We start from the raw sequence: 72,089 nt of genomic DNA, 5'->3' as shown, positions 1-72,089 counted from the left end.
GGCAGAATCCCAACCAACACTGATGCAGATATCCATCCCTCCCTCCGAAATATGTCTGCATTTGTGTTTTTCCAGCATATGGATGCCATAGATGAAGAATAGAAAACACCACGTCTACCGATCGGGCAAGTGTAACTACATTATATATTTATCATGCATGCATTGTTAGGAGGTGCTGTAGGGCTGTAGCAAACGACAGTGACTCTGCCTTGTCCATTTAAATGGGTCAGGTCACACACTGCCACTGAATCCCTGTCAAGTCTTGCCCTGCAGGAGTGTGAGCCAGGTGGTGCAAGGCCTCTGATTTTGACTTCTATGCAAAGTGTATAATATTCAAATGGTGGCTCGTTTTTGTGTGGGGGTAGTTAATGAAGCACATCTGCCCAAAGACCAGGTCTAGACCACTTTTGCAGGCAGCTTTTAACCTCTGTTATAATCTCAGACAGAGACTTGATAAGTTTTCTTTATTGGTTGGAAAACGACCACATGCTTCTATGAAACTTTATTTAAAACCATCATAATCTGTTTTTGGTGATATGTCTTGGAGGTGCACAAAAAGTAGAGTGTCGAATGAATGACAATTTTCAACACATTTTACAGTAGGGAAGTAGACATATAAACCTTCCATAGTTTTAAAAATAGACTAAATCTGTTCTTGCTTGAAGTAATTACACTATTGTGCACTCACATTTACCTAAATTAATATTTAAAGAGGAAACCAATTGAAAGTGAAATTGAATTAAACTAAGGTATCATATTGCACTATGTACTGATGGTTTGTAATTGATCAGATATGCAAATGTCAACCTACAAATGTAATAAGCTATGCATAAAATAGATCAAATATAATATGCTTAAGACAATATATCATTAGAAGGTAAGATTATGCAGCATAAAAAGATCGATCTCAATTGCTTAATTAATAATGTAATAAAATATAATAGCTTTTAGAGGGTGTTCATGGAATGAAGTTGGGAATCTCATAGGAAAAACATTTTATATAATGCATCTTAAACATTTGAACACCCAAAAGATTCATGATTTAGGAAGAAGTTAGTGGCTTAATAAGTAATGGAAACAAGTTCTGAAATTGGTATCGGATGACTTACCTGCACACAAGGAGTATCTGGGTGTTCTTATATCATCCTGCCTACATAACTTAATTCTTCATAAATCTAAAGTGAATCTTTATAGAGTGCTGTATATAAGCCTCAAATGTATTTTTCATGGAATATAAGCCTCAAATGTACTTTTTGCAACTTGAGCACAACTCCACTACCTTTGGATGTTTTTTTTTAACTCCCTTCCTCACAATTTATTCTCTCTGCAACCCAAGAAAGGCAAGCTATATGAAAAAGACATCTTAGCAGCAACACAAACACACACACACACACACACACACACACACACACACACACACGGTGCCAAAAAAATGTATACACATTTTAAGAAAGAAAAACTGTATTACAACTGTAATACTCAATATATACTAATAACAAAAGATGAATACAAGTTACATTTGACTTCTGCAATTACAAGAGGTGCTCAATATGGTTACCATCAGCGTCCAGACATTTTTGATTATGGTGAACACTGCTTGAGCAATGTTGACCAAAGTATGCACTTGTGTACATTTTTTTGGCACCCCTTGTATATACATACATATACAAACATACGTGTGTGTGTGTGTGTGCCTGCATGTGTGTATATGTACGTACAAGGTCGGACAATTAAGTCCGCAAACTTTCCACCGTGCACTTACATATGCATATTTTAGGAATGTATGGTTGCACATGAAGGCTGTTTGGAAGTTTGCTGCCACTTTCTTGACTAGGATCAAGACTGAAACTTAATAGACCAATTGCTGAAGGAAAATGAACGTTATGTGCTTCATGTTATAGTATGTGAGCTTGCATTCAAAATCTGGCTGTTACATATACTAGGTCCTGCACATCAAGCCATTATATTCTGTAACCATTATGGTGGCCTATTTTTTTTTTTCAGTGATGAAAGTCCAAGGCACAATATTCCACACAGATCCTGAACGAGAGTCAACACTTAAACATATCAAGGCTTTAATTTCCTCATTTATTCTAAAAATTCCATATTATATAAAGTCTCTATACTATAGTATGTGACACTCAGTATATTTTTCAAAAATTATTCCAAATACTGGAAGCCAATGGTACTAAGGATAGTGGGTGAAAAGTATGAGCTAAGAAGACTTGCAGGACAATCTTAAATCAGAGAAGACCTGTGTGGAATAAGAGGTGAGATTAGATTTATATTTTTTATTTAGATGATGGCCAAACTGGTTCAGATTTAATTTAGGACTGGACTTCATAGACTGTGAAATTAATGAAGGTTGTCGTCCTCTTTTTCCATTCATTTTAGTAATGCCACAAAACCCAATTGGTAGATGCAGAGAACATCTTCAAATAAGGGTAGTTATTTGAAATAATATCTTCATATTTTTAAAAAGTCTTTAAATAATTACAATAAGATACATTGGTAGAACTTTGTTATACTTGTTCCTGCCTTAATATTTTGTTTTTATTTAAATTTGTGTATGGGGGTAGGAGGGTATCGTAAACTTTTCAATGCTCGAAGTGCTACCCAAAATTTCTTCAAAGTATAGCCCTCTTCTGTTTATCTCTCCTAGCCTAATGGGTTGTTTTAGGATAAAAAGTCCAAAATATTTGGAAAAAACATGAATCATTGGCAGTAAAAATCCGGCATGTCTTAACAAGGAATTACCTTTGGACAGGCAAGAATGTCTTTACCCTTTAACAAAACACTTGGCCACCCTGGCCATGCCTGATCAGAAAGAGCCTTCAAATAAAACCCTGTGCTAGAAAACCAATTATAATCAGAGTGTTGTGGGTTTTGTTAGAGGTTTTAAAGCAATATGAGTAAGGCCAGATCTTTGGGGATTTTATAGTGTGTTTCTCTAGTAAAAAGGTTCTTTTAAAGGTTGAAATTAATGCTGAATACATATATCTTTACAGATAAATGTTTTCAGATTTTTGTGGTTATTTATCCAGGAGAGGGATTGCTGGGTCATATGGTAATTCTTTTTTTTTTTAATTAAAGTTTATTGGGGTGACAGTTGTTAGCAAAGTCATATAGATTTTAGGTGTACAATTCTGTAATACATCATTTATATATCACATTGTGTGTTCACCACCAAGAGTCAGTTCTCTTTCCATCACCATATATTTGATCCCCTTTTCCCTCATCTACCACCCACCTCCTCTGTTACCCTCTAAACTATTATCTGTGTCTATGAGTTTTGTTTCTTCATTTGTTTTTCTTGTTCTTTTGTTGTTTTGGGTTTTATATACCATATATCATATGGTTCTTGACTATTTCTGTGTGACTTACTTAACATAGTAAACTCAAGGTTCATCCATGTTGTTGCAAATGGCAGTATTTCATCTTTTCTTATGGCAGAATAGTAGTCCACAACTTCTTTATCCAATCATCTGTCGAAGGACACTTTGGTTGTTTTCAGATCTTGGCCACCATAAATAAAGCTGCAATGAACATATACCCAAGAGAGGAATTGCTGGGTCATATGGTAATTCTATTCTTAATTTTTTAAAGAACCTCCACATTGCCTTCCATAAAGGCTACACCAGCCTGCATGCCCACCAACAGTTTATGAGGGTTCCTTTTTCTCCACAGCGTCTCCAACTCTTGTTATTATTGTCTTGTTGATGATAGCCATTCTAACTGGTATGAGGTGATAACTCATTGTGGGTTTTATTTGCATTTCTCTGATGATTAGTGACATTGAGCATCTTTTCATATGCCTATTGGCCTTCTGTATGTCCCCTTTGGAGAAATGTCTATTCAGGTCCTCTGCCCATTTTTTAATTGGATGGTTTATTTTTATGTTGTTGAGTTGTATGAATTCCTTGTATATTTTGGATATTAGCCCCTTATTGGAGGCATTGTATGCCAATATCTTCTTCCATTCCCTTTGTTGCCTCTTTATTTTGTTGATGGTTTCTTCTGCTGTGTAGAAGCTTTTTAGTGTGACATAGTCCCATTTATTTATTATAGCTTTTACTTCCCTTGCCTTTGAGGTCAAATTCATAAAATCCCCTTTGAACCAAGGTCTATAAGTTTAATATCTATGTTTTCTTCTATGCAGTTTATTGTTTCAGGTCTTTGTTTAGGTATTTGAGACAATTTGAGTTAATTTTGGTATACAGTGACAGATAGCAGACTAGTTTTAGTCTTTTGCACGTAGCTTTCCAATTCTCCCACCACCATTTATTGAATGTTCATTGCAGTTTTATTTACGGTGGCCAAGACATGGAAACGACCAAAGTGTCCTTTAATAGATGATTAGATAAAGAAGATGTGGTATATATACACAATGGAATACTATTCAGCCATAAGAAAGGATGAAATAATGCCATTTGTGACAACATGGATGGATCTTGAGATTATTATGCTGAGTGAAATAAGTTAGACAGGAAAAGCCTAGAACTATATGATTTCACTGACACGTGGGACATAAAACTGAAAGCAACAAAGGAACAAGACAAGCAAAGAAACAAAAACTTATAGACATAAACAATAGTTTAGTGATTACCAGAGGGTAAAGGGAGGAGGTGATGGTAGATGATGATAAGTAGGGTCTAATATATGGTGATAGAAGGAAAACTGACTCTGGGTGGTGAACACACAATGTGACATATAGATGATGTATTACAGAATTGTGCACTTGAAATCTATGTAACTTTACTAACTAATGTCACCTTAATAAACTTTAATAAAAAAAAAGAAAGAAAAAGGAATTAATGCTGAAAATAAAGTGCGGTCCTACTGAACTTACCAAACATTATAGGAGCATGCAAGGGACATACACTATCCAATGGAGACTTTATATCTTAAGGAATTCCTAGACCAAATCAGGGAACCACAGCCTTGAGGTGTAAATAGGAAATTGATAGAATATAGGTTTCAATCGCATGATATCAAATGCAAAGGTATGTAAAGCATAGCTCTTGTCTTTAAGGAGCTGGTTGAGAGGGAAAAATTGGAGACCATGCTTAGGAAAGGAAACAGGAATTCTTGGATACTTTGGGGTGAGGAGAGAATACACGTGGGGGAGGGCACCCTCAAGGCTTTGGAAAAGAAGAGAGTGTTTGAATGATTCTGTGCTAATCACCTCCTTTCTGTGAAGGACAGAGGACAGCAACTGGAGTTGTTCCAGATAGAAAAAAAAAAATTGGGGTTAGAGCTCTGAGGTATAGGCTCCCGACATTTTTTGTTTAACTCTTGGATAAAGAGGTAAAATGACAGTGGTGACAAGATCACCTACTGTGGGTGTAAACTGTTATACAGCAAACTCAGGATACGTTATCACATTCATGAGGAATGTCTAACGGGTGTCGCAGGAAGCAGCATAAGGTCAGTGGCTTCTGTGCTTTAGGGGAAATGTATGTGGCAATTAAGCTGGAATTAGCTCTGTTCTTTCCAAAAGCCACAACCCCTTGAGATATTATTAAAGAAAGCTACCTGACTAATCAACCAAATGAACATCACGGCCAAGATTTGCGTGCCTCAAGTGGGTTGGACCAAGCAATCAGTGAACTTCCATAATGGAATCTGCATGAGGCCTAATTTGGCCAGCATGGTTCTTGCGTTGCAATTTCTCCAAATTGGGAAACTGCTGAATTAGGTTGGTTTGTTTAGTTGCTTGCTTCCATAGTTGTTTGCATTCATTTTGTTTGTTTTGTTTTACTTTTCCTTTTTTTTTTTTTAATCTTTGTACAGGGGCAAGGGGGAGAAAAATGTCTGTTGAACATATTTTCTGGAGTGTTTCCTAACATTTCTCTGATTTTCTTCTAATAGCATTCTTCAATTTCTAGCCCTAAACATGAATATCCCTGCTCATGTCATAGGACTATTAAGTAATTTAAAAGAAGAATGGAAAGTGGGGACTAGAGGTAAATGCCAATGAGTGGAAATGCAGAAATCTGAACACTTATGTGATGGGCCTGTCACCAGTAAGGTTGTAAACTCATGACATAAGCCTGAATGCCTTATGGGCGTCTCCGGTCACCTCACAATCTGCCTGTACCTCAGGAAACTATACTATGACTGAAGACCTGTTTAAGTCAGCCAATTATTTTTGAACTTCTATCATGTTTCAGGAGTTATGCAGATGAATAATGCATGGTCAGTCCCCTCAAGTTGCTTATAGTGTAATTTAAATCAGGCCAAGAGACGACAGCAGGCAGTTTTAGGCAAGTGTGGTGATAGAGCAATGTACAGGGCACTTCTGTAGGTGTGAGGGAAGGGCTCAGAGAAATGTTCCTGGAGAGAGCACTACCTAAACTGAGGTGAATTACAGTGATGGCAACATCAGATTCACTGCAGTTGAGGTTAATGATATCAAGCCAGTATCTATCCCTTAATGTATGCTTGTGTTCTACATTTACATATATATTTATGTGCACCAAATACACAGGTATGTGTATGCATTTGTATATGTGTGTATTTGTAATATATATGTATTCACACACACACACACACACACACAACTTCACATTATTCTTTGTGTTTAATTGGAATGTGGGCTTTAGGGAATAATGGAAGACGCTAGTCTCGTTTGGCTCTTGTTTTGCAAAATTACCCCCATGCACTATTATGACAAGGAGAAGTCACGGGGGGATTGTAAGTTTTACCTCAACCCTTCAAAGTCTTTTAAGGGTTATGTTCTATTTATGTCTTAGTCAAATAGAGCCAAGGACTCCCTAGAGATGTGCTGTCCAAGGGTGTATCATCTACACAGCATTGAACTGTTTTTTGAAAGGGCTGTGTCACCCTGTGGTCACCACCAGAGGGCTCAATAGGAACTGTTCTTCAAACCACTCTCCAGAGAAGTTACTGAAACAGCAAATTTAAAATGTTTTGTGACAGAAGGGCCTGGGGAGAACACGAGAGGCATGGGAAGGCTTAAAAAGATGCCACCAGGAGCGTTACTAGGAAGTTACCAGCAAAGGAAGCAAATGTCAGCTTCTGGAAGTCCCTGTGTTGACAGTTGCTGCTGCCATGTGCTTCGCCATGAGCATCTGCTAAACTCTGAGGCACCGCTGTGGGAGCAATAGAGAAACGGTCACTCAGAGGGTGGACTGGCCGTTAGTTTTCAACATCCTGATATATTACCCTTAAACCAAGGGAAGGGTTGCATTGTGGGATCTTTCTTTATATTCCTAACAAAGAATAAATTATTTCACAACAAGAGAAACCAGAATAAGCAGGATTTTCAAGTGGAAAGATATGATTGTAGATAGAATAGAGATGAAGCCTGCCATTTGTTAGATTTCTGCCTACGGTTGTCCATCTGAAAAATAGGGGAAGTAAGTCCTACTTCTCTGTGCTGTTTTGAGTGTGTAATTAGATCATATATATTTTTAATACTGTGAGGTAGAAAGAATAATGCTCCCCCGAAGATGTCCCCATCCTGATCCCCAGACTCTGAAAATATATCACCATACATGGCAAAAGGAATTTGCATGTGTAATTAAGTTAAGGATCTTGAGGTCAGGAAACTCTTTCAGATTATGCTGGTGGGGCCCATGTCATCACAAGAGTCATATAAAAGGGAGGTAAGCAGGTCAAAGAAGAGAAAAAGGAGATGTGATGACAAAGGTTAGAGTGAAGTGTTTTGAAGATAAATAAGGTGTCATTATCCAAGGAATGCAGGTGTCATCCAAAAGGTGGCAAAACTAAAGAAAGAGGCTCTCCTTTGGAGCCTCCAGAAAGAATGCAGCTAGAATACCTTTATTTTGTCCCTGTAAAACTCATGTCAGAAATCTGACCCCTAGAATTGTAAGATAATAAGTTCGTGATAATATTTTTACAGTAGCATTAGGAAACTAAGACAAGCCATTACAGTATCTATCATGGACAAACTATTCCATTAGGGGATGTTGTATTATTAATAATTGCTTTATATTGCATAAAATATATTATTTTTAAAATACTTGTTTAGGAATTCATAACACATTAATTTGTTAATTTATTAGCTGCAATTTATGAGAGCACAGATTTGCTGGATAGTGCTTTGCATATATAGTTTCTATACCTCATACCATTATAATCAGCATTTTTCTCATTTTAATTGGCATTATGACATTCACTCTAAGTGTTAAATTTATTCAGTGAAATCTTCAATCATTAACACATATGTAAAACCAATTGTGTGGTTTATTAAATATCAGTTGTGCAACCATGTGTCGTAAATAATTTCAAATTACCACCTATTTAGTTCCTATTTTGACATATACTATTTCTATACCTCCCCTTTCTTTTAATGCAGACTAGTATTATTATTTCTTTTTCTCTTTTGCTATTTAGAATCAGTATGAGCATCAAAATCTGTTCTTTATTAATCAGGGTTCTGGTTAGGATACAAAATGGAAATAATGGTTGATTTCTCTTAAGCCTTTCTTGTGACTTTGGATATTCAGCAGTTCTTATTTTTAGCCTCAAGTAATTTTGACCTCAATTTAATGATAGCAATTTATTTTCCTTCCTTTAGTGTTCTGAATGTACTCATGGTCATTCCATGGAATCTTAAAGGGACAAGACCCTTGTTTTTTATAAATATTTTCAACTATGTTACAATGAAAGAAGTATGTTAGACAAAGTTAAACAGATTTATTTATATAGTACACATAGACAGTGTGTTCCAAAGCTCTTGACCATCTGGAGATTAACATATGGCACGCATACTAATTGTAACCCCTCCTATAATTCACGAAACAGCTCTTGGAGCCTGATTCTAGCCTGTTTCCATGATGATCACATTTTCTGAATCAGAAATTGAGATTTATTATCATCTGACAATTTTTTTCAAATTGCAAATTTATTTCAATAAAATGTTTTCAAAGCTAAAGCATTTACTTTCAGAATTAACCTTCACGTTTACATGCTTCTTTAATTGTACCACTTCACTCTCTTCCGTTTTTTTATCCACAGATTAAGCAGTATGAAGGCTAAGACAGTCAGTTCATTTTTACGTTGACAGTACAAAGCAACTTACCAGAATATGGGAAAACTCAATTTATAGATATAAAATAAATTTAGTATATCACTTTACTGTAAGAAATGCTATTATATAAAATAGGATGAGCCATCATGAAAAAAAAAACACACAAAATTTATTTGTATAGAGATGAATAGTGCATTATTAGTTATTTATTAGCTGCTATTTATTAAATGTGCTTTTAACTTTAAGGATGCTAATCATCTGGTGCTGGTCCCCCACTCACAATCATCCATTTGATAATTAAACATGTAAAGTTTTCATAGCCTGATAAGGTACTTTATCAACCATTTATTTCTGCCAAATTTGTTCTCCTTTCTATTCTTTTGCTTAGATTCCTCCTTATGTTGGTAAGTGCCTGCCTATTCACTTTTTATTTAAAGTTAGCCCAAACAAGTACAGTCTTTTAGCTTCCACTTTTCTAGAATATCTTCCCCAGCTCCTTGAACACATATTGATCTATTTTTCCTTGAACTTACGCTGCTTGTAACTATACCCTTTATAATTGTACATCCTAATTCCTTGATTGCCTGTTCCCTATTTTCTCTAACTACGTTCTCTCAGCAAGTTCTTAGTTCCCATTTTAGAAAGTTAAGTTTCTCAAGAATAAGAAGAGTGCTTTGTTCCGTTTAATGAATTTCTCATGTATAATAACTATGTAAGTTTCATGAGGTCTAAGATTTTTTTTAACTTTATTCATCTTTGAATTATTACCAGTATCACAAAGTAGATTTCGATAAATGCAAGTAATCAGTGAAGGTGTTGATCACTGTATTTGTCTGCGTTTCATCAGTGTAATTTCTGAGAAACTAGGTTTACTGCACCAAATATAGGAATCTTTACAGTTTTACAAACTTCTCCACATTAAGAATGAGAAAAATGCTTGAGAATGATGCCTTGGTCCCATCTCTAGCAACAGGCCTTTCTGTGTTTCATGATCTCCTGTTTGATTTGTCCCATGAAATTACATTGTGCTAGGAAAGCAGGTCTTTGGCAGTACCAGGAATGGAATAGGCATATGCATAAAATAGACTGAAAACCAGTAAGTAGCTCAGGAACTGTGTGAAACATCAATACCTCAGAGTTCTCTGGCCATAAGCAAATACAATTTTAATGTCTATAATTCTTTAATCGCTTTCAACCTAAAAGCAGAAGAACCCAAGTCATTTTCTTCAATATTATGGAATTACTGTGTATACTATAGAAAGTTAGATTATTCAAATTTGCTTTCTTTAAACAGAAGATAAAATAGCTATTTAGTTGCATTCACATAAAAACTGAGAATTTAGCTCCTTTAGCTATAATCTGAATAAAAGTATTTTTAGGAATGTGAGGCTAACAAAATTAGCTTTTAATAATGATCATTATCTTAGAAACTGTTAGAAGCTTGGCCACTCATGAGTATAAAAGGTCATATCTAATGATCATCCATGATGCTAAAACTAAATAGCATTTATCATCCTTGGCTCATCTATAAAGATTATATTTTTGCAATTGAGATTCAGCAAGTGATCAGTTTCTTTAAAAAAATGCACTTAATAAAATGAAAACTTTTTATTATGTTACTCTGATTTAGTATGTTGAATTTGTTCAAAATCAGGAGGATGATAATTTTACTCTAAATAAGTATAATGCTGTATAGTGGGAAAGAATGAATCTTTTTCAGTTATTGGTTCATCTCAATCAAATGAATTAGAAAGTATTCTACTTGTTAATTGTAATGTTGCTTCAATTCAAAGATCAAGGAAAGGACCCAGGATGCTTACTAAACAAAAGTGTCCCAAAGATAATTTAGATATTTTCATTATTTTCTTGTGGTCAAACTTATAAACCTATAAAACAGCCAAACAAACAAAGCACTCTCCTGTTTAAAACAATATTATTCTTTATATCCTAGTCTTCATTATTATTTATGATTGTTTGATTATTTCTTCCTCATATTTTTTTGTTTCATACTATATTTTTGCTTGTTTGTTGATTCTGTAAATCCTGGCACCTCTTTCAGCTTTCCTGGGCATTTAGAAATTCTCTTTATGTTTACTAGTGCTATTTTTGGTTGTAGGTTTTGACATGGTTGTTATTTTTGTTTTTAACCTCATCAGAGTTGCTTTAGCATTAGGTTGGTAACTTTATGAAGTTATCAGCTGGACAACAACCAAGAAAAAGTGACCATTTTATTACACTTTTTAAAATTTTAATTACTTTTCCTAATTTTTAAAATAATTGAAGTACTTCAAACCTGAATCCATTATTTGAAAGAGTGAAAATCATAGAATTTTCTCTTTTTTTTCCAAGTTATTGAAATTCTGTAATTGAGGTATGCCTGAGTTTCTACTTGGCCTGCCCTACAAGTATTGAACTTGTCAGCCACTGAAATTACTTGAGCCAATTCTTTAAAATACACCAGTCTTAGTCTCTCTCTCTCTCTCTCTCTCTCTCTCTCTCTCTCTCTCTCTCTCTCTCTCTCTCTCTTTCTCTATCGTTCAGTAAATATGTGTGTGTGTGTATCTGTGTGTGTGTACATGTATGTGTGTATGTATATGTATATTCTGTTCGTTCTATTTTCTGGTGTTAAAAGATAAACTGAGGAATAAAAAAATTTGAGTTAATTGGAGCAAAAATCTATTCAAATCAGGCAGTATCCTATCTAGCAGATAGAGAGGAGCTCCAAGAAACTGTACAAAATGGAAGACTTTTATAGGCAGGAGGGAGCAGGAACAAGAAAGTTATATTAGACAAAAAACAAACAAACAATAAACCCCGGTTATTTATTGCAAGATTACTTTTCTTAATGATATGGCAGTGGTATAGCAGGCATATTACCTAACTAGTGCTGATTAAGCAATTATTGACCAACTGGCTTACAATTTCATTTCTGAGAAAGCCAAAACTGTAATTAAGTCTTAATTTGGTGACATGAGATTTAGCATAAGCAACTCCATTTTGGGCCTGTTGTCTTGTTTTTAATACTGGAGAACCCTAACTGATGTACCCCGGTTATTTGACTTAAGCAAATGATCAAAATTCGAATAAGAACCAGCTTCCAGGTTTGTAGATCAAATGAATTAACATAAACAATGAAATTTCATTAAGAGTATATTGCATAATATCCTGCTGGCAACATATAAAGTATTAAGGGTTACTGGGCATGCTCAATTATTTATACTAGTTTTTATTCAGAGTTCTATTGATACTAAGGGAGTGAGGCACTAAGGTAAAGGAAGTTGTTTAATGTTTAAACAGTTATCTGTCCTGAGAAAACTAAAACTGGTACAGAGCCATAAAAAAAAAAATGCAAATGCAAAATTAACTATTTTGGATCCTCTCCAGTATTGTTGTCACTCTCCCTAGGTTTCTGCTACTGCTACTTCCTTATTTTCGCTAGAACCATTAGAGCCTCAGAAGTGTCCTCTTCTATTTTTCAGTTTATTGTATCAGCGAAGATACTGCTAGGCTATTGCTCCAAAGTTGAGCTTTAAGACAAATATACCAAGCATAGCAATTTTATTTTAAGCTCTGAAACCAATCAAAATGGAGCATGAAGGGGGTGGATAATTTATGGAGAGAAATGTGTATTGACTTTACCCAAGAATGTAGAAGCTATTTTCTCTGAGCTTGTTTACTTTCTCAATCCTGATTTTTAAAAATTTTTTTGTCAATTTCATTTGTCATAAGGAAACATCCCACTGTAGTGTCTTCATATCGTCAATTGACCATTTGCAAAAAAAAAAACCATACAAAACAAGACAAAAAAACAGAAACAGAAGAATACAGGTAAAGATGTATGTTAGGGTGAGAATAATAAAAGCATTAAATTATTTAAAATATGCAGATATTTAGATATTTTGTTACCCAAAATCTCAACGTAAAGAATTTTATCCTGCCTCCCAAAGAGCCAATTTTAAGCTCTAAATGTCTGTACTTTAAGGCAACAAATACATTGAAAGGCATATCAAAAGGAAGCATTAGGCAATGACATGGATCCATTTGTTGTCTATTATCTTAATGTTATATTAATTCTGAAACAGCAAATTTAGGGCTGTATAACAAGTATATCAGTTATCCCATAGCTAATGTTTTCATTTGTCTAATTTCCTCCTCAAGGGGTAGATGTCTAGTTATTTTTTCTTTTAAAATTACTAATTAATGTCAACATCTGTAGTTTCACATAAAGTCAATTCACTTTGAGCAGAAATATTGAGAAAATAATGAATTTTTTCTTCTAAGCATTTTAAAACTCTTAATTCATGAAACAAAACTGGAAATACACAAAAAATGATATAAAAAAGCTGGCTTGTGCACAAATACACTCAAAGTCTGTGAGGTTAAGTAGAGAGTGATATTAGCCTTGCTGTGAAGTTGTAAAGTTTCTTTAAAAACATACATATCATACCACCTGAATTTTATTTTTTTATTTTGCCAATCATTACATGTTATTGCAATACTATAAAAATTGGGAAAATAAAAAAGAGTCAGTTACAGTGAATTACAGTATTTTTAGGGCAATATTGAACACTTAACAAAGCCGCAGATAAACATGTTTTGTCTAATGACATTCAGGCCCAGCATGTATCTTATTATTATGAAGAATGAGTTTCCTAAATCCAAAGATGCTGCTAGATTACAGCTGGCTTGGTGTAAAAATAATTTTGTAATTTAGATTTAAGTATCATGTTTGATGTGAAGGATGCTACCATGACATTTTAGTTGTTTTATTGAATTAGAGCATGTTATTACATTTGCAAAGATTCTTGGAGATGAACACAAATTCTCAAAATTAAAAATTTGAAGCCCCTTGGTGCTAATTTTTTAAAATATTATATATTGTATGTTGAGTTTTACAGAAAACTCACAAGTATAGTACTCAAAAAATTCCATATGTTCTTCATACACTTTCCTGAAGTGTTAACATACTGCGATATATGCTTTTTCCCTTGTATGCTTTCTCTTGTATCTATGTGTGTGTCTCTGTGTGTGTACTATTATTTTTCCTGAATCACTAGACAGAATATTGTAGACTTAATGCCCCTTTATTCCTACGTACTTCAGTGTTTATTTCCTAAAAACCTAGACATTTTATTAAATAACTACAGTAGAATTTTCAAAATCAGGAAATTTAACATTGATTCAGTATTACTATGTAGCCAAAACCCATATTGAGATTTTGTCAATTGTCTAAATAATAATCTCCATAGTAAAATTCAACGAAGATTGTGAATCATGCCCACTTGTCATATGTCTTTAGTTTCCTTTAATCTGAAACAGTTCCCAAATCTTTGTATTTCTGACAATGACCTGTTCAAGTTCAGGCTAGTTATTTTATTGAATTTATTAGAATCATGTATCATTTATTGTCATTATTTATTTTGAGGCTCAAATTGTTTCAGATATCCCCAGTTTAAATGCTTTCAAGCTAACTCCTGTTCCTTTTGACCTACCCCCTTCATTTTTTTAAATATTTCCTTGTTTCCTGACACATCAGATTATTCCAGGATTTTCTTGTTATTTTTCAGACATATCTCTGGATTCAGATGCTCCTTCCATAGTTTCCCTTTTGTGAAAAATCATATTTCGGAATCTAGTTCTGGGTACTATGTGCTCATTGCGTCTGGGTTTTTATTGCTTTTCAGTCCTCTTTGCTGACAGAGCTAGGAAATTGTCTAACACACACACACACACACAGAGACACACGCACACGCACACACACACGCACACACACACACACACACACACACACACACACACACACACACACACACAAACTGTCTCCCTGGTTTCCACTTCTGTATCTACCTATCCATATATATTAGAACCTTAGGATAATCCCAATTCCAATTCAACACCACAGGGTTTATTCTATCCTTTCACGACTCCTTTCTCTGACAAAACTGATCCTCATCATCCACAGTCTATCTACTGATTTTCTCAGTCCTAAATGTATAGAAAAAATAGTTTCAGAATTGCTAAGTGTTATGTCTCTGTGAAAAAGCAGTCTACTACCTAGAGTTCAATTTTTCTTTGTTTTCAGCTGAAGTCATATAGTCCAAGTAATGAGCTCAAAATATACTTGCTTTACTTCTTTCTTCCAACCCAATCTTCAATGTGGTTCTGTTATTCCTTTTTGGATACAGTTTGGTTAACTTGTTTCTGTTTTTATACAATTTTAATAATTTCTCCAAAACTTTTACATTTTAGTTTTTTTCTTTTTGAGTATGTGAAACATTAGCAAGTTTTCAAAATCAGGATTATACAAAAAATACAAATTTGGAGATGTGTCACCCCCCTACCCCCTGCCACCTGCTTCCCTCCATTTCTCCTTCCCATCCATTCCTTATAGGTAAACAGCCTCTTTAATCTTCTGTTTATTCTTCTGATATTTTAGTTGTCGTTTAATTTCTGATAGTTTACTCAGTCAGTTTTTCTAATATGAGTTCTAATAGATATGAATAGATTATTTCAGTAGTTGAAGGGTTTTGTTTTTATTAAGAGGAAGACACATGTGTTTCAGAGTGAACAAAACAGATCTGAATTGGATTTAATATTTTTATTTACTAATTGTGCAAGATTCTTAGATTTTTTATGTACATTTTTAAAAATAAAAATGTTATCAATTTTACAAAGTTGCATGTATATGGAAAATAATATGTGTAATTTGCCTAACACCCAACCCTCTGTATGTACAAATTTCCCAATAATTGACAGCTGCCATAACTTCTAGTACTAAAATCATTTCTCACAAAGTCACAATGCATGTCATTTTTACAACATATTATTCATTAGCAAATGTATGTAACAGTCTACCAATAAGTTGTTATTGAATACTCAAAATGCACCTTGTTTTACTGATGAGAAAACGGAGGTTTAGAAAATGGTGTGAACATCCTACTTAATACCATGTTAATGCACGATCCAGGCCTGAACAGTGAATTCTTTTCAATCTAGATGACTTACACTAAATCTTGCTAACCTTTCACTGGGGAATAAAATGACTTTTTTTCTCCATGCCTGGAATTAGACTATTCTAAAATAGCTCAATGGGTCCTATTAATTTAAAGCATTTGAAATCTACATTAAGAGACAGGGAAAGTGCTCATGTATTTCCTCCCTATATGCAGCCCATAAGTGCTATGCTTTTTATTAAAAAATAAAACAGATTTCATGAAATATGAATTCACCTATATTTATCAGTATATAGTAATATACTGTACTTTTCAAAGTATGTATTTATATTTTGAAATTTTATATTTACATTTGACAGTTAAAATGTCTGCAATTAAATGAATGCATAGAATATGATAATATTACTAGCATGGTATTAAAATGTACTGTTTATTTTATGAAGTATACAATTGGTCTCCTGGTCTTTCTGTTTGACTCTAAAATGTAGAAAGAAACACTTGACTGCACTACTATTGAAATTTCAGATTTCCTACTTTAATACTTTAATATTTGAAGGGCATTTACAAGAGAGGTAAGGTCACTTGAATCCCCAAGCTTTTTTTATTCTAAAAGCACTCAGGTCCACCTCTGACAATTTTTCTCAAGTAGGAAACACGATAAGGTTTACAAGTAGTACGTACCCCTGGAAAAGTACATTCTGCCCTGGTCATGCAAGCTTTAGTGACATTTTAAGTAGAAAGGTTGAAGGAATCAAGTCCATTTTGAAGTAATTTTGTAAGCTGAGGTAAGATCACTCCATTCTGCAACAGGAAACTTCTAGACCATAGTGAAAATAAAAGCAGTTTATAAAACTGATGTAGCACTACAAAAATCTATGATTTGGTCAAGGAAAATAATGAAATTTAGAACATCGCTAAGACAATATTTCATCTAGTTATCTACTGTGAGTATGTGAGTGTGCATGTGTGCACAAATGAATTTCCTTGATATTACAGAAGTGATAACCTTGCTTTGTATCTTTTCCCTAGCTCTTTTGTCATGAATAAGAATCTTCCTTAGTTTTAGTGGACAGTGGTTCACCCCTTCCATCTTGTATCACATTTTTTTAAAAAAAACACTGATTTGTACATATATACATATATATGACTATAAAGCCTGGGGTGCTTAGAGCATTTGGCCTCAAAAGAGCAGTATTTTTTTCCAGGCCACGCCCTTCTTTCTCTCCAGCATTAGAACTCAACATGGAGTCCAGGATGCCAGCTTTTTCTAGAGAAAGATGACTTGAAACTGCCAACCAAGTTATTGGCAAATGTTCCATCCGTGTGAGCCTATTTGCTTTTCATGTCTTTTTTCATTTACAGACTACAGGTCAATATTTATACTAGAAGTTTCAGCTCGAAGGAAACATATATTTAATAAATGCTCATCACAAAAGGTCATTTTTATTTTTTTCCATTTCCAATGAATAATATAAGCAAGCAATGATTTGGCAGAATTGAAAAGCTTTCTGAAAGCCATGGTCAGTGAAAAACTAAACGCCGCTCCAGGGTACATCTTTATGAAAACAATTAACAAGATTTTTTCCCCCTAGAATTAGATTTCTCCATTTAATGAAAAATAATTCATGCAAATTCAATCTACTAAAATATAGCAGTGTTTACTTAGCTATTTGCCTTAAAAATGGTTTTAGGTCTTCAATAGAAATATCTTGAGTCAGGGAAATTTGACTCCCCGGGGAACAGTTTAGGAAAAGTAACTCTGAAAAGCTGAGTTAAAATAATTTTGGTTCATGAAGTGCACTTTGATCATTAAGTTGAAACCCTTATTACAAGGAAATCCAATATTCAAAGCAGTATTGGGGGAGAAATTAAATGAAAAGGAAGAAACGCTACTCTATTTGAAGTGGATTATCAGTTAGAATTTGTCACACGCTGAAAACAGTCCTCATTCTGAACCTTTTATTTCTTTATTTCCCCTGTAGGGCTATTATATTAGCAGTTGCATTGTGGATGCAGGTTTTCTAAATTAATTGTTCCCAGTGCCAAATTATTTTTCTGGTGGTGATTTAGACTGGAGGGGAGGCATGCTAATTCTTCCTGGCTATCAGAGAGTATATAGGGCCTCAAATTTCCTCTCTCTCTCTCTCTCTCTCTCTCTCTCTCTCTCTCTCACCCCTCCATCCCATCCTCACCCCCAACCCCTCTCTCATTCATGATGGACAGTTATATTTCAGAAGTCTGTTTGCAGGGGTGAATGAGTAGAAAAAGTATGGCAATATAAGCTTCAATCCTAAATTTTCTCTTGCAAGTTTGTGATTTTAGTAATATTTCACTTTTGACCGCTTTCTTGTCTTTTAATGGAGAATAATAATTATTTTCTAGGACTTTTGTGAGACCTAATTGAAATAACATATATGACCCGTTCTGCATAGGTTTGGTAAGGAATAAGATCGATTACTTTTTCCTTGACCTGGCAATGAGCCATGGAAAATATATCAGTAATATTACCAGACCTCACTAAATTCAAATACTTGATATATGTACTTGCAATTGTGTGTACATATATGCATGTCTGTGTGTGTGTATCAGTAACTGACATCTACATACATTTGTTCATACTACCTATATTGTAATTTACATGATAATAGAAATTTATCATTTTTCTTGTTTGTTTCCATGTGTGTTTTTTGTCACATTTATTTGATTCCAAATATGTAGTAACATTGGCTGAGATCCTCCAACTGTTTGAGAAGAGTCAGCCTGCTTTACACTATGCTGTTCTATAACTAACTCAGTTTCAAGAAAGTATTGTAATAAAAATCAAGGTGTGTGGATTTCTTCTACTTATTTGTATTTATGCAACTTTACAAGATGGTTTCTTTTCTTATTAGACAACACTGATTGTTGAAGTCTTATTTTTTTTCATTTTGCAAATATCCATATTCTTTACAATTTAAAAATGGGTATAGTGTTCTATAATATATTCTGTAGTTACTTGTGTTCACTTGATCACACCTTTGTCCAATGACCTTGAGCAAGTCTCACCTCTTTATACCTGTTTCCACATTTGTTATGCTATGATTAGAAAAATCCTTCTTTCCCCTAAAGAGACATAAGTGTAGGATATGTTAAAATGTTGGAAGAGGATTTATGATCACAAAATAAAATGTAAATAAAACCTGTATTTATTTCCATCACAAGTTTTGAAACTGTTATGACTGTAGAAATGGCACGGAGAATACCAATTGTAAGGTGGTAAGCTGATGTGGAAACATCAAGTTGATGTGTCTTATTTTCTCACCTGGGTTATAAAATTTTGTTAGATTTCAATATCAAGCCTGTATGACTTATGCTATGCCTTCAGGAATGAGAATGTTTTATAAATTGTCTATGAATGGGTTCTACACTCCACAGATAGACTTGTAAAATTGCTAACAGTGCCACAATGAACATAGGGGTACATATATTTTTTTAGATTAATGTCTTGGGTTTTTCTGGATAAATCCCTAAGAGTGGAATTGCTGGGTCATAAGGTAGTTCCATTTGCAGTTTCTTGAGATATCTCCATACTGATTTCCATCATGGCTGCACCAGTCTGCAGTCCCACCAGCAGGGCACCAGGGTTCCCTTTTCCCCACAACCTCACCAGCATTTGTTGTTTGTTGACTTATTGATGATAGCCAATCTGACCGGGGTGAGGTGGTATCTCATTGTGTTTTTTATTTGTATTTCCCTAATGCTAAGTGTGGTTGAACATTTTTTCATATGCCTGTTGGCCATCTGTATGTCCTCTTTAGAGAAATGTCTCTTCATACCCTCTGCCCATTTTTTAATTGAGTTGTTTGTTTTTCTTGGTGTTGAGTTGCTATTCACAATAGCTAAGACTTGGAAACAACCAAAATGCCCATCAGTAGATGACTGGATTAAGAAATTTTGGTACAGTTACACAATGGAGTATTACTCAGCTATAAAGAAGAAGGAAATAGCACCATTTGCAACAATATGGATGGAACTAGAGAACATTATGCTAACTGAAATAAGTCAGTCAGAGAAAGACAAATATCATATGATCTCACTTATACATGGATTCTAAGGAACTGAATGGATGGGAGATGTGGATGGAGATAGTCTCAGAGACACAGAGGAAAAACTGAGGGTTGCTAGTTGGGAGGGGGTGGGGATGAAGGAGAAGGGGAAGGGATGAGACAATACAAATTGGTAACTACAATATGGCCTCAGGGATAGAAAAAGACAGTCTGGGGAATATAATCAATAATGTTGTAAATATTTCTTAGGGGGCCAGATGGACTCATGTCTTGTTGGGGAGACCACTTCATAGTCGGTGTAGAGGCCTGACAACCACACTGTATTTCTGAAGCTGATGTTGAATAATAATGTATGTCAACTATAATTATATATACATATAGTCATGGGACATGGGGTAGAGAGTGGGAATGGAGTAAATGGAATTGTAATAGATAAGCATGATATCGGGGGTGGGAGGGCAATAGAGGGGGAGAGGGGGGTTGTTACTTTGTGAGGGTGAAAAGGATAACTATTGCATTGTTCTGTACACCTGAAACTAACAATAAAAAAAAGAATTGTAAAATTGTTTACAAATACACGCTTATCGCAGCCCCACATAAGCACAGTAATAGAGGCAATCTAAAGTTGCATAGTTAACAAACCTACATGTATGTAGTCCAAACAATATTTTTATGTTGCTTGGCATTGATTTATTCTTTATAGAGACAGCATTCCACCACTTCTTGGTTTTAATTTAATAAACTGAAAGTTAATGAAGATTACTTCTTAAAAATACTTTGCTATTGTTTCTATGACCCATGTATTGAAAACTTTACCAGCACATGGTCTTCAATTAGAACATTCCCATATATTTTGAAATTGAGACGTTATGATGCAAGCCCCCACCTACTTTATTTGAGAAAGTAGTTCTTTTCAAAATATCTGTCAGTTATATCTAACAGTCCCCATAGTGATGTATTAAACATTTTACTGTCATGTATGTTTTTCTTGTGGAATATTTCCCCATCTCACTTCTCTGCTCTATTCCCCACCTGTTTGTTATAAACAAGTATCTATGAAGTCATTTGGCAAAACCTCCTGACTGCCTTTGCCTGGCATTATTCTGGCCCTGGCCATGCCAAGGGGACTGACTGCAGATGAGTACACTGTAGTTTCCAGTTCTCAGGGTATACCCTGATGGTGCTTATTTAATTCAGTGCAGAAGCTAGAAAATGGCTTATGTCCCATCTTGACGACATATTTTAACATGTAGACATTAGAGTTTCTCGCCTTGTGACCAAAATAGTACCACTTAATCCATGACAACAATTTCTTTCAGTTTGCCATCGACTTTATACCCACAGATGCTTAAACCCATTCCAATTGGTTTAAATGACACCATGCTTCTTATCCCGGCTTCCTCCTGCCACCACTCAGTTACTAGTTTAGGTAAACAACATCAGCAATGCCAATTGCATGTTAATCAATGGCTGTAATAATTATTTTTTTGGAAAAAAATATCGAGGAATCATACCAGGACAGGAAGAATGGTAAGTGTTCTATTAACAATTACTAAGAACGAGTTTATGTCAAATTTCCTTAGTTACCATTGGAAGTAACTAAGTATTCAATCATTTCATAAAATAAAAGATATGAATGTAAGACCTTTCTTTTTTTCAAGGGCTGTTCCATCACCGCTCTATTCACCATCATTAATCTCTCCCACGCAACTCAGTTATTCCCAATGCCTAAACTTATCTGTCTGTCTGTCTGTATGAATTTATTCATTTTTGCTGTTATTAAAAAAAATCAACCTTTGAGCCACATCCCTTTTAGATGCTACCTCATTACTATAACCTGCTTCTCAATAAAAAGTAAAAAAAGCAATTTTTAAATAAAGAATAGCCTATATCTGTTGGTCTAATTATTCTCCAGCCCTATCCAGCCTTCATTTCCTCTAATCTGCTTTCTGTTCCCACCAATCAACTAAAAGTCATTCTTCTGAGAGTCTTTTATTACATTCTTGTACCAACTCAACAGTTCTTCCTTCTCTTCTTAAGTCATCTTTCAGGGTCATTCTCCATGTCAGTCATGTCAAACACCTGTAACAGTACATTTTCCTGCTTTACTTTTTATCCAATGGCTACTTCTCATTCTATGTCTCCTTTTCTTCTTATACTGGGGTTCTAGATGTTGGGAAGCCTGACGATCTAATTCTGGCCCTTTCCATACCACCCAAATGCTGGTAACTCACAAATGCTATCTCTAAATGTAGCCTTTCCTGTTAGTTCCAGTGTTGTATATATATGACCTGTTTGATATTTCCTAAAGAGGTTTGATATATCCTAAACAGAATTCCTTATTTATCAAAACCACAGCTTGTTTTTCTCATATTTTTAAGTCACAACTTCTTGAGTCAAAACAAAACAAAAAAACGCAGATATTATCATCAACCATTTCTTGTTTTTAATCCCAGCTTTGCAGTCAAGCAGCAAATCTCCTTTATACCCAAAATCTATTTTTGTTTTCGGTTTACTTTCTTCATGTCCTTTGCTATCATGTTGGTCTTTGTGATGATCATATCTCACCTGGACCACTGAACATTTCCTAAAGAACTTCTCTACACACTCTCTTGAGCTCTGTCATATGTTCTTTAGACAATATCTAGAGTGTTGTTTAAAAATGAGAAAGGCATATTACAAAAAAATGTTTAGTAATTAACATGAGAAAATGTCTTCATAAACGTGGTATGTGCAAAGATTTCATAAACAAAAAGTAGTAATTGTAAAGAAACAATATTGATGAAATAGGTTAATTAAAAGTAAGTATTTCTAATGTTCAAAGTTACCATGAAAAAAGTGACGACAAGTCACATGTGGGAGAAGATGTGCCATTCATACGAGTATATATGAGACACAGGACATATATACAGTGTGTTAAAAACTCAATTAAAAAATAGGAAAATGCAGCTATCCCAATTAACAATGGATAAAACACTAAAAATGAGCTTTACAAAAGAGGATATCCATCCTTGGACAAATTATCATTATGTGTGTGTGTATGTGTGTGTGTGTGGGGGGGGGGCGGCAATTAAATGTTGAATAAGGTATCACAACCAGAATAGCTAAAATTAAAAGAACTGCTCATGGTTTGTGTTGTCAAGAATTTGGAACAACTAAAACTCCCAAACACTACAGCAAGAATATAAATTTTTACAACTGCTTTAAAAAATCACTTAGCAAAGTGACATAGTAATCCACTCATTGGTTTACACTTATGAGTTCCCCAAAAGACATTAAAAAAATGCTATGGTACTACTATGTATAAAAGCTCCAACCTGGAAACAACACAAATGTCCAGTTATAATACATACATCATTATAATGGAATAGTAAACAGCAATGGCAAAACAAGCTATAAGTTATAAAATTTCAGGAATGGATCACATAGACATACTACTGATAATATTAACACATCAAGTTTATTTGAATGCATGCAAGTCCTAAGTTAAAAAGATTATCTAAGGAAGAATAAGGGCATGGAGTATGTCATGAACATCTCCTTATTTCTTTCGGGTTTATTGGTTAATTTTGCCTCTTTAGCATAGTTCACACCAGATATTGACCGATATTTCTAATGATCTCCACTGAGGTTACACTGAGAACAATTTCATATCAGATTGTGACATTAGAGAGACCTTATTGTTTCATACCTCTAATGTTATAAGTTTTTTTAATTTATTTTTATATATTGTATTTTGTGGAATTTGAAAGGTTGCATCTGGGATTGCTCACTCTATAAGTGATATTATAAATGTTCAATCACACTTTCCCTAAATTTTAAATAAGGAAAGTCATTTAAGAAAGTTAAACTAAACACATATAACTAAAACATGTCAGGCTGAAATAAGTTTAGAAATAAAAGCTATTATATTGCAATGATCTATGCCTGTGTGGTGAATCACTCTAAAATTTGGTGGCTTAAAACTATAACAAAAAAATTATGTTATTAACATTTCTCAAAGTTCTGAAGGTTGACCATGTGATTCTTGCTCAAAGTCACTCATCCAACTGCAGTCGGACAGTAGATTGGATGGGGTCTGCTTCAAGCCTTCTTGGTTCTCATCTATAGATAGACTGATGATGATTGTAGTCTGGAAACTCACTGTGCCTGTCTTCCCGAAAACCTCAACACAGACGTGCCATGTGGCCTGGGGTTTCCTCACAGCATGGCTGGGTTCCATGAGCGAGCATCTCAGGATGACCCAGCAGAAGTTTCATCAATTTTCCTGATTTAATCTCAGAATTCATGGTGGCATGTCCACTATGGACAGTTCTACCCAGATTCAAATGCAGGAGACCTAAATCCCACCTCTCGGGGGAGGAGTGTCAATCACATATTGCAGGAAGCTGTGGGAGGATGGTAGATGTGCCACGTATTCTTTGCCAGAAGATATTGTACATCCAAATGCATTTACAGTATTGATACTGAGCAAAAGAAAGTTATTAACCAAAAAATAAGTTGTCACTAATGCCTCATCTTTTTGTGACTTCATATATTGCTATATGAATATATGACTTTATATATTCATAATACTAGTGAACCCGTATTAATATTAACAATGAAGTAACTAGTAAAACATAAAAAAGTAAGATTAATACAAAATATCTTATGTATTTTGCATCTTTATTAGACCTAAATTTCAAACTACCCCCCCACACACGCACTGTACTTGTGGTAAAATAAAGAGGTCAGCTTTTTTTTTTTAGATTTTTTTTTATTGAGGTATTGGGGGGATGGGAACAGTGCTGGGGAATTGGGGGAACGGGAACAGTTGCTGTCCTTTTGTTCTTCAGTCTAGTTGTGGAGGACATTGCTTCACTGGCCCAAGTTGGCATCATCATTGCGCTCTTCCTGGGTGAGGCAGATCAGTTGCCAGCTTCTGGATGGCCGCTCACTGAGGCTGCTGGCCGCTCACGCTGGCTGCTGGCTACACACAGTAGCCCATGGCAACCCACTGCCACAGGGGCTGCAGCCTAGCCATCGCCAGCGACTCAGGGCAGCCCAGCTCCAGGTTGAGCTGTTGTTCAGCATCTTAGCTGTGGAGGGCAGTGTCACTGGCCCTCATATGTGGGATCCGAACCGGGGCCTTTGGCATCCCAAGCCAGTTCTTAACCATCGTGCCACTCGGCTGGCCCAAGAGGTCAGCTTTTTAAATTAATTTATTATCACGTAATACATTTGAAACTAATTTCTAAGACATGTTTTATCACTGATGTTAAAACGTGTTAGAAAATACTTAATTCAGCATTCTAAATCTGATAAATTATCCCATCCAACTTTACACATTGATGTTGTAAAGTCAGCAAGATAATGATTTTGAAGTGTAATATTTCAATAAATAATTAGATAATAATTCTGACTATATATTTCACAGAAGAAATATTTCATAGTCCATGTTATTGAGAACACATTGCCCTTTTTTGTTTTGCTGATTTTTCAGCACCATCAGAACAATTTATTATGTTAATAGAAAGGATAATGGAAAAAAGATTTTGTCTGATATTGGACTATAATTAAAACATTTGAGTTGGAATCTGTTTTTAATATAAATGAGAATTCAGTAATAAATCCTCTGTGACACAAATTACTTATCTTAGAGAAAAGCACAGGGGACTTGAGAATTAATAACAATTTGAATATGCATTTAATAAAAGTATGAACTAAACAGCATGGAATTAGAAAAAAAGGGTTAATTCAGAGTATATTCTTAAACAAATGTATTAAATAAAGACACACTTTGAATTAAGACTCTAACTCATTTTTATCATGGTTTTTTGATATGATCAATTCCAAATTTAATTTTCACTCTTTCTGACAATATTTTATTTTCTATTCTTAATCTATAATATTATATATATTTTTTTTCCAAGGGAAGGAAGAACACATAGTTTTCAAGTGCATGATTAATTGTAGGTTCATCATTTTTCAGTAGAGAAAACACTCACAGAAGATTCCATATCCTGGGAGACAATTACTTTAGGAAGGTAGGACAACAGGTCCAGACACTGTTTCGTGGACACACAGACTTGGGGCTCTGAAAAGCTTCTCCGTGTTTCACAGCTGTACCAAATGTGATTCCCATGTGATCCCAGCCACTCTGCTGATGCCTGTATATCAGCAACACCGCAAACTGATTAATTAAGCAAATAGTAACAGGCCAGTTACATTTCAATTTGTTTTTTAGGTTTGTTTGTTTCTTTGTTTTTTGTGAAACTGGGGTGAAGTAATACTAACCCTCCATCATTCTGCAAGGTGTCTGCAAATGGGACCTTAGAAAGTGGCGTTTAGAATGTCTTTTTTACTTCTAGATCATTCGGCCACTGATTCTTTCAATGCTTACAAACAGGAACAGCTAAGAAGGTAGTCTGTGGAGTCTTAAAGGTTTTCTTAAGAAAAATACAGAGCAAAAAATATATTTTTTTAAATCATGACTATAGCAGTAGTAATGACAGCTAATTCAGTAAGTTCAAACTATATCAAATACAATTGTGAAGTGCTCTACATTGATTAACTCATTAAATATTCACATTAATCCTCTAACTTGAAAAAATGAGGCAAAAAGGAATTTATAATATGCCCAAGGTCACAAGGCAAATAAATGGCAGAGCAGGGATTTGAACAAGTAAATCTGACTGCAGAGTCTAAACTTAACCACCAGATGAGGGTGGAAAGGGTAACTACTGTATTGTTCTGTACACCTGAAACTAACAATAAAAAAAATAATAAATTAAAAAACAAACAAACAAACAAACGAACAAAAAACTTAACCACCAGAGAATCCAGAAAGATCTCCTGGTTTAAGCAGTTGGATGGTTGCTTAACACTTTCATGTTTTGTTTGGTTGGCATCTACTTCTTTGTGTTGAATTTAAACAGTGTGTGTGTGATTTTTAAGTGCAGCTCTGCAAATAAAAAAGGCAACAATACATCATGTGATTCGATAATCAAAGTTTATTACAAAATAATGTAAAATCTATTGAAATACTTAGAGCGCCTTCTCTTATTTCATGAAATTTTCCTCTGTTCCTGTAAAGAGAGTTTTCACTTATTATCTCTCAAATAATATATATATATATATATATATATATATATATATATATATATAATCTTTACTAAATGTTTACAACACTGGAAAAAAATGAAAGGTACACAAAAGGCTGATGGGTTTACCCTGTGGAGGATACCAATTTGTAAGGGAGTTTCTGAAGAAGAAATTCTTGTATGTGTAGAACAGAGGTCACAAGTTACATATGTAAGTTGATAAGGTGACTAATTTGAACGTTAATGAATGCGTGGAATTGCATCCGTTAACTAATTGGTTGTTCTCTGTTTTATTTTTAATCTTTAAATAGCTTGCTCGTGTAACTGGATTATTATTATTTTTTTTTTGTATGGAATCATCTATGAGCCCCTCTGAATCGAATCACCTGTGAATCACCTGCAGGAATTTCCTGTCCATGGGTAGAGTTGCCAGTATTTAAGACGACACTCAGGTAAGGCTTTGGTACATTGAACTTTTAAGAAAAAACATCCCAAAAGGTATGTGCCATATTTTCTTAAATCTAATGAATTATATGGGATTTATTTATATTAGATAGTCAAGAAAATGTTTCTAATAATAAGGGAGATTGTACATTAAAGTTTAAAAATTGCCTGAACACATTCAGTGTGACATGTGAAGAGAGGCCAATATGATTGGCCCAAGAGGTTCAATCCCTTTAAAAACAGTAAGGGACTGGTTACATAAGTCTGATAGATCGTGATCATATAGATTGCCACTTCAGAAAATCTCCCTTTTTATTTAAAAAGGTTCTTTGACCAGAAAGACAAGAGCTTCCCTGTAATATAATTGTCTAGATTTTTTTTTCTCCTCTTTCCCATTAAGTGTGTAGAAGATTATGGTGGCAAAGAATTTTCTAGTGTAGTCTCATGTGAAGTACCCAGCAGCTATGCCCTGCATAAGTGCCCTTTAGTTGAAGGAAACCTCGTGATTGAGGACTGTGTACAACCTATAACCTGCTACTTATTCTTTTACTTTTGGGTTGTAAGCTTTCCTCCATAGACCCCATTTTAGATGACCATCCATGTCATCATCAATATATGTATCCAAGCATCTCTTGCATGAGAGTTTGCAAATCAGGTGGCCACATCTGTTATTTTCCCCTTAGAACCTTCTAAGATAGGCAAACACATCAGTTTACTACTCTTAGGACATCTAAGTACGAGTGTTACTACAAGGAGACACTGCATCATTTCTAATACATTTTGGCTTAAGCCACTTGCCTGTATACTCATATTAGGGAATTTATTTGCACAGGTGTCCTTTTTTTTTTTTTTATTTTCCACAATGATGACCACTTGGACAATGTAGAGGGAAACACTGAGCTGGTTACGTTCATGCTAACAATTTCTAGTACAGAATCATAAATTAGGAAATATAATTACAGCATAACAATGGGCTATACTGAAATTTCATATGCTGGAATTTACTTCATTCATGCATACATATGTGATTGCTATGACATATTTTATAGGCAACAACCATGTAAAGTTCTTTAGTGTTTTATAGGTCATAAAATGTTTTATCTCACTTGATCCTCATGTAATTCTGTAAGTTGAGTAAATATCATGTAACTTTTACTCTTGGGAATTGGAGTTAATTGACTTGGCAAAGATGACTGAGGTGACAAGTGAAAAACTTAGAAACTTAGCCTCATAATACCAGAATCATCTGTTTCAATGAAATACATTAAAATTTAAGAATAACTTTGTCTTAACAGCACAACCATATTAAACATTAAAACTGCAAAAAAAAAAAAAAGAATAACTTTGTCTTTTCAATGTTATAGTGTCTGCTTTAGAACAGTAAAAGACAAATAAGTTATCAAAAACTATAATCTATTTGTATTATGTTTCTGAAAAATAAGTAAATATTCTCATTAATAAAAGGAAGTTAAAACTTTCTCTAACAACAAAAACAGTACTTAACATGGACTACATTTGACTTAATGAAAAACTGTATTAAGACTGCCATGGAAGCATGTAAAGAAACCATATTGGGATGCTAATTATAAATTTGTTTGTACTCATATAAATGATATTTAGAGGATCTAGTTCAGGTAGGATGAAGTTGCTCAAGGAACTCTTCAAGAACCCGAATTCCTTTTAGTTTTCTTTTCTACCAAAATTTAGATCTCAGTATTTTAACATGATTGGTCTACTACCAGAAGCATTACTTCCACATCCTAAATAGAAATTGAAAAATGTAGGAAACTTTCTGGTTATGTTTCTCAGAAGCCCCATCCCCACTCCATTCACTTTTTTTTTCTATTCACTTTTGATAATGTATCATTCATAGGAACTGGGTCACATGATCATATCTATTTGCAAAGGACTCTGGGGATATAGAAGTATTCATAAGAAACTTTTTTAGCTGAAATAAAATTAAGACTTTTTTTCAGCAAGGAAGAGGGGTAAATGTGTATTGGGTATATGATTAGCAATGTCTGCTGTCGGAACCCAAGATTTGTTATTCTTCTCATATAACTACGTGCTAGTGAGAACTTCATTCTCAACCAGCACTGACCCTGAATGTGGATTTGAGAAATACTGTAGTAGCTACTGTCTTCTATCCATAAACATTTGTCAGTTGAACCTCATGAATTTGTATTTGGAGATGTTGAATAAGAAGTCCAGTGCCCACTAAGCCCCCTCGTGCCATCCTCACCAGGAGAACGCAGAGGCAGGAAGTAAAAGAAAACAGCAAAGAATCCACCTTGTGAGGCGGGAAGAGCAAGGCACGTAACTGTCTTACTAACAGAGTTGAAGAAAGATGTGTGGAAAAGCATCATAACAGAAACATGTATATTTGTTTCTCTATAGGGGTTGTGGGATGTAAAACTGAATCATCTCTATATCATCTCCCAAATAAAGTTTGCACTGTATGGTACGTGTGTGTGTGTGTGTGTGTGTGTGTGTGTGTGTGTGTGTGTAAAACCATTCTTGTGTATAAAAGTTGTTTAGTCCTGCATTTTATTTTCAGGGGATGAAAAAATGGTCCTCATGAAGGGATAGCCAGATATCTTTGTCATATATTTTATAAATAATCTAATTATTTTCCTCAATATATAATTATATTATAACAGAAAAGTTTTATATATATATATATAAATATATATATATATATATTTATATATATATATTTATATATATATTATATATATATTAGTCAAAGCAATATTGTCTTAGTCTGCCATAGCCCAAAGTTAAAATTTAGAATGGATGGACTACAGATTCATTTCACAACTTTGAATAAACATTATTTCTACAATAATGTTAATAGAATTTGCTGTTGTGCTCCTAGGATCAAAGTGTTGCCCAAGTCCAAGGGTTCCATGAACTTCTCATGATATGTGAATAGCAACTCCTGAAGCAGAACTAAGTGGTTGATACAATTGGGCTGTTTATTGAAATGCCTTGAACTCTCCTAACTGCTGTGAAAATAATCTGTGCTGCCAATTAAGACTAGATTCATACACTTTATTACATAAATAGGAAGATATCTTAGAGGTACAGAGGAGCCAGGAACATAGTATATCCTGGACACACACACACACACACACACACACACACGCACACGCATGCACACATGCACACACTTTCGCAAGGGTAATTTAATACTCCAGCAACTTCTTTGGGATATAATCCTTCTATAAGTCTTCTTATAAAATCCACAGACACCAAGGACTTGCAGTAACCCAATTGTCAGTCCTAATATCAAAGTATTCTTTTAATCTTAAGGAAGACAGATAATCTATATCTTAACATCAGTAAACTATTTTGTTTACTGACATGATTCTACCACCATTGTACAGTTGGTGTTTTCTGTATAATAGTTGTTGGAGATTCTATGATAAATACCTGAATCAGTCATTACAGTATTGACTGCTGAGTGTCCCTAATACCCATTTGTCCTTTTCTTCCTCTCTAAAAGGACCAGTGGTATTTAGCCAGGTACTTGACTAAAAAAACTACCTTACCCAGACTGCATACCTTACCTAGACTGTTTACTACCAAAAGCAGGCGAGTTGCTATGTTCTGACAAATGTATTATTGGCAGACCTGATTCAATAAATGCTGGAAATGTGCCTGGCAAGGTGGACCTTTTATTTTATTGTATTTGTCACCGCCATGACTGGTCTTGTTCATTGTTCCAATGAGAAAGAAAGGTGCATAGAGCAGAACTGGATCCCATCTTCCATAAGCAGCGAAGCCTGGCGAGCTGCTGACCCTCCCTGATACGTGGTTATGTGCTGGCGAATTAATAGTGGTTGTTTTAAGCCACTGAGCTTCTGGTGGTTTGTTTCACAGCAGTATTGTGACAATAGCTGATTGTCACATCATTATATCTTCTTTAAAACCTTTTCATTTTGGGTTTCATGCCACTCACAAATAAGAATATCCCCTACTGCACACAGTACATATTACCTTTTTAAGAACTAAACTTCTTTTGCCTTCTCTTAACTCAGTGGCAGAAGCCTCTCAGTTGCTGCAATGATCCCTAGCTGCCTGGGCAGGCAGGAGTGCGATGGAAGGGTCACCCCCCACACACCTTATATATGAGGAACACACAATTAACTCCCAATAGCAGTAGCATAGGCTACATGTGCTATTTTAAATGATAATTGTCAAGTACATTTTTAAACAATTTTCACTAGCTAAAGAAATTCTAGTTTGTTTCGTACTTATAATTTTTTGCTTGAGGAAATCATATCATATATACTTTACAATTTATAAAATCATTTAGCACAACTCATTTTGTAATCAAAGAAAATGGTATTTAGAGATATATAAGCTGGAGTGAAATGCCTTGTACATAACCTTAGCAGTGTTATTAAAATATTCAGAGGTTCAATTGCCTTGTCAGAAAAACAGAGATATTAATAAATTATTTGTAGTTTTGTTATGGGTGTAGTGTTATCTGATAGGTTTTAATGTTAAATAAGTGTTATAAACAAAGGAAAGTAATCCAACAACTGTTATGAACATTTTTCTGTAACCAGATTCCTAAACAGCATTAACGATATGCAAACAGCACAGCAAAGATCACGCAAATTCCCCCTTCCCTGAAAAATTTTCTTTTACTCTGAAAATCACTCTTCAAAATCCTTTGTAAACCTTCCCAATGGTCTTCCCAACCAACCTCTTCTTTACTCCCTTTTCTGAGTCACAGAGCAAAAAGATCCTCTAAAATTAGACAGGAAATTCTTTTTTAATTAAGTTTCTTGGGGTGACATTGGCTAATAACATGTTTCATGTGTACAATTCTGTAATACATCATTAGGATCTTCTTGAGAGAGCATGTAAGGGGGAAACGCCGAATAAAATCTTGTAATAAAGTAGAAGGGACAAAAGGTTAGAAACATTTTAATAAATGTTATCCTATATGTAGATACCAAAGGTGGTATGTGTGTACATAAACATATATGCACATGTATATATACATATACACATATACTAGTACATGCACACACAAAGATGAAACACTATGTATTGTATGAAGTTTGTGGTGGGGGAAGAGAGAGCAAAGTAGAGCTTGAATATGCTTAAAAGTAGTTCTCTTATGAAACTAAACTATTGTCTTTTTTATTGTGTGCATATTATTATTATGAATTTTTTATAGAGAGAGAATTTGTTAAGCTAAGGTGAGTCATCCTTTAGACTCAGCCTTTAGACTCAGCCTAAATTATGTGAAATGCCAATTTGGTTGGATTTAAATTTGTATAGTTTTACTTTTATTTTTTGATAGTGTAGAAGCATCCCTAAAATATGTGATTATCCTTAATCATGCAACAAAGAAAACAACTAGAAATAATTGCCTAATAGGAAAAAAAAAAGGAAAGAAAAATGTATTGATAAAATGTCACTGTAAATCAGCATCAAATTAAGGTCTTCACAATATTATATTCTTTTTATGTTTTGTTTCAATAGGATGAAATAAGATTAAATTAGACATTGGACTCAGAAAGAAAACTAAACAACTTAAATTGAACATTTCTTGTTAATTTCATTCACATTGGAAATATTCATCTGTTTTTTAAAGGAACATTTGAATTTGGATAAATTAATGCTGCATACATGGATAAGCAAAATAAATTTAATTTTGGTTAAAGCACAGTTTAATTTTTTTAATGGTTATGGAATTAAAAAGAGATTAATATTCAGATATATATTTCTATCTGAATTTTATTTTAAATTTAGTAAATGATTTACAGTATATGGAGGAGAAAAGGAAGTATCATTCCCAAAATTATAAGGTAACAGAATTTTCCATTAAATACTTTCTAAAAGGCTGTGTATAATATTAATTTATTTCTTGGATAAAAGTTAAGAATACCATCTTTGGCTTCATATATGAATTCACACACCTTGTTTCTTTTTTTTTTTTTTTTTTTAGATTTTTTTTGGGTAATTGGGGGGCAGTGTCACTGGCCCTCATATGTGGGATCTGAACCGGGGCCCTCTGGTGTCCCAAGCGAGTTCTTAACCATCGCACCACTCGGCTGGCCCTACACACCTTGTTTCTTAAATATTATGCCTGTTCCACTTAAAAAAGTTATTTATTTAGTGCTCACTATCCTCATTTATAAAATAAGATGGTTCTACCCATCTCAATTTCTTTTTCAAGAATAAATGTGAGTTGATAAACATAAAACACTAAAAACTTTTCCTGAAACAGTGTAGGTGTTCAAAAATATATTAACTATTAATACATTTTTCACATATTATTATTGTCTTTATTACTTTTATATTAATTTACCAGGTACTTCACTAATACTTGTTGAATAAATTAATTAAATAAATAAGACAAAATATTTAAAAAATACTATTTCAAAATTATTATTCACAAAGCACAAATTGAAAGCTACTGAAATATAAAGAAATTAACATTATCTCTATATTTAGAACATTTTCAATTAAGAAAGAGAACAATAATATATATTTAAAAATATTAAACATGGAATATACTAAATTTTATATATCATGCACAGCCAAAATATTGGGGTTCAAAAGTGAGAGTGATAATTTTTGCTTGGGGAAATTACCAACATATGGATTGTATTTGAGCAAGGCTTAGTGAAATTGTTATCCCAATAGTTTGAAATGAGTAATTTCCAGATATAGAAAAATGCCTTTGGCGAAGGCACCGGGTACTTGCAAAGTGGTGTGTTGGATGATTTGTCTGTTCGCATTAGGTGGTGCAGAAGAGAACAGAATGGTAAGATCAGAAAGGGAGATGTGGCAGAGACTGAGGTCAACCTTGAATGCCTGGCTAAAGTTTCACTGTGATTTTGACAGAGCATCATGGGGAGGATGTGTATTGGTCACAGCAGCTTGTCAGAAGGCGGGGGCTGTGAGCAGTGGAGTGGAGGGACAGCTGGCACCTTAGGGAATTGTTTCCAAGGCCTAGGACATTGAGAAGTAAATTGAGCACATTTAGATTAAAGATTAACATTTCACCAGAAGTGCATATGAAAAGGAAGACAGAGTGATTTTCTGAGGAAGCCTTCAGTTTTGTTTAGGATTGTGCAGACACTTTTATGAGAATTGTGTTCCTTTATCAGTTCCATATATTTTCACTGATTTAGAAAATTGTGGAAAACCTTTACAAGTGCTCAAAATAAATGATTATGTGATTGAAAATTAACTCCTTGAGACAAAGTTAAAGGAAATGACATTATTTATTAAGGTCTGATAGAAGCGAAAGCTATTTGCACATTTTTGAGGACAATATTATTTCACTTGAGTATGAAATAAATAATAATAGACCATGAAGGTATTGAAAAACAATGGGAATGTTTTTTGATGAATCTAAGAGGACCCAACATTCACCATGATTTTACTGATAAAATTGACCATCTTGCTAATGAATTAATTTTTTCTTAGATTTTGAATGTGACAGTGTATACATGAAAGATGTGCTTGTAAAAAAATAATAAAAATTCACTGTCTTGTTATATATACTACTCTAAGAAGGGTAATTAAATGGAATTTTCACAGTCCAAAGAAATTTTGTGCACTTTCAAAATGTTAAAAGATATTCCTGGCTTGCTGATAAAGACATAGCAATAAAAACTATAAACATAACCTTATACTCAAATATGGTCTTCACAATTATAATTTTGAATTTAGTTTTCACATAAGGAATAAACCAGCACGGGGTAACAGCTTGCCAGTACAGTGTATTATTTCAATGACATTAAAAATAATCCTGATTCTCATGAGGTTAATTTCAACCAGGAAGCAGTCAGCAATGGGGCAAAGCCTAGCCAAACTGAATAAGGCTGACAGGTTCTGACTTATTATCTGCTCCACTCAGGGATGGCATTCTCTTTCAAGTGACATAAACATGAAACCCTAGAATAAATGTTTGGCTGAATGATGGTTTTTACTCTAAGTATTACATTCCAAAACAGAGTTGTTGTTTGGTATGGGTTTATAGGGTGAAATAAAGAACAGCATTATTTCTTCATGCATAAATAAATAAGTAATTAATAAGGAAGCCATGCAAGGAAATAACTCAACACAGTCTAAAGAGTGATTTCTTTTCCCATTAGCGTTTTAGTTTTTAAAAAATTATATTCCTTTAGCTCCATTAAAACTGAAACCTGCCCACTGTCAGCTGAATAATAAAACTCACAGGCAATGGAAACTGACTTTGAAAAAAAGAATGACTTATAGTTTTGATCTTTGATCTTTGCAGAATCTGAAAAGTCCTCCATGTACTGAAATGGAAGGAAGTTTTATTAAGAAATAAAAATAATCCTTTTTATTAAAAAGAACGTGGAAGTGTTATGCTTTGCACCTAATTCAAAGCTGCTGCAAATAAAGCCCCTAAGGTTACAGGCAGGAGGAAACCACCCCTTCACTTGTTTCCTTCTTTTTCTCAATAATTTCTCTCAATAGAAATTGGTAAATGTTTCCACTGAGGAAATAACTGCAAAGATAATAAGGAACCTGGAATGTGCATAAAATCATCCCTGAATTGAATGGTGTTCAGCTAACATAAACTGAATAATTGCCTATGTACATTTATAATCAAATTCACTCACTTTCCCGGTAGTTCAATTAAACTGTACCTCATTAATTCCTTAGAGAATAAAGAAAGCCATCTTGCAAAATTTTAAGTGACCTCAGTCGAATCAGCTAAAAAAATACACTGAAATTGAACTATCTAAAGAAATGACCTTGAGAAGCCTCTGTGTGCCGTCATAATCCTTTTAAATTAAATTATCCCTTCTAATTATTTACTTGCTATTTAATTCCCTTACATTTTATTTCATTTCCAACCTTTCAGTTCACCTTTGCCACAGAATTTTCTACAGGCACAGGGGGAAAAAGGATACTTTCATCATAATGATGTCCTGTTGATTCTGTATCTCAAGTCATTGTAATTCTGGAAGTCATTCTTAGGTTCAATGGATGTTTGCCAGAATTTTAGTCTGTGAGAGCTAAGTACTTCTTGTTATATGGAGCGAGCAACACTGCCTGCATGGAAATCAGTTTCCTCCCTTTACCTACCTAAAGCTAAAATCTGGAAGGAGAAGAAAAAGCTCTCATCACGCATGCCAATAGTCTGTCTGCTCCACTTGTCTCCAGGTGTGAGTAGTGCGGTGTATGCATACGACACTGCGTAAATACTTATGGGAGGAATCGAATGAATAAATATGCATGTCTGCGATAATAAAAATTATTCCCCTAAACTAGCCTCAAAAATCGGGTTTGTTACTTGGTGGTAATACTGTGACAATAAGCAAAAGTATTCTCTCACCTCCATCCTTAGATTTCTTCCTGATTTTTGCTATTTCAAGGTAGAGAGAGGAAAACAAAAAAACAAACAAACACCACCTGCCCCTTAAAAATTGACTTTCAAAAGCTTTTTAAAAATTCAGTAGAATTGTTTTTGGAATTACAGAGCAAAATAATTGTTAATTTAACTAGGTAAACAATAAGTAAAAATGACTTCTTATAATACAACTCAAAAACACTAGATAAATGCACACTATCTGACAATGTTTGACAGGAATACTAATCTTTGTTATGTAAAACCAGAAATGAATAGACCTGAATATAGATGCATGATACTGCCTTGTTTAATCAGAAATCTGTTTTTAAGAGCAAGTTTCTTCTTTTGTTCCTTCGGCACTACGCCCTTTCCCATATATTCAGTTATGCTACATGGCTTGAGGCTGGGCTTCCATGAATCCTTAACGTGTTTCTGCTGCCCCCTTTGCTTGTAATTACCCCCGTTTCTGCTCACTTTGCAGCAGCAGTTGGGTATCCTGCTGTCTTCTATTTTCTGCACATGTGCAGCTCAGTAGAGCTGTGCTATGATGAATATTGTTTCAGTGTTGCCAGAGCAGTTATATTCCAGGACACTATTTCTTGGGTCGGTGTTTCTATCACTGCTGTTCAGTAGTGCTCCGAGGTAGGTTGATGAAACAAACTCTGAAGCCGTCTATCTTATGAATTAGAAGAAACTTCCAGACTGCTCAAGCCCTGCTTAGGGTGCACTGCCTGCTCCAGCACAGACTTGGCTGAAGTCCAGAGTATCAGAATTCCTCTGGAAGTTACTCCTAAGCTGACCCCCACTGGGACTCCCCAACTGTGACTAGTTTTTGAGACCCATCCTTTGGACTCGCATTTTCCCTTTCTATGTGCCATGCCTACCAAGAGGATGGAAATCATGGCTTATCTATCTAAGTGTGCCTTTTCTATTACCTGGCAAAAGCAGCAGCTCATAAATGCATTGGTGGATAACACAGGAGCTACATTCTAAATTGACAAATAGCATGAAACTTTGGTAATATTAAAGTAATCTTCCAATATCTCTTCCTCGTCTTCACTGGATTAATGGCTGGCATGCCTAAAGAGATTTTATTTTCTCTAAAAAAGAAAGCACACAAAGTAAGCAGAGGAAAAATCTTAGTAGATTTGTAAAGTTCAAAAAACAGGGACAGATATCTATTAAGTCAGGTAATATGAGACTTTCAAGAGGTAAGATTTTTAGAATGAAAGTTGATTTGTTTGTTTAATGCAAAGGTTAAGAATATGATGGACTCAGAGCATAATTTATGTTTTGAAAAATTGTGTGTTTGTGTATCTGTCCATGTGTGTGTGTGTGTGTGTGTGTGTGTGTGTGTGTGTGTGTGTATTGGACATGTGGGGAGTATATATTGATTCTATAAGAGCAGGCTTTCCAACAAAAAGAAATCTTCTAGGCATATCCCTGCAAAAATCACATAGAAGACAGGGTCATAGAGATAGGCTTCCACTTCCCCCTACAGCATCAAAAAGGAAGAGTTACAATAGAGGAAAAATGTATTTGTTCACCAAGTGTCTGAGATAGTCCTGCCTCCCACCTCTGATGATCCCATGGGGTGCAATAGATTATTATAAAATGTCCCATGTATTTTAAAAGATCAAGGAAAGCTAACCATGAGCCAGTGGAACTGGAGAGGTCTCATGTCTGATGAAGAGAAAGAGTATCCTTAGGGATCTGGGCTTCTATAAAGTAACTGGCTTCTGCTCAGAAAGAGGTCAATGTTATTGCAGGGTAAGCAAGGGAAAGAGGGGCAGCTAGCTCATCAGTGGGCGGTGTGGGACTAAACCTGAAAAGTTGAGATGCTGCTCTTAAAAAAAGAGTTATAAAGGAGAACCTGAGTTACCTTCTTAATTTTGCTAATGTGATTCCTTCTATGCCCTCACCCCTATTTACAGTAGGTCACCCAAACACCCCATTCCCTTCTGTTTAACTCACAACTAGGGAAAAAGAACAGTTGAAAAGGGAGAAACCTAAATGTACTAAGAAATTCTGAATTGGATTGAACGAAATTGAAATTGGAAGCTGAGAGTTATATATTTAGATTTAGTTAGAAAACAACAATTTTAGTTGTCCATACATGATTAGGTAGAATTCATAACTACAAAAATTTCCAACTCTTATAGAGAATCAAAATTTATATAGACAAACTTATAACATTTTTGTCATTGTTTTGAGAAATCTTGAATTACTTTTTTAATCCTTTGTACTCCAGGATGGATTTCTTTACTATAACCTGTTCTCCTCATCTTCCTGTTCCCATTATTCCCATGATTTTTTCTTTGTTTAATAGAAAACCTCACTAATTTTCCTTATATAGAAGTTGACCCCTATTTCTTCCTTCTAAACATCAATGATTGACCTACCTTTTATGTCTTACCATGTCACCACTTTCTCTACTTTCAAAAAGAGACACTAATTTAAAATAAAATGGTGAATGAAAATTTTCCTAAGAGTTGTAATTTCAAGCTTTGGGTAGATTATGGGAATAAAATCTCTCTTATGCAGTTTTGCCAATCATTAGCTCATTTTCTCTGCGATATTTCTCTGTCTTTGTCTCTCTCTCAGTACATCCTGTGTGTGGGTATCGTTACTATTTATCCTTTGAGTTTTTCAATTTGTTTTTGTTAACATCAGGGATATTTTTTAAACAACCTCAGCAAAATTAATAAATTCATGAAATTTAACAGTAACTCAGTACTTCATTCTAACTTATAGCCCCTACTCCAATTCGTTCAATTCTGCCAATAACGTCTGTGTAGGACTGTCTTCAGTACAGGATTTATCCAGGTCATGTAATGAATAAATTCTGCATGTATCTTTAGCCCTCTTTAATCTGGGATTGTTTCTCTGAATCTCTTTGACTTTCATGACATTGAGGTTTCCTGAAGCACACAGCCAGTTATTTTATAGACTGCCCCTCAGTTTAAAACTGTCTTATGTTTCCTCATGATTAGATTCAGGTTATGCATTTTGGGCTCACACACGTCTTAAGTGATGCTCTGTCCTTCTCAGGACATCACGATGGAGGCCTAGGATGTTCCTTTGTGACTTTATTGGCGATGTTAATTTTGACACTTGGTTAAAATGTCTGTTTTATCTACTTCATAATTACTACTTTTCCTTTTGTAATTAATAACTAATTTAAGGAGCGGTCCTATGAGAATGTAAATATTGTGTTTCTCATCAAATGTCCTCTTCCTACTGTTAAGCATGTATTAATGATTCTTGCTAGAATTGATTCATATTATATTGGCTGTAAAGGTAATTATCTAACTATATTCTTTCTCCTCTCAATATTAGTTGATACTATCCTGAAATGAATAACTTACCTTCTCCACTAGTTATTATTTTATATATATATATATAGACACCTGGATACATGCATTTATTTTCAATACAGACTCACAGATTCTTACTTTATTCAATAGGACTATTAATACCTTTACATATTTTGATGCTAAATTGCAGCAGTTTGTCTAGTTGGAACCCTGCCAAGCTGGATCTCCTAACCCTTTGACGTACACCCATCTTTATTTTTAAGCACTTCCTTTGCCCCACCAAATCACTTTAATTGTCATTTCTAAGAGGAGGATAGAAAAATGAGAACATGCATGTTATGATAAAAGAAAAAAATTTAAAGGGAAGGAGCAACTATAAAGAACACAAACCAGGAAACCAAAAATATAGATAATAGAGAAGCATGCAGAGTAGATGAGACTCATTGCACAGCGATCACCACTTTCCCGTTAGGCAGATGTAGACTGAAGTAGAGATCCACATGTATTCAATCTGAGTGAATATCTGAACATGTGACTTCTCACTTGAGATTTCAGTATTTTATTGGTAAACCCTACCCTTTTTCATTATTCTAATTCACTGGACTAATATATGTTGAATTCTATAAACCTGACAATATGCACCACACTAAAGAAACAGAGGAATGAGAAAGATCCCTTTTCATCAAGCATCTCTTAGTCTAATCATGATTCAAATATACAAGCAGAAAACTGGATTACCAAAAGCAAGATTTCCTTAAACACATTGTAAGATGTTATTATCATTATTTTGCATTAGGACAAACAGAGATATTATGAAATAGAATGTACAAACTTTAAAGTACCTGGCAAGCCATTCTTTGCTCATTAGGCATATATTGTTAGAAAAGTTTGAGAAGTACTACAAAATGAGGAGCAATTAATTGTTTTATTCAGGGAGGTCAGTTGATCAGCTTATCTATGTAACTTGGATTGAAGGGGTATAATAAAGGAGATGTGTAAATCAGTAAGGTCAGAAAGAACCTTTACCAAGTTCTGAAAAATAGGTGTAGAAGACTTGAATTATAGTAGTGCCTATAGAGATGAAATGCAGGAGTATAGATTTAAGAGAAATTTAGGAGATAAAATATATAAGACTTAGTAATTAATTAGATGTGGTAGACAGCAGAGATGGTAAAGTCAAGAGGGAAATTTTAGATTTCTACATTGGGTGACTGACTGAATAACAATGCTAGGCATTGGCATGTAATTACCAGATATTAGATTTAATGGATAATATATAATTGGTTCAGAGCTTATTGACTTTGAAGCACTGGGATGTGCATTCTGCTGGAAATGCCCAGTGTGAATTTCTTTTAGGATGTAAGAAAATTGAGAAAGGTTATAGAGTAAGTGAAACAAAGCATTTTAGGAATTCAAAAATAGAGAAGGGACAATAACTGAATGATGGTTTGAGGTCTAGAGATGACAAAGAGAAATGGGGTTGGGAGTGCAAGTAGAATGATTGTTTGAATAGCAGAAGAACAGATAAATCATTCTTAGAACTTGAAAGAAAAGCCAAATCCTAGTTTTATCACTTGTAAAAATTTAAGGTATTGTTTTTCACCATGTTTTATAGATTAGAATTCTCAAACTAAAATAAAAGAGGCATACTAATAATTGGCAAACATGGGAAACAAATCTTGGTATGCTAGATTCTCCCCTTTGCTTCTTTCACTGCATGCTGCGTATCTAAAAAGATTTGGCCTGGGGGGAAAATTAGTTTATACCCTTTGAGGAATTATGTTAAACTATTGTCGGAGCAAAAATTAATTTTTTCATCCACCCCTTCCCACTGACTTCCCCTACCACACACATACTTGTATACAACATACAATATTTTTTATTATAGATAAACATAATTGCATGTGACTACAAAAATGAAGTTACATTTATATTTATGCTCATATGATAATGTTTCTTAGCTCCCTAAATCAAGAAGGTAGCCACCTCAAAAGAAGTCCCTGAACGTACAGCTTTGGGTACTCCAATGTTAAAATGTTGAAGAGATTATTAAGTAGGAAACATTCAAGGAGATTGAGAACTAGAAGCTGACAAGAGGTAGAAAGACAAAGGAGGATGTTTCTTGTCTGGAAGCTGAGTGCAACAAAGAGGAATAGAGATCATCTGTGTTAATTGTATTGCTATGTCAAGTGAGATGAGAGCCAAGGTTGACCACATGATTTATCAAGGTCATGGTTGTTGATTCTGACAAGAGCAGTATGAAGTTCTAGACCCAAAACTGATTGGAATGAGTTTAAGGAAGCAAAGGAAGTAAAGATCTCAAGTATACACAATTTTTAGAGTTTCTTTACTATAAATAAAAGCATTGAAAATGTGAATGGTAGCTACAAGGGGATATGAACTCAAGAGAGATATTTGCTCATTAAAGTTTAAAAGTAGCAAAATATTAGCATGATTTTGTACAGATAGGAGAGATCCAATACAGACAGAAAGTAGTTATTACTGAAGCAGTGAGCTGGATTTAAAAGAGAAGATATGAGATAGAATGCACAGTAGATGGGTCTGTCTTAGACAAAAGCAGACAGTAAACCCATATTAATAAACTGAAGCACGGGAAGAAATGGGAAGGATGGTGGTAGGTTGCTTATGGATTTTATTTTTCTTATGTTTGTTTCTATTTTCTTAGTAAATGAGAAACAAGGTCATACTGTATGTGTAAAAACAGAGGAGGAAGTTGTAAAGGTTTCAGCAGAGACAACGGGAAATTTAATAATGTCCAGAAGTAGGGGTGAGTCAACCTTTGGGGAAGTGGGTGAGCATCAGGGATTCTGCTGATAACTCTGCATTACAGATGATTCAGTGGGAAAGCTTCACGAGTTATTGAGGGATAGGCCAAAAGACTCAAAAAAGAGTTTCTATTCTGCTGTCTAAGGGATTAAAATCTAGGGACTGAGAAATGCCCCAGCAATCCCAGGTTTCTCGTGGTGACTGACTTGACCAGGAATGAGAACATCATGGAGTGAGCCTTGATGGTGCCTAGGCCGTGAGTGATGGGGGACCTTAAAGCTCTGGTGTAGGGGCAGAGAGGTCCCCTCCTGGTGATGGGATGGGGAGGCTCGGCCAGCAGCTGAAGCACACAGCACTCCTTCTGAACTGCTGCCTGTGACAGTATTTGATCAAATCTGAGTTCAGTCTCTAGCAGATGATGTCAGATTCTTTGTTTGTTTGTTTTCTGTTTTCTCAAGTTGCACCCCTATGATTTCTTATATTCCCTTAAATATCTAAAGTATCTGTTGACGTTCTTACTCTCTTATACTAAGAGCCTTGTTCTTCATTCTCAGTTTGTATCATCTTCATATATCATTGAGACGTATATCATGGAAGTAGGTTCTTACTCTGTTTCCAGTGACAAAAGCACACTTAAAAGGATAAAATAAAAGATCAAATAGAGGAAATGTTTGTATGGTGGTAACTTTTTTTTTTAAGATTTTTATTGGGGAATTGGGGGATGGGAACAGACAAGTTGCTGTCCTTTTTGTTCCTCGGTCTATTTGTGGAGGACGTTGCTTCACTGGCCCCAAACTGGCACCATCATTGTGCTCTTCCCTGGCTAGGCAGATCAGTTGCCGGCTTCTGGATAGCCGCTCATGGTGACTGCTGGCCACTCATGCTGGCTGCTGGCTACACGCCGTAGCCCATGGCAACCCACTGCAGCAGGGGCTGCAGCCTATGCCGTCGCCAGCGACTCAAGGCAGCCCAGCTCCAGGTTGAGCTGTTGTTCAGCATCTTAGTTGCAGAGGGCAGTGTCACTGGCCCTCATATGTGGGATTCGAACCAGGGCCCTCTGGCATCCCAAGCCAGCTCTTAACCAACGCGCCACTTGGCCGGCCCTGTATGGTGGTAACATTTTACATGAAATAGATATATCACATTTTGTAAATCACAATGCCCATCTCTTGTAATAAATGAAAGGTGAGCAAAAGTGTTTTGTGCGATATAAAATGCTATGCAAATATGTTATATGCTATTATTAATATTAAGAACACATGGCACAGTAACATGATTAGGAGTTTAGGCTCTAAGTTGATACCTGTGTTAAAACCAGATCTATCATTTACTTGCTTTATAATCTTTAACAAACTATAACGTCTGTGAATCACAGAGTTCCCATCTATACAATGGGGACAATAAAAAAACACATGCTTCACAAAGCCACACATTCATTCTTTCAACAAATCTGTATTATGAGTCAAATACTAGTCTAGGTGCAAGTTAGAGTAACTGATAATTATAAAGCACCTAGAAAAAACATCTGATACCTAGTGAGAACTCAATAAATGTTAAACATTTATTTTTCCATTAATTTGTTAAGAGAGATTCTTTGAATATAGATGACACTCAAGGCACATCTATTGAAATTTAAAAACAATTATAGTTTAGGAATATGTCAAACAGAATTTTAAACTCTCCAAAGCAGTCTTCCAAATGATCATTATCTTCCCATTTTGTATTATGACGACAGAATAGATCCAGTTTCTATGAAAATCCCAAAAAATATACCTGCTATCCCTGAGATCTTTATCTTATGTGAGAAATCAATTTTAAATTATACACAAATATAGGACTTTTAATCAAACTTAAAAATATACTATTAATTCATAAACCATCATTCATTCATATGAAATACTTAAATATTAAAGAAAGTCAAAATCCTTTTTGACAGTGTCTGACCTTTATGCTTATCTATTCCTAAAATACATCTTGCCTATCAACCAAAGCTTTAATCACTTTCTCATTTCAGATATGAAAGAGAGATTCCATTAAATCAAGTAAAGGTCATCTTTCTTTGAAATATAGATTATTCACATGCACTCTTTAGAGAAGCAGAGATTGGTGAGCAAACCCAATAGAGGCACCTTTCTCCCCACTCTTCAAAGTAATAAGTAAGCAACCAAAAGGATTAAGAATGATTATGTTCAGCTCTCAGGAAGTGAGTTCCAAACCAGATATGAAATGCAATTCCACTACTCAAGAGTAGGGTCCACATGTTGAAAAGAGAAAGGACATAATTTGTTCCTCTAGATTTCTTCTGAAGCACTTATTAACTATATTCAGGTTTAAGCAGCAACAGAAGCAATACAAGACAAGTAGGACTGTGTAATTCATCTGAAATTTTTCCTACAGAAGCAAATTGTTGAATAGGAAACTTAATTTCCAAAGCAAATATGTACCATTTCTTTGCTATGAAGTCCCCATTTGTTTTACTGAGTAGCTTAGGAACTCCCTAGAGAAAATTTATTTCTAATGGAAATCTGAATCTTTTAATTCATGTGTGTTACTTTTAGAAAAAGAATAGTTTCAGTTCTGTTAAGGTATCAAAGGTGTTTGCTTTTCAATCCGCACTACTAATAGTGCTATTCATTTAATGGTTACCTTCAGATACTTTACAAACATGTAGACATTAACCATTAACACAAAAATGCTGGAAAAATTAATGTACTTTATAAAATATCTAGCAAAGCGATATGACCATTAAGAAAGAGACTACCCTCCCCGGAGTACTTACATCCCACCTTTTCATCAAGCCCTGAGAACTTTCAACCAAATTTTCCCTTCTTCGAGTGCTCACTGTATTTTCTGCTTTATCATGTAGCAGTCCTTTAAAATATATTTCCCTGTGCTTTTATTATTTTATAGAACTTGTTCAATATTTTTTTCTTTCCAGAAATAATAACTCTTTCTCCTGCCTTGCTTGATCAAGTGTAAGACCTAATTATCGTCCCTTACTGAAGATGGTATGGTGATGTTTCTTCCCTATGTTCTCCTCGAAAGTTTGCCAGATATACCACACTCTATAGCTGCACTCTCAAGTAGCCTTCCCAGTACTGAGCAAGCTTGGGGTACAGAATTCCTATTGGGGTGAGTCCCCCAGAACTCATATACACCAAAAGTCAGGAACTTAGAAGAATTTTGGTGGGTTCTTTCTTCAGAAGTGGGTGAAGTGATAGCAAAGCAGACACCAGATCAGCCATTTTGGGAAGCTATGCTGGGGCCTAGGAAAAGAGACTAAGAAAAGAGCCACCAATGTTGAGCTGACCCCAGGGTTTATGGGGTTTCAAGTTAAAGTTCAACCATGCATATGTTCATTGTTAACTTTATATAGTGCCGAAAAAAGTTTAAATACATAAAAATAGTTTGATTTGCAAAAGCACTTCCAGTTATGATAATTAAAAAAACCCAAAAAAAACCTTGTCTGGTATGCCTGATTGCCATATCATAAAATTAGACTTACATAACTCATTTCATATGTCAGATTTACTTATTAAATCTTAGTTATAGTCAAAGCTGAGCTTATCCTACTGCTCTTATAAAAAGACCATGAGCAAACAGCTTCAAGTGAATAGCCCATTATTGTTGTGCGACATTAGCTTCGTTTCAAAATATGAAGAACTGTCAAGAAGTGGTTTAGATGGGATGGTGGTGTCCCTATGTAAAACCATCTCCGTGTAAAATGACTGTATGTAAAACATAGTGTACTAGAATGACGGAGAAAAGAGCATCTTTCTGTTTCACAGGGCTCAACAATTTCAACCAAAGGAAACAATAATGCCTAGAAAAGAATACTATTAACTCATCTTTAAAAGTCCATTAAAATGTTGTCGACTTGGCTGTTTTATTATTTACTAGTTTTGTATGGTCCTTTTTGCATAATTCCATTATTATTGTAATGTGAATTAAGTATTTTGCTCTGAACTTTATATTTGAGCTATAAAATTGCAGAGTAGCCATAGAGGTATATTAAGAAATGGTAACAATTATCGAGCATTATTTTAAAAAAAAAACTAATTCAGTACTTAGTAAAAGTATCTCTGCAGAGAAAAATTCAACAGTTTTCACTTTTGTGATTATAATTAAAAATGGAAGAAACTCCAAGCAGTCTTTAAGATTTTATAAATATTTAATATGAGGAATGTAAATGTTTGCTATTGTATTATTTTCTGGCTGCAGATTTTCAATTTTTCAGCATCTATGATGCATAAGCAATATGCAAATAGTAAACAGAATTAAATTATAGTGAGAAAAATCTTTAACACACCATGGGGCCAGAGAAATTTACAGTGCTTAAAGTTCTCAATGGATGCTGATACTTTACTCTTAGTCAATCGCAGCAGGTAGGAGGAACAGCATTTTATCAGCCAAGTGGAAATGCTTATCTATTTTTATAAAGTGTGTCCATTATTCTCATTTCATATAATCAAAAGCAATATATTAACAGAAGTTACTTCAACACGCAGGAAATAGTATTCACTGCTGGTAAAATGCAGTCAGGAGAATGTCCATGTTTCACAATTCACTCACTCACCTTCAACATGAAGATTGTGAACAGTGCAAGCTACTGCCCGGTGGCTGAGAAGGAAGTGACTGCTTTTGTGTTGCTTACTCCTACCATGAACACATCATTGGAGTTGCTGCCACTTCCAGGTTTATTGCCACAGCCTTGTGATTTTGGCTTCCTACCTGCAATTATAGTGAAATAAAGGCCTAAGAGGCAATGGATCTTGCCTCCATCAGAATCACGTTTAGAATCTTTTCCCCACTCCATTTTCCTTACTGAGTCGAACAGCATGCCCCTAATCCCTTGAATCTAAATAGGCTACAAGGGATATAAATGCAAGAAAATATTTCTCTTCATTATAAGTCTTTAACTAGCTAATAGAATGTGTGGTATGCCAATACAAGGAATTACTACTTTTTATTATATATTCTTAACTAACTATACAATCAGAATGGACTGGGAATGCATTTGATGCTGTTTTAAGGCCCTTCTCCCATAGCAAGGGGTATAGAAGGGTCATCTAATAAGAAGGATAATCCCAATTACAAGAGGAGCATAGGATAATGACTCCTCAAACTGTGAAATGGCAAATGTGAATTTCATTGGACATACACACTAGGAATATGTCTGATCATGTAGTAATGTATCAAGCTGACGTGATCATTTAAACAGTTTAACACCCAATTCCCTTTCCTAAATTATCTGGCTACTTCAGGTGAAAGTAATTTTAGGCTAAATTGTAGTGATAGTTGACTTAATCTGACATGTCACTTCGTATGACCCCATAGATTAAAAGTTCACACAGCTGGTTCTCAGAACCCATTAATCTTACAAGGGTGATACAGCAGAGAAAGAAGTTTAAAATCAGTGCAAGTCACAAAGTCAGCAAATATCGTGGCCAAATCACTAAACATTATATATTTATTTAATTTTATGCATGATGCATGTAAGTCAGGTTCTTATTATTTATCATTTGTCCAGTAGTCCTAAAATGTTTGTGCTCTAAACAGTCACCACGGAAGTTACTGAATATTTTATCAATTCTCGGGCCCCATACTTAGAGATTCTGATTTAGTGCATCTAAGCAGAGATCTAGAAATTGGCTTTTTAAATAAGTACCTCGTGTTTCTGGCTAAAGCAGACCACACTTTTATGAATACTGATGATTAGTATATTAGTAAATGCTGAACCTATAATAGGTACCAAAATCATTATTTCATTAAACTGCAACATGGCTAAATGAGTGCAGTCATTGCTCAGAAGGTAGTTTACTGGGCGTCCTGCCTTGTTTCTCGTTTTTCCCGTTACTTAATGCATCCTGCGCAATTAAACGTCTTCCCAGTCCCCTCCTTCCTTTTCTCTAAATATTTATTATTATTTTTTAAAACAACAGAGAATAAAGTTCAAACTTTTTAGGCTTTCACATTCTGGGTACAGTGAAGTTTCCATCCTTATTCTCCACATTTTCACAACACATATTTTGTACACAAGCCAATTTGGGCAACTTCTGTTCCTTCTGATTCCACTTTCTGTATTCCACTGCATTTTTCTTGTATACCGTACTCTCTGCCTATGATCTTTTCCATGCCTGTGTTTTGAAATTCTTTCTCATTCACCAGGACCCAAGCCAAATGCCACTTTCTCTAGGATTTCACCTGTCTCAGTGCACTTCATAGCATGTAAGAAATTATACCCTTTGGCGTACTATTGAAGATTGTCACACAATACCTAGTAGCCTTTATTACAGAATAAGCCACTAGAGCTGTGCTGTGTAATATGTAGCCACCAGGTGGCTATTTAAATTGAAATTGATTACAATTAAGTAACATTAAAAATTCAGTTTCTCAATCACACTAGCCACATTTCAACTTGACAACACAAATATAGCACACTTCTATCATTGCAGAAAACTCTATTGAATTGTACTACACTAGAGGATTAAGACTCTTTGATGGGATGTTTGTCATATGGATTTTAATGCATTCCTTCATTAAAGTATAGTAACTAAATTGTTGTTAAGGAATAACGGTGGACCACATGCCCTCAAACTCCTGAAGGAGATTCTAAATAATCACAAAAACAATTATTTCCAACATACCATTATTGTTTAGTGTAGTAGATCTAACACTTTAGCATACATCAGAGTCAGCTGGAGGGCTTGTTCAAACAGAGTATTTTGCTCTACCCTCTCCCCCACTCCAGACTTTCTGATTCAGTAGGTCACAGCTGGAGATTGAGGATTTGCAGGATTTCTAACCATTTCCCAGGTAATTCTGATGCTGCTGGACTGGAGAAGACATTTTAAGAACACTTGGCTTAGTTCTTTGACAATTGACCATTATTTTGTTTGTGCTTTGTATTTTGTATTTTGTACCTGACAACTTTCATTTACATAAAGTATTTAATTAGGCAAAAGTCAATTCAATTCAATATGGATTTAAATAGTGCTTAATAGGTCCCAAATGTGCATTAGAAGTATCTGTATTAGTATCATGTTACTATCAATATCATATTCTCTATCAGCTGGAGAGATGACATGAAAATATATGAAAAAATAGTAACCTGAATATAGTATTCCAATTACAATATTGAAAACTTTTATACAAAATATTCTGTTTAATCTATACAATAATCCTGCCAATAAGGGTGGAATAGATTATCATTATTAATAGATGAAGAAAACTAGACTCAAGGCTTAAACAACATCATTGCATTACCATATGTTTGAGTTGGACAAACTTAGAGCAAAACCTACACCATGAATTTCCTTTCAAATAAATTTGAAAAAGTGAATCACATTTTATTGGAAAGATTCTACTAGTGACCTGGGCTTGAATTTTATTATTATTATTTTAAATTTTATAAATATTAAGTGACAACTTCTAAAACAGGAATATATACAGATTCAAAGCCCTTGAATAAAATATTAGAGCTATTGGAAGTCCAGGAAGTTTATGGACTTCCCTTTAGAGATAAAAGGGGAGTTGAGCAGTCAAGTAATGTCATTTAGGAAATAGGGCTAGCTGTTAGCTCCCTCTCTTTATATTTCGTCTTTTCTACAGGGTAGTCACATTCTTGAAGATTGGACATGCAACAAATGCTTGGAGTGTTTAATGAAAGCATTAAGCCATTGAAATATAGCATGATATCCTATTGTGTTCCTTTTGTCCCCAAGAGTGTCATAATTAAATTAATCTTGATGCCAAAACAAATGTAGCAAAATGGGTCAAAATCTTCATAAACCTTTAACAATCTGACAATAAATGAACAAATTGACTAATGTCTCTGTAGTGCTTGTAACATCTGGGACTAAAGGAGGGAAGGCGAGTTGAGAACAGCAAAACATGTTGTTCCTTAATTGCTCTGTGGACTTTTTCTATAGTGGATCATCCTCCCAATTCAATTTAAGTAAATCATTGAGCATATGGTTTGTACTAAATATAGAGCATCTGTGGTACTGACTGCCACGCACATTTGCCACGCAGGTGTCTGATTTTGGACTTGTCATATGGACAGATGGGATTTTTCTGTTTCTCTTTTTTACTGGTAGTGGGGTAAGGGAATTAACCCTAGCTACTGTGGGGGCAGCTCTGCTCACATGAATACATTCCCTCCATTGTAAATGGAGAGTTTGTGCTTATACTCTATTTTCTTATTCAAATTAAGTGATTAAAGTTATGCTAATAAAAATGTTTTAGCAGACATAAATAATTGCCCTTTCAAGACATAAGATAAAATTTTGTAATGTTATTTTCCTCTTTTAGAAACACTTTAATGTATTTATTTACATTAATTATTAATTTAAATATATGATACATGCTATTTATTATGAATAAGACATTTATTGAGAAGATTACAGATATTTCTATATGTAACCTTATTAACACTCCAATGATGCCAGTATAATACTTACCCCATTTTAGAGATAGGAGAATTGAGGAATAAGAATCTTGGCAAAATTAACACAATGATTTAGAGCTAAACCTAGGACTTGAGCCCAGGCTGTTTGGCTCCAGAATCCATTCTCTTAGATTGTGTGCTGTAATGCTTCTCTTGTTAGCAGAATTAGTTTATGGAGTTAAGACTGCTAGAGTTCTTTTTGAATTCCTTATCAATGCCATGATCAATGTCACATTCAGAAATATTTTGTTCGTTGTTGAACTAATATTTATAATACCAAATATGCTATTTTCCTTGCTGGTGGTGGTCATGATAGGCAGGGTTGAGTGAAGGTTAATAGCTACAAGGTGAAACTTTTAGAATAGGGAGCAGATTCTCACTTCTGAAAATAACTTTTACGTATGAAAGATCTGATGAGATAAAGAAAAGGAACAACAGTTGTATGTTAGTAAATCTATTCCCCTCTAAGTCATCCTAAGCAAAGGAAAGCTATGCCTCTAGAACTACAGAGCCCCAGGGCCTATACTGGAGCATGCTCAGTGCTATCTGTAGAAATTACTATAGATTCTGCTGCTTGTCCCATCCTTGTCATAATAGATTTTATTCCATTTTGTGTATTTGAATCAGTGGGTTCTGATGCACAGTCAAAAGTAGATGTGTCTTACTGGTGAATCTAAGGCAGTGGTTCTCAACCTGTGGGTCGCGACCACTTTGGGGGTTGAACGACCCTTTCACAGGCGTTGCCTAAGACCATCGGAAAACACATATTTTTGATGGTCTTAGGAACCAGAGACTGCTCCTCTATCTGTCTCCAGGCGGTCCTCCCACATGCAGATATGTCCATATATGCATACCCGGCATGATGACATCATCGCGCCAACCCCATCACATACACCCGTACAAATACAGGTGTATGTGACGGGGTTGGCGCCATAATATACTTATGCAGACCACTCACATATGTGTAGAGAGCAGCTACTGTGTAGAAAGCAGCTGCTGTGTAGAAAGCAGCAGTATTGGAGGTAAATCGACACTTAATGAATTATAAATATTTCACAATATATAATTACATATTGTTTTTGTGAATGCTTTAATTATGTTCAATTTGTAACAATGAAAATACATCCTGCATATCAGATATTTACGTTACGATTCATAACAGTAGCAAAATTAGTTATAGAGTGGCAACGAAAATAATTTTATGGTTGGGGGTCACCACAACATGAGGAACTGTATTAAGGGGCTGTGGCATTAGGAAGGTTGGGACCCACTGATCTAAGGCATACACCCATAATCTGGCCACAATGGCATTTGGAAAGGCAAGAAACGCCTGTGGGTGAAAGTGCTCTTGGCCTCTTACAGGAGGAGTATTCCTCAGATATTGGCAGAGAGATAAGCTGTACAATCCAAATGAGCAAGTCGATCCCCCAGCTGACCCTAACACACAGCCTGAAATAAGACCTATTGTCCACTATTTGTGGCAACAGAGCACATGAGAAGACCAGAGAACGCTGAGCCACTGCTTTATCGCTCACCCTGCTGGGCTGTGCGGGGTTTTATGACGACAAACAAAGCCTTCGGCAAGTCCACAGAGCTAGTGCTACAAAATATGACTGGCAGATAAAGTACATCTACTGCCAGAGTAAGTATTTGAATAAAAATAAAGTGTTGCCCCCATCAATGAGCAAAGGGGATTCAATGTAACAGCCTACCACCAAGGGACAGGCTTATGACTCTGGAACCCTGTGCCATTGTGGGGGCTCCGTATTGATCTTTGCAGTCGTACAGAACATTTACCAGTTGCCAAGTCAGCTTTAGGGAAGGAAAGCCTGTGCACCATCTGGCCACTTTTTTCTGGACTCCATTGATTAAATATTGAAGCTGAGACATAGAAACAAAAAAAAAATTGACTTATCCGCAGAGCAGAGCAAAGTTGTCTTTGTGATTAATGGCACCTCCCTCCACAGTGTTGGTCTCTTGAACATTTACATGGGCATAAATGTGCTCACACCTTGGGAGGTACATCCAAACAGACTGTTAGTTTCCTATAGTAGAGCAGCAGAGGGCAGACGGCTTCAACAACAAAAATGTATTGTCTCATACTCCTGGAGGCTAGGAGGTTGAGGGTTAGGTGTCGGCAAGGTTATTCCTTCTAAGGTTCCCTAAGGGAGAACCTGTTCCCTTCCTCTCCTTCAAGCTTTAGGTGGCCTGTTGGCATCCTTTGAAGTACTTGACCTGTATCTGCATCACGCCAGCCTCCACCTTCTCCCTGAATGGGAATATTTCAGTGTCCAAATTTCTTTTTTCTTATGAAGATACCAATCAGATTGGTGTGGAGCCCCCTCTAATGACCTCATCTTTTCTTGATCATTTGCAAGGATCCTATTTCCAAATGTAGTCTCATTCATACTTCAACATCTTTTGGGGGAGATCATTTCAATTCATAACATAGCTTGTCCCCAAAACTCTTTACTAGGAATGTCCTACTATTGCTACTTTCATGCCTCTGACTCTAGCCATATATCAGCCATTATTCAAGAAAGAAGTGGACAGCCTTAGAGAACTCCCCTGTTACTTCATTTGTGTGTGTCCATACCTCAAGCAGAGGGGACATCTTGATGTTCTACCATAAATTCTGCCCACTGAGGACATTTCTCTACTTAGCGGGGATATAATATGGTTGTAGAATTCTGCCTTGCTTGGGTGAAAGCATATCATACAGTAGCATCTGTAAGGCTTTATTTATTTTTATTTTTTTCCATCTTAGTCAACAAGTCACAGGGAATTCTTTGTGAATCTGTAGAATATAAGAAAGCTAACAGAATGGGAGAAGTAAACAGCCGTGATTACAAGCCATCTGCTTGGGCTAGTCCTCTGGGTCTTCAAAAACTGCTTGGGATCATCTTAGATACAGACTTCCACTTCCTAGGAAAAGTGCATTAAATGTATGGTTGTGTGGATCACATAGCCTTCAGGTCAGAATGGACAGCATGTGCCATACATGTACCTTTTGTTGATAGCCAAGTTTCATTATCTGCATAACTCCATTAGCAAGAACTGAAAGAAGAGAAAAGCCTTAGAAAACTCCTATGTGGCTTCATGGGAACCAATTCCCACAAACATTCTGGTGCTGTGGATAATTTTGCTGTCCAGGTTATAAACGCTAACTGGTGGAGTTGCTTGCACTAAAGTGTGTATAAGCCAGAGAGACTTTTTTATCCCTCTCAAAACTCAAAGGTTCACCAGTGGAATGGGTTGAAGCAACATGCTCTGTGATACAGATTGCTTCCTAGAACCAAAGAAGCATCGTGCTTCTTTCTTAGTGGTACATAGAACAAAGGGTGTCAAGTGTCTTTCTTATAGTTTATATTGTAATGTTTCAAGATCACTGAGCTCTCAGGAACTTTGCTGAAGAGCCTGGCATGTTCATGGGATTGATCTTCCATGGTTTATAAGAGTATGTTTAAACAAAATAAATCTTATTCCTTTATGAGAAATCTATAGCACATGGTGCAGAGCTTAAGTAGCCAGTGTCCAAGATCATGCCACAGAATAATCTATTGAAAACATCTGTCTTGTCACTGACTGGGGATGGACTGTGTCATTTACAAAGCTAGATATACTGATGGTGAGCGTGGCATGTTTTTGCAATAATAATTGCATCCTCATAACTGAATATGGCCGCTGATGCATTGAGCATACTCTCAAGGACAGGTGCTATATGGTTTCTTCAAATCTCTAGATGTGAATCAGTTAGAGACATATACAACGTTTAAGATGCCTGAGGATGTATGACTATATCTTCTGTGACAGAGGCTGGGAAAGTAAGTATTAGGCACTTTCTGCTTCTAATGAAAGACAAGACTTTCTTCTTCAGCAGGTTGCCCTCCATCCACAGAAAGGGGTAAAAATGCCAGGCCGCCAAATGTCAAATAGCTACCCAGGGCTACCCATAGCATTTAGTCACACACATTATTCACCCAGACAAAAACCCAATTATGTGCCCTAATCTTTCTCTTACCCAGCCCTCCAATGTCAGTTTGTCAGCACATACTGTTGACAAGAGATATCCAAAAGATATCTCTTGAATCTCTTTAGTTCTCTTTATTTTCATTGATCCCATCCAAGGTCAAGCTACTAACACTTTTTCCCTGGACTATGGCAGTTTTCTCCCATTCTCCTATTCATATTTTTTTGGTTTTTTTTCCTTGCTAGAGTAGCACTCATTCCATATAAAAGATAGATTGATCTTTAAATATATATATATACATATATATATATATATATATATATATGTATGTATATATATTCAAACCATGCCACTCCTCTACTTAAGAAATAAAACAAAAGCCAAATCTTTTACTACCTTTTTGTTCTCTCTAGAATAAATTCCTAACTTTTACCAAGGCCTGCAAAGTCCTTTATAATGTCAGTCCTGATTATACCTCCAAACTCCTTTTATACCAGTGCCCCATCCTTTACTTGACACTATCCACACTTCTACCGACTTCTACCTTTTCTCCAGACACACCCAACTGTTTCCATCTCAGTGTTTTAATACTGTATCTTCTCTGGCTGGAGCATTCTTCTCTCAGATTTTTATGTAACTGGCTGTTTTTTTCTCATTCATTTCTCAGGTCAGATGTGATCTCCTTAAAGGAGTTCTCTCTGATCCGTCTCTGTAAGGTTTCCTCACCCCAGTTGCCATTCATAGATACTCATAGCTAAGCTCCAGTGATCCCTACCTTCTACTATCCATGCCTTTGTGTGGTCTCCTCTGTCACTGAATCTGGACCGGCTCTGTGACTCACTTTGACCAATAGAATGTGACAGGGATGACCCTGCTCTGGGGCTATGCCTTAAGAGGCCTCAGCAACTTCCATTTTTGAACTTTTGGATGTAAAACATTTGCTTTCTTTGCTAGACAGACCTCATGGAGCTATCAGAGGCCATGTGGAGTAGGGAAGACTCTGAAACCAAATGGGATGAGAGAGAGGCCCAGTAGCCAGCTCATGTCACCCTTTCAGCTGTGTCTACCAAGGCGACAGTGCTATGAGTGACCCACCTTGGGCCTTCCCAACCTAGCAAAGCTCCCAGATGACTACAAGCCCAGCTAATGCCATGTCCATCAGAACTGCCCAGCTGAGCCCAGTGGAACAGCAGAACCATGAGAAATAATAACATGGTTGTTGTTTTAAGCCACTATGTTTTGCACTATTGTTTTCTGCAGCAGTAGATGATCAAACGCCAGTCTTTCTCATTTTTATTAGCATTTATCACTAGTTTAAATTAGTTTATTGATTTGTTTGTCTTATTTTGTCTCCTCCTTTTGTATTGATTTCATTCACTGCTATATCCCCAGTGCCTGTATATGTGTCCAGCATGGAGTGTAAACTCAATACATACTTGATAAATGAAGGAATAAAACTCTGTAAAGCATTTCAAATTTAGTAAATAATATAAATTTCAACTAATTATGTTTTTTTGTTTCATCTTAGACCACTTCACTCTACACTTGGTCTTCTCTAGGCATACAGAAATATTGGTGTGCTCTGAATTTTTTTATGTAATTTCACAGCTTTTGTAACTTTTCGTAAGCTCATGTTTCTGTTCAAAATGTTCCTCACCTGTGTACCTTGTCTGTAAAGTGGTCTTACCTTGAAACACAGGCAAGAAGCTGTTTCTGTTGTCGAATTTCTAAGTATATCATAAAAAGTTGGAAATCTCTCCTTTTTGCTCCAGACTATCCGTGGATACTTCTATCATAGCATTTAATAACTCATAGTTTAATGTTTCTTTACTGTATTGGTCAACTATTACAACACTAATGCCAGGAATGTATCACAACACAACTCAACAGCTTAAAACAGTAATTGTCATTCTCACTCATCGTCTCAAGATTGACCCAACTGGCAGTCAGACAGTCTAGGATTAGCGCGGGCTTGGCTCCAATCGGTGGTTTGGGTCCAGGTATATTCCATGGCCCTCTCGGTTTTTTTGGACAAGCCGGATTTAGAGTTGTGTACCACTCATTGTTGCAGCACATGAGGACACTTCAAGCCTCTACCTTTGTCACGTGTGCTGACATCACATTGACCAAAACATGCCACAAGGTCAAACCCAACGTCAAAGGAAAATCCATGTAGTGAAGGATATAGATAAGAGAAGGGGTGAAGAGTTGAGACTATTCATAAAATCTGCTGTATTAACACTTGTCTTTAATAGTGAACTCTAAGCTCCTTTCAGGGAGACTTCTGTTAAGGTTATATGGTGGAGTAACTGGTTCATGTAAAAGCACTCAATAAATATTGTTTTATTGAATAAATACATGAATAGCTGTATTCTGTATGGCTGAAGCTAGGTGGCCTTGACCTAACTGACATTTTTGCCTGCCGCTGTACACTCTTCCACACATGTTATGCCCAGATTTGAAATTATAGGTCAGCTTCTTTTATGAGACTTGGATATAAATGTTTTATAAAACATAAATGAACTAGAAATCCTCCATAAACCTCAGGAGTGGAGAATTCTAAGTATACCCTAGGTCCTATCTATCCTTGAAAACTCAGCTCAAAGTGGGACAAGAGAGTCATTGGCTTAGAAAGCTGAGATTTAATGTTGCTCCTTCTGTGATTATGTTCTGAATGGTTCTGGCACATTCCTGCCACTCGGTTGACTGACGTCCCCCACCATTAATCTCCCTTTCTTTTTTACCTTTCCTTTTGTGAATTCCCTTGCAACTTAAACCTGAAAGGATAAGAAGGACCTCACGATTCAGCTAGTGAAGGGCAAATAACAAATATTTAGGACCATAAATTTAAATCTGTAAATAAAAATGGATCGCACTATTAGGAAAAAAAAAAAAAAAGAAAGATCAAGCAAAAAAAAAAATTAAGGCCATAATATATATTTTAGGAAGTGTGTTATAGCTGTTGTATGCTAGAACTTACTCCTTGGAGGAGTTTCCCAGATGAGCCTTATACTACAAACTTACTATGTAAGCTATTATAAGCCTCTGCTACAATTCTTATGACATTATTGCAGTCATTCATTACATATCTGACATTGGACCATCAGTAACTAAAAGACATTGAGCAACTTTCAGTCATCTTTGAGAGTTCAGTGCCCTGTAGTTTCCTGCAATACAAAATATACTCAGTCTTATGGGAAATATTAGACTAGTGGCAAATGAGAAACCAAAGGAAAAAAGTGGTAAATCCAACAAAGTACACTCCAATATACACTCATTGGAACTCTCCACAGATGAAAAGAATTTAGGGGGAAACCATACATTGTGAATAAATATCTTTAGTGATACATCCAGTTAAATCATGTTGAAATTATGGTTTACAAAAGGATAGAAGACAAAGAATGCCAGCTTTGAGCTGCTTCTCCTTTAAAAATAAAGCACTTTTTTTTTCTTAGAATAATGAGCTAGAAGTTTATATGATTTTCTGATTTTATTTTTAGATGCTGTCTTCCTCAGGCCAATTATCATCTAGAACAGTTTAAATACCAAACACATTCCAACCTAATCAGAGAGAGACACACATTGAACTCCAAAATAATAAACACAATTCAAGATGAATTGAAATGTACAAGTACAGAACCACTTTGTAAAAGACCTTGCAATATAATAACCTATTAACCTCCTGCTTATATTTCACAGAAGCAATTAATAAAGTCAACAGAGGACTGAGAGAGATCTTTACAACAGAATGTAAATCAAATATTGTCATGATATATAATTTGATAATATTCCTTAATAAGAATCATCTTTGTATATTTATAAGAACCTGTATTTTTTAATTTTTGATAATTTTCACTGGTTTAAAGCATGCTATTGTAAATGCCTTAATATAAATGCTTCTATGTAATCATAACTATTCATATCTTAATGCTTGATACATGCACCTAAACGAAGATTAATCTTTAAGATTGTGTATGAATTGCTGGTTTGTTCCTGCACCATAATGTTTATGGCATACCAGGAACATATTTTATTTGTTTGCTTTTTAGTTACTCAATGAAAGGAAGGATGTACAGGCACAGAGTTCATGTACAGTAAATGCAACTTGTGTAAAACTAGAAGTGGTCTGATACAAGGATGGACACATTCAGGGGTGGTGTTAGGAAAAAAGATGGCAAATCATGTGCTAGAACTTTCTTGCATTACAATTTAAGCAAAGAGAATGGGAAGTCAACTCTGGAAAATAAGGATGCTTTGAGCAAAGCAGAGGACATGGAAAAACGCAAACTGACAAAGAGACAGAGATCTGTGCTCCCGCTGCCTATGTGGTGTCCCAAAGCCCTCCCTCCATGTTTTTCATCCTGCCCCATCATCACTATCACCTAATCTCACCTCATCTCACCTTACTGCCCCTCACCTTCCTCCTTCTATAGGTATTCTCTCCTGACCATCCCTACCACCTGTTCTGTCCCCACAGTGTTGTTGCACTTTGGTTCTGTGAGGAGGGAATCTTTGCTTACAATAGTAATAAAGGGTTGGATAAATAAATGGATAAATAAATAAAACATGTAGCTCACTATTCAATATACATTTTTGATTGCTTCATTTGTATCTAAGCTTAATCTTTTGCATATAAATAATATATGTGAAATTACTAAGTGAGGGTTTCTTAACTCCATGCAATAAATCACAACCCAATTTATTTTCATGTAAATCAGATGTTAAAGCCCAATAGAATATTAAAGGAAAATTCAAAAAGCAGTAACCTCCTTCAAGAACTGCCTTTCCATCCTTCTCATCTGTAAACCAGTTGTCATATACACAAATAAACTCTCATATTATAATAATTTTTAACAAAGTATAAACAGAATGACCTTAATAAATTTTTTATGTCTCTCTGCAAAGTTTCATCTAAATGCTGCCAGGTAGAATATTTTGATGATAGGACATTGAAAAATGTCTCCTCTTGATAAATTGAATATTGAAAATTTGAAGGCGCCTAAGAGAGGAAAAAACAGAGAAATTGAAAAGTCTTTAAAAAACTGTTAAGGTCAGCATATGTTTATTCTTCTCCTTTTCCAAACTAAGTTTTATGGTATCAATTAAAATGTAACTTATTAATCTGTTAATGTCACTCTTAGTTTTGTATCTTCTTCCTTCCTTCCCTCCCTCTTTCTCTCCCTCCTTCTCTCCCTCTCCTTCTCCCTCTCCATCCCTCATCCTCTCTCTTCCTTTTCCTTAACAATTTAGTCATTTAAAATAATTCTTTCAGGGACAAGAAGTGTCAGTAATATAGAGAAGTAAAGATAGAGGATCAACTCAATCCTGAACCTTGTGTGGGTCTAACTCAGTGTACACAAGGCCAAACACCCAGAAGCAGTGTGAAAAAAAGACAATCAATAGTCCATATACAGCACTTAAATATCTGGGAATTTTATGCTATTTCAAGGCAAAAGAGGTTCTGATCTCATTTATCCATAACTCTTGTTTCCAGGATAATACACATTTAATGCTTATTTAAAGATGAAAATGAGAAGTGAAATTAATTGCTTTCATATTATAAAATAATTTTGGTCATTGAATAAAATGTATTATAAATAATCAGAGAGATTACAAAGTCAGTTTTTAAAAGGGTATTTATATTTAAATAAACTACACTGTTTTATTCACATATATGGAAATATAAATCATTAAATAAGTATTATGATTATAATTAATAGCAATTTTTGTCTTGTTTTATTGTTAGCTTTAGGCATTTTTTTTTAGCAGAAAATACAGTGGAATTAAAATGTTAGTCAAATAATGAAAATGAATTAGGTCCAATATAATTTTTAAATGAATGGACTTACTATCATATATTATGAAACATATTAAAATATTATTATAATAAGTAGATCATGCATTTGCTAGAAAGCAGTTGAAAGGGAAGGAAAGCAGAGTAATCACAATTTGAAAATCAGGTTATCCTCAATTATTCCTTAGTGAAAACCAGTGATCCCCTACCCCCACTTGCCAAACCCACACAGTCTTCCACTGTAACAGGAAATATATCACACTCTTCAAAGTATGTAATTTATGCCAGTGTGCTAAGAATGAAAAACACATGAAAGACATATGGGGAGACATATGCTAAATCCTGTAGACACCTGCACTAGCACAACCATGGGGCCCAACTTGATTTCATGAAATATCGCACATTTAGTTTTGCCAAATAGGATAATAACAAAGAAATATTGGGAGAGGAAAAGAAAACTAAGGCTCTTTTTCAATCTGAAGCAAATGTTTAAAAAATAAACACCAAAAAAACCCAACAAACAAGAAATGCTCTCCTAATTTTGTGATGGATGTATGTGAAATCTCAGTAACACAGTTAACCAACCACTTTATTCCCACTATTCAAAGATCATATATGCAAAATACCTCTGATCACAGCCTCAAAGCACACACTATGAATTAATCTTTTTTTTATTTGAAAAAAAAAAGTATATTGTGTAGGTTATTGATAGGAAAGCACTAATTGTAGGAGCCCCAGATCAGACAAGTATATAGGAAAATCAACTCTTAGTTCACTCACTCATAATCTGTATTGTCTCTATTGTTTCAAGCTTTGATTATTTTAAGAGAACAATTATGTTGCCTTCTCACACAGACTTAAAAATAAACTTAATTCATTAACCGCACTTGTCTTCAGTGTAAAGAATACTTATAGTACAAAAATGGGATACTTTGGTTTTATATTGTGTATCAATTCCCTCATTCTCTTTTTTAGGAGCTAAGAGTACAAAAACAGAAAATACACGTATTAAGCAATATATTAAAATAGATACCTTACTAATCACCTTGTAAGAGATACCCTGTTACTTGCCTTATACTAATTACCCAAATATACCCCATTTCTGATTATTTTACATGCAAGAAGTAAAGGAAAAGCCCAAAGAAGTGATGAGAGAATATGATAAATTATATTTGTAGGATTATATGGGAATCAACATTGCTTTAGAAATTCATACATTGACTTTTATTAATAGATTTATGAATATATGTATTACGAAGTGATATAGTAGCCAGAAAAAGAAAAAAGGTAAGCAAATGGAGAACATGGAGATAAATGGTCAGATACGTAAAAGGCAATTCAACTCAAATATTAAAGCAAAGGGAAAAAGAAATGCCAACAGTATGAAATGAATGGTTCAAGAAAATGCGGTATATAAATACAGTGGAATATTATTCAGTCTTAAAAAATGAAGGAAATTATGCAATATCTGACAACATTGATGAACCTTGAAGACATTATGTTAAGAGAAATAGGCTAGTAACAGAAGGATGAATATTGTATGATTCCATTTATATAAGGTATCTAAAATAGAACTCGAAGAAGCAGAGGAAAATTGTGGTTGCCAGAGACTGGAGGGAGGGGGAGATGGAAAGTTGATATTCGATGGGTATAACGTTTCAGTTATGTAAAATGAACAATTGCCAGATACCTGCTTTACAGCATTATGTCTACAGTTAACAATGCATTGTGCACTTAATAATTTAAGAAGGTAGATCTCATTCTAAATGTCCTTGCTACAATAAAGAAAAATAATAATGAATAAAGGTCCTTGGGAAGTACCCATAGACTGAACAGTTAGTGCATGGCACAAACTGAGAGTAGAAAACAAGTTCCACAGGGAAAGTAAGGGACACCTGTCATAACCCTAATATTTGGTTAAAAAGGCAAAGCACAAAACAAATACACAGTATGGCTCCGATTATATGTTTAATTTTGCCAAAATTAAAATATAATAGGTATGCATTTACAGGTGGTAAAACTGTATGGGAGAGCTAGAAAATATTTATTATGAAACTTAAGAGAGTGGGAGGCTACATAGGGGAGTGGAAGAGGATTGTCTTTGGAGAGGAGTTTATGGGGCCTCCGAAGTTCTGCTTGTGTCCTTCCCTTGACCTGAGTGATAATCACATGGTCGTCTCCATTATAATTATTTTTAAATTCCATGTATACACACAAGCGCATGCACACCCACACATACTTTCTTGTATGCACATGTCCCATGATAAAAAAAACAGAATAAAAGGAAAAGGTGGTGTGAAGTTAATGCCCATACCCCAATCACTTACTTCATGAATTATGCAAATTCTCTTTTCAGTTCTGAAAATACCATATTCCCCCATGTATAAGATGCACGCTTTTTCGAAAAATTTGGGTCTAAAAACTGAGTGCGTCTTATACAGCGGTTCTAGGTGTTTTTACTTGCATTTCCCGCAAGTGATTAGGAGCTGTATGAATTTTATGATGAATAAAACCTGAGTTCAAAACTTTATGTAATACATTTTTTTCAAATTTCGGGGCCCTAAATTAAGGTGCTTCTTATACATGGGAGCGTCTTATACATGGGGAAATATGGTAGATATCTGGCATATCCAACAATTATCAGTTCAAATTACTTTTTTCTGAGTTTTATTGAGGTACAATTGACAAATAAAATTGTATATATTTAAAGTATATGAGTTGATAATTTGATATATTTACTATATTAAATTGAAGATAATCACCTCACATCAGTACCTTTTATGCATGTGTGTATGGGGAGGATGTTTAAGGTATGCGATCTCAATGAAATTCTAGGTAGACAACCCAGCATCATTAGCTATAGCCACTATGAGGCACACTAGCTTTTCAGGACTTATGCATCTTATAGTTGCAATTTTGCACCGCTTGACCAACATTTACTCATTTTCCTCCTCATGCCCTCAAGCTGCAATCCCAGGGAACCTCCATTTCTCCATTTCTACTCTGTTTTTATGAGTTAGACCTTTTTTTTTTTTTTACATTCCACAATAAGTGATTATGGTATCTATCTTTCTCTGTCTGGCTTATTTCTCTTAACACGATGCCTTCCAGGTCCATTCATATTATAAATGGCAGGATTTCCTTCATTTTATGTTTATGGCTTAATACACACACACACACAAACACACACACACACATTCAGAGGTGAGATTGCTGGATCTATTTTTTAATGTTTTGAAGAACTGTTTTTCATAATGGCTATATCAATTTATATTCCCACCAACAATGTGCGAGGGTTGCTTTTTTCCACATCCTTGCCAACATTTGTTATTTCGTTACCTTTTCATAGTACCCATCCTCAGAGGTGTGAGGTGATATTTCACTGTGGTTTTTACTTGCATTTCTCTGATGATTAGTGATGTTGAACATCTTTTCATATACCTGTTGGCCATCTGTAAGTTTTTGGAAAAATGTTTATTTGGGTCCTTTGCTTTTTTTGTTTTTTAAATCAGGTTATTTGGTTCTTTTTTTTTTTTTTGTAGAGGGCAGTGTCACTGGCCCTCACATGTGGGATCCGAACCGGGGCCCTCTGGTGTCCCAAGCCAGCTCTTAACCAACGTGCCACTCGGCTGGCCCAATTTGGTTCTTTTTTGTTATTGAGTTGTATGAATTCCTTGTATATTTTAAATATTAACATCTTATCAGACACACAATTTGCAAATACTTCCTCACATTCCACAAGTTATATTTTCATTGAGTTTATTGCTTCCTTTGCTGTGCAGAAGATTTTTAGTTTGATGTAGTCCCACTGGTTTGATTTTGCTTTTGATGTAATATTCAAAAAATCATTGCCAACACCAATGCCAAGGAGCTTTTTTCCTGTGTTTTCTTCTAGGAATTTTAGAGATTCAGGTCTAACATTTAAGACTTTAATCCATTTTGTGTTACTTTATGTGAGTGGTGTAATATAGGGGTCCAGTTTCATTCTTTTACATGTGGCTATCCAGTTTTCCAACTGGATATTAAAGATATTATTATTAAAGAGATTATCATTTCCCCATTATGTGTTCTTAGCATGTTTGTCAGAGCTTAGTTGACCACAAAAGCATGGATTTATTTCTGGACTTTTATCTTTTCCATTGGTCTATGTGTCTATTTTTATGCCACTACCTTTTATTATTATTATTATTATTATTATTATTATTATTATTATTATTTTGTAATATAGTTTGAAATCAGAAAGTGTGACGCCACCAGTTTTGTTCTTTCTTAGCATTGCTTTGGCTCTTCAGGGTTGTTTGTCATTCCATGCAAATTTTAGGATTTTTTTCCTAATTTTAAGAAAAGTGCCATTGAAATTTTGATAGGGACTACATTGAATCTGTAGATTATTTTGGGTAGTATGAACAACTTAACAATATTCTTCTGATCTGTGAACTAGGGATATCTTTCCATCTACTTGTGTCTTCTTCACTTTCTTTTATCAGTGGCATAATGTGTAATGTACAGATCTTTCATCTCCTTGGGTAAATTTATTCCTAAGTATTTTATTGTCTTTGGCGCTATTGTAATTATCAGTTTCTCTCAAAGAGCTAATTGTTCATGTAAAGAAACACAACTGATTTTTGTCTGTTGATTTTGTGTTCTGCAACTTTACTGATATTATTGGTTCTAACAGTTTTTGGGTGGAGTCTTTAGGGTTTTCTACATATATGATCATGTCATCTGAAAACAGACAGTTTTACTCAAATTTATTTTTCATGGTTATTGATGAATATATTTAGCAGAAAATATTGCTCTAACCATCAAATTAAAGCTATTATATGAAAACAAAACACTTGCAACACTACCCAAATCCTCAGCTTCTTAATTCTTTTCCTAGCCATAACCTTGGGCATTGTATTAGGGTTCTACAGAGAAATAGAACCAATAAGAGAAGATAGATAGATAGATGATAGATAGATAGATAGATAGATAGATAGATAGATAGATAGATAGATGATAGATAGATAAAGTACATGTACTATAGGAATCGGCTCACACGGTTGTTGAGGTTGAGAAGCCCCACAGATTGTCTTATGCAGGCTGGAGGCTCAGGAAAGCCAGGGGTATATAAGTCAGGCTGAGTCCAATGGCCTGAGTATGAGGGGAGCTGAAGGTGTAAATCCCAGTCCAAGGTTAAAGGCCAGAAAACCAGGGGGCTGCTGATGTAAATCTCAGAATCCAAAGGATTGAGAACCAGGAGCTCAGATGATGTCCAAGGTGAGGGGAGGAGAAGATGGACTTCCCAGATCAAGAAGAGAGAAAGAATATACCCCTCCTTCACCTTTTTGCTTCACTCAGGCCGCTAACAGATTGGGTGTTGCCTACCCAGGATTGGTGAGGGTGGATCTTTCACTTAGTCTGCTGAATCCAATGCTACTTTCTGCCAGAAACACCCTCACAGACACACCCAGAAATAATGTTTTATCTGCTTTCAAGGCATGCCTTAGGTCAGTTAAGTAGACACGTAAAATTATCCATTACAGGCATCTGGCTATTAAGGCTTATTGTAAAGCCCCTCTCCTATGGCACCTCTTACAGTGCTTCTCAATGTCTTACTTATTATTTTGGACATGTCTTCTGCTATGTGACATGTGAATCATGTAGCTTTCTTGGGTGTGTTCTTGGTTCTATAGTCAGCTTATTAAATTAGTCTAACTCACTTATATAGCCCTTGTGAAGGAGAGGTATAAAATGTAATTATTTTCTTCCTCTAAGATATCTTTTTTTTTCTATTTTGCACCTTTTACATTCCAAAAAGAAAGCACTGCTTTTAGTTGTAGAGTCACATACTCTCTGCCTACATTCTCCTTGGAGTCTTTGTATCACATCATCTATCTATTTTATATTGTTAGTACCCATGCCCATGTTAGCATACTGACTGGAATCATCAATTCACTGATATTTTCCTATTTAGAGGTGCATTAATTACATCCAGCAAAAAATGTTTAAAAGAATTCTTCATAAAACCTGATACCCAAAGAATAATTTATCGACTAAACTTTTTAAATTTAGCAACCTGGATTAATTTACTGAAATTCCTCCTATTGTAGTATCTAGAATGATTCACTATGTGGAAAATCCATGCAGGGTAAAAATCCAAACTTAGTTATAGTACTAAAGTAAAGTTTATATTATAAGGCTTGCTCTCACAGAATTTCTACAGAAGTTTGAAGAAAACATTGCGGTTATGAATAGAATGTTTTTTAAAATTTCATATTTGCGTAAGTTGCCAAGAACTCAGACCATTTCCTATAAAAATCATGTCACATAGAGTTGCTTAAGTTCTCAGCTGTCTAACATAAATTATGTTATCTACCATGTAATTTTCATATGAGTCATAAACCATAAGTCTTTCTGAATCTGATTTCTTTCCTTTCTAAGTTTCCTAAGTCTCAAGAGAGTAAATAATTAAGTAGATAATTAAATCTGTATATCTATACCCATAAGTAGATAATTAAATCTGTGTATCTATACTCAGAGTGGGTTAGTTACTTTGGTAGATAAGAAAAAGCTTCAAGCAGCAACATGTTCTGGTCAGATGTCCCCAAAAGCCAATTTTGATGGAAAGTGGCATTTGTGGCAGTAGTTCATTCTGTAAACATCAGTTGATAATCAGATGAATGATTTCATTTTAAATCAAATGTTTGTAAGTTAAGAATTGTGGATAATCAACATGAGATAGGAAATATCAGTGGAACATTTTGACAAACAGTAAGATTTTCTATCCTTGTAATTTTATTTTCATGAAATTGTCTTGACACACTGCTTGTTCTCTACAATAAACTATACTCGGTAATGAAATCATTGTATTTCAATGAGGTAAGAATATTTCTATCTTTTCAAAATTAAATCAACTTTTGTCATCAAATATGCACAAAGACTCTGGTTCTTATGAAATTTGGAAAGTTGTAATTGATTTTAGAACTTCTAACACATCTAAATCCTATCAAATGCAGAACCGTTTTTGTTTTGTTTTGCTTTTCCCACAACATTTTTTCATCCACCCAATCTAGTGATCTTTAATGGGCAAGAAGTACAATGATAACATCACAGAAGAGAAAAGGTACTCATGACCATGAAGAAGAGTGATGTGAAAGGTCTATTTGATGTTAAGACCCTTAGACAAGTAATCCATAGAAGCTAGTGAAATCATTGATTCCATCAATAATAATCAAATTAGAATTCTAGAAGACAATTAAATTCTTTCCAACAGAGGTGTCCCCCTTATAATGTTCTCAGTGGATACCCTATTTTGTTTACCTCTTCATCTGTTTGTCTTTGTAATTTGAGGAATTAGCACAGGCCTAATATTTCATCATGTCCAAAGAAAGAAAGGGCCAGAATCCCCAAATAATTGAAACTTACTATTTCACATCCATGACCACAATTCTGCATTTCTTTATTGATGACAAAGTTCTGTGTCTAAACTGTTATCTGGTACCCTTGCCTCTTGAATTCATTTGGATCACAGATAAAAGATAATGACTCTTTTGAAACATTTAGACTACCCCTTATACTTCCAGAAGACAGTTACTTACTCCTTGCCTTTCTTCTGAAGACTCATATGGTCTTGTCACACTAGATTTTAGTATAGTGGCTATACAAGGAAGAAAAGAAGTGAGTACAATATAATGCAAGTTTCCCCTCAGCACACAAGGCGATGAAATTCTAAAGCATCGCTCTGTGTACCTCCTGTGGGCCTCATGTTGGTACAGCTTACCCTTCTAAAATTTGGGAACCTGCAGTGAGAGCAGAAAACACTCTCATCCACTACATCAGTTGCATCAGGAAGAGCAAATGGCATCTGCTAGGGCAGTTAATTAAAGAAAATAAACTTCTTACGCTTCTCTCTGTTTATAATCTCTGTAACTTTTATTTGTTCCACACGATGCTCTATTTCTTACTACAGTAACTGACTTGTGTTTCCATGAAGGCTTTTTCTTTTTGATCAGTAGTTTTCCTACCACAAGTTGCAGTGTGAGTAACTTGTTAGTTAGTAGGGAAAAGAAAAATTTCTCAAAGTTCAAGTATATAACTCTTAACATGTAGTTTTGGGAAAAAATAAGGAGAACAGTAAAGATCATTCATAAAGCATCTTTTTTTTTTTACTTTAAGAATCTTATTTGTTAAATGTTGTTTCTATATCTCAATACTAGTGCAGTCAATTGATGTTAGCAGGAGAGAATGCTGTTTTAAAAAAAAAGGGTGTTTTTGAAATAAAACAACTTTATAATCATGAGATCTGGTAGATATTGATTAATGTCTCTGAACCTCAGTTTTCTATATCTATTTCAAAGGATTGCTCTGAGAATTAAATTAAATAAGGTTTGGTTTATTAGCCTCTTCCAGGGTATGGGATATAATAGAAACTCATTAAATTAAAATTATTTTTTATTTATTTATGGACACATATGCTACTTTACAAAAATTTCATTGATTATTAAGCAAATATTTGTTGCAACATAACCATGAGGCAAGCACTTCTATGGGCACTGGGGATATAAAAGTAAAAATGACCAAAAAAGCTTCCTACCTCAAGAAATGTACTATATCAAATGATTATGTCTGGTACGACACTAGACTAGACCACCTCTTTAAATTTGTTAATAAGAAGAACAAAGAGAACTAAAACTTGTGGCAAAAATATATGAAGCCTTTACTACAATTGGCAGCTCAAAGCTTCATTTTAGTCTTTTAATCAAGGGAACAGCAATTAAGAAGTAATATGATTACATTCTTATTCTGGAATTTGTCAAGAAAGAGGAAGAAAGAAACTAAGCTATACTCATTAATCATGGATTTGCTCTCTCTCATGAACAAGATAAGGACAGGTGAGGCTTCTAAGAAAGTATCTTATATTTCATCACTATCGTAAGTAAATAAGTTGTCTCTGTATCTATTGTTGCCAGTATTTATTATTTCTCAAGGGATCCAGTGATCAAGATTTTTATGTGTAAACCTTTTTTTTTAATTTATTGATAAGACAATAACTTTTTGAAAGGTTTTGTAGGCCAGACAAATCTATCAGTTTGGAACCTAGTGTATTTGTCTATTCTAAAGCAATCGTGGGTAATATTGGTACAATGTTCTCAAAAGCAAGTGTAAGGAAGTAAAGCAACAGTTTTAACGAAGCTGTATCTTGTAGCTTCCATTGATTAAGTCTGCAACGGAGAAAATAAAAGTGATTCTTCAAGGACAAATTCACAACATACTGAACCAAATACATTGGATTCTGACCAAGTAGGTTCCTTCATGAGAATCTAGCCTTTCTAGTGTTAAAGTTATACTGGACAGTCTTCAATTGATCCTTAATTTTAACATCACTTCTCTAACCCACACTGTAAATAACAGTTGAAAACAGAATTTTGAATCCATGACTCTTTTATTTTTATTGTTAAATGAATATCAATGCTGTCACTGTTTCCTATATCTAGAAAAAATAATGAAAACATTGAGAAGGTGATGCCATGCTTTGTAAATAAGATCATGTCATTTAACTTTTAGAAATCTAGGCAGTTTTGTTGCTTAACTAATTCATAGCTCTCAAAGCCTTTTCTTCACTGTATAACTAATCATATTTTTCTTTATTTCTTGACTGCTAAAATTTGCAGAACTCACATATATCAATTGATTTTTATATCTACATTACATTTTTTGGCTAAAGAAGTGCAATATTTATCTTTATTTTTCTTTATAATCTTTACTTTTACAGTATTTTCAGTAAGTTGCCTCAAAAAGGTGTAGAATAAGTTGGGTATTATTAAAATAGTAATTATGCTTCTGTGTTATTTGACTTTATATGCTCTCAACCAGGAAAAAAAAAAGAGGAGAAAAAAGACTACGTTTCTATGACGACATTTATTAGCAACTTCGATAACAGAACACTTAACATTACCGTGACTGTCTTATTGTCAAACGAGTGTTAGCACTGACCTTTTATAAGAAGTCTCTAAAGATTAACTAATATACAATTATTAAAATTTTGAAAATATAACTGACAATATGAGCACTACTAAAGGAAATTTAAAAGGGTTAGTTTCACTGAAACTTTCTGTTAAATACTGGAATGAACAAATGAATTTTAAAAACGTTCTGTGGTCAACTGTACCAGTAATTTTCAAAATATTAGGGTTTCACATAACAAAAATGTTCCCATTTAGAGATTCCTGTGAAAAGTATCTCTGTTTGGTTTTAGTACCAAAACAAAGTATCAGAAAAAATGAAAGAAAATGTATTCATTGAAATGTAAGAAGTCATTCTAATTTTTGCAGCTTAAAACAACAAACGTTTATTATCTAACAGCTTCTGAGCGTCAGCAGTGACTTTGCTAGGTGGTCCTGCTTTACGGTTTCTCCTGAGATTGAAGTCAAGGCATTGCAAGACATTGGCCAGGGGTGCAGGACTAGATTAAGCCTTTCAAGATGGCTTCTTTCTATGAGCCTCTCCACGGAGTTGCTTCAAGGCCTTCACAGCATGGCAGCTGGCTGAGCTCAGAGTGAATAGTGAGACATGTGGAAACAGATCAGAAAAACACAAAGACAGAGAGAGGTGACAATTCTGTGGGTCACAGGAAGCAACCCTGAAATAGTACAGGAGGGAATACTCAAGGGCATAAATAACAGAAGGTCAGGGTCCCTGGGAAGCATCTGGGAGGCTGGCAGGGAAGAAAATGGACTTCTGTTTTTCCTCCATGTATCTTTCTGAATGAAGCTTCACAATCTATAGACTCAGAAAGATTTTTAAAAATCCAAATGACCTAGTTCTTATTGAACATAAAGTTATAGACTCAACCAGTCCCTAGAACAAAATTTGGAACACAATA

This window comes from Hipposideros armiger, unplaced genomic scaffold, assembly GCF_001890085.2.
Source record: "Hipposideros armiger isolate ML-2016 unplaced genomic scaffold, ASM189008v1 scaffold_485, whole genome shotgun sequence".
NCBI classification, from domain to species: Eukaryota; Metazoa; Chordata; class Mammalia; order Chiroptera; family Hipposideridae; genus Hipposideros; species Hipposideros armiger.
This window is presented reverse-complemented; position numbering follows the sequence as displayed.